Source organism: Lithobates pipiens, unplaced genomic scaffold (genome assembly GCF_037356315.1).
Source record: "Lithobates pipiens isolate NorthernLeopardFrog02 unplaced genomic scaffold, aLitPip1_a1.2 Scaffold_27, whole genome shotgun sequence".
Lineage (NCBI taxonomy): Eukaryota > Metazoa > Chordata > Amphibia > Anura > Ranidae > Lithobates > Lithobates pipiens.
The window spans coordinates 30,312,930-30,385,018 of NW_027507788.1; the positions used below are offsets into that span (position 1 = coordinate 30,312,930).

The 72,089-nt window shown below is 43.1% G+C and overlaps 2 protein-coding genes across 3 annotated transcripts in view; one reads left to right on the forward strand and one right to left on the reverse strand.

Annotated features, from left to right (window-relative positions):
• Positions 1-8,355: 8,355 nt before the first annotated feature.
• Positions 8,356-56,830, reverse strand: LOC143933719 (uncharacterized). Of its 2 annotated transcripts, XM_077456713.1 has the most exons (9): positions 56,693-56,830; positions 48,996-49,151; positions 40,388-40,537; positions 34,889-35,029; positions 27,429-27,575; positions 21,477-21,602; positions 16,199-16,345; positions 15,113-15,256; positions 8,359-9,894 (listed from the first exon to the last, which is right to left on the reverse strand). In XM_077456713.1, exons 1-9 carry the CDS (start codon positions 56,742-56,744, stop codon positions 9,683-9,685), a joined length of 1,275 nt encoding a protein of 424 aa, XP_077312839.1. In that variant the 5' UTR covers positions 56,745-56,830; the 3' UTR covers positions 8,359-9,682. The 2 variants fall into 2 exon arrangements, with proteins under 2 accessions (XP_077312840.1, XP_077312839.1); XM_077456714.1 differs by lacking the exon at positions 40,388-40,537 and having other exon boundaries at positions 8,356-9,894.
• A 5,718-nt stretch (positions 56,831-62,548) lies between these two features.
• Positions 62,549-72,089, forward strand: part of LOC143933720 (uncharacterized) — a 46,219-nt gene continuing 36,678 nt past the window's right edge. The window contains exon 1 of the mRNA XM_077456715.1: positions 62,549-62,683. Coding sequence (XP_077312841.1) covers positions 62,632-62,683 — 52 coding nt within the window. The 5' untranslated portion in view covers positions 62,549-62,631. The remainder of the gene's footprint in view (positions 62,684-72,089) is intronic.

Genomic DNA, 72,089 nt, shown 5'->3' on the forward strand with positions numbered 1-72,089 from the left:
TGGCAACCCCAAAGACGAAAGGCGGAAGGCACCAGATCGTGGCGGGGGGGCTCTCCCGCCACCAATAAAGGTGATCTCTCGGCAAATCCGCCATAGGGACCACTTTTAACTTGTAACGGACCGCCCGCTGAAGAAGGGGATACCTGGGTTATGGCAGCTAGCTGCTGCCATAACAATGATATCCTCCTTCAAACAGTCACCGTAAAACTGCCACGGGTAGTCCCTAAGTGGTTAAATCCAGTTAAAGTTCCCTTTTACATATATCTAAAGTGGGCTGAAGTAATTGGTTGTGCTATAGTATTTCCAGTAATCTCACCTCCAGTAAGGCGGAAGTTACTAGCCCTGCCTGTAAAGTGTGAACCATTGTAGAACATTTTAGTGGTTCAACATCGCAAACACCAAATAAGTAAGGCACCACATCCCTGAAAGTTAAAACATAGATCAAAAACAAGGGGGGAGATAGGGATTTTGATGGTGCGGGCGTTAACTAGATCATAGTAAACATTATGGAACTGATTACAAAATTGTATTACAAAGGTTTATTAAATTCAAAATCAAAATTCATTAACAATTATTAATGAAGTGTAAAAACAAACGGTGGACAGTATAAAACAGTAGTTAATTCTTATTAAACACACATTATCCCAACATGTTTCGCAGAGATATTTGCTTCTTCAGGGGATGTGTGAATATTTCAAAGAGATCTGAATCAAGATACAAAATAACATATTAACAACATATTATTATAAAGATATTGAATAAAGGTGCATGTGCACACTTGAGAGAAAAAAAAAAGTGGGGGGGGGAGGGGGAGCTTTCAGCATTCCAGACCCACCTTTAGCCACTACAAAGGTGATATTTTAGGGAATTTGTCCACCTCAAAAGTCACCCACAGCCATGCTGGATCGCAGGGGCTAAAAAAACGGCCAAGAGCTATTAAATAATAAAAAATTAACATAGTTTGTTTAAGAAACTAATTGAATACAACTGCTTCATCAGGAGAAACTCTGTTGACTGCAACAGCCACTAAGCAGGAAACAAATATTGAGCACCCGCTGCTAAAAGTCACTGAAGTCATTGCTCAGAATTTACATGCTGATTCTTATCGCAAATTGAAGGCTTTTTCAGGGGTGCTCTCTGTCCCCGCTAGTGAAAAAAGCTTTGAGGTGTGGAAAGATTTTGCACAACAAGTGATAGAGGAATGGACCTGCTCAGAGGAAAAGAAAAAAACAGCGCATCATGAAAGGTTTAAGACCACCAGCATCCATTATCATTAGAGCTTACAAGGACACTCATGTGAGTACCAGTGCTCAAGAATATATTGATGTTTTGACAGATGATTATGGACTGCACCGTGACCATGATCAGATACTTGCTGATTTTAAACAAACAAAGCATAAAGAGGAAGAGGATGTTTCTATGTTTGTGAGGAGGCTAGAAGTGTTTCTAGGGAGATTGCTCACTGAAAAGGTAATCTCTCCTACGGATGTTGATAAATTAAGGACTGCTCAAATAATAAAGGGGCTACTTTCACATACCCAATGTCACCGGTCCTAAGAGTTGTTTTGAGAGAGAGAAACTTTACTTTCACTGGGCTCTAGGTGACCTTGTCCCTGCAACTTTTACACACAATTGTCAGAAAAACAGGTTATTTCTCACACATATGCATACTTTCAATTACACCCCAAAATATTCTGCTACTCCTCCTGAGAATGGCAATACCACATGTGGGAGACTTTTTCACAGTCTGGCCACATAAAGAGGCCCAACATGCAGGGAGCACCATCAGGCATTCCAATCTTTACAATCTTAAAGGTCCTGGAACACCGGGACAGTGGAATTACCCACAAAATGACCCAATTTTGGAAAAAAAAACACCCCAACGTATATTCTATGAGGTATGGGCTGCAGATACGTACTCAGGTACTCTGATGGGCTGCAGGAAGGAGTGTTCCTGCTGGCATCATTTTACAATGTGCCGGTGGGGAAGGGGTTAAAATCCATACCAGACCCAAAGGGTCCCTCCAAGCTGTTTTTTCCCCAATTTCTTTCAATTTACATTATGTTTTGTACAATATTTAAAAAAAAAAAGTTTAGCTCTCAGCGGGGAAGCCTTAACAACCTATTGACTGTGCGCTCGGCGAACGAACACTAAGTGCCCAGAAAGTTTGAGTGTTAGGCGAGTGCCTGAATGGGCAATGTTCAGGCCAAACCTATACTCCACCCAAACTGTTCGGCCATCCCAAGTGGGGCCTGAACACTGTAACCCCTCACAGTTACTCTTGTTGGTCGCAGGAACGGTCCCTGCTGTTAAAAATTTGTAAAAGAATTTTAAATTACATGCCCCTGTCAAACAGGTGGAGAAAAATTGGACCTTGGGTGTTGGTGGTGCCTGACCACTGTAACCCCTCACAGTTACTCTTGTTGGGTGCAGGAATGGTCCCTGCTGTTAAAAATTAGTAAAGAAACTGAAATGACATTCCCCTGTCAAACAGCTGCAGACAAATTGGGCCTTGGGTGTTGGTGGTGCCTGAACACTGTAACCCCTCACAGTTACCCTTGTTGGGTGCAGGAATGGGCCCTGCTGTTTAAAAATGTGTAAAAATATTGAAATGACATGCCTGCGTTAAACAGGTGTAGAAATATTGAGTCTTAGGTGTTGGTGGTGCCCTAAACCAAAAATATAGTTGGAAGCTAGCATAATCAAGATTCAGGAATAGGATAGGCAGTCTTCAAGGGATCCAAGATCCCTAGCAAATCCAATCAGTTATATCAGCAGCAGTGGCTTGATAGCTGCTGATCCAGGACTGATTCATTTTGATAAATGTCAGCCTATCAATGGAGTCTGTGGACTGACAAACTCATTGATCCATCACAAACCCTTCAGCAGCACTGAATGTATTATATACTGTACACCACCTGCATTGTATTATATACTGTACATGACTGCACTGTATTATATACTGTACATTGACTGCACTGTATTATATGCTGTACACCGCCTGAAGTCTATATACTGTACACCGACTGCACTGTATTGTATACTGTACTCCCACTGACTGTACTGTATTATATACTGTACACTGCCTACACTATGTAATATACTGTACACTGTCTGCACTGACTGTGCTGTGTATATATATATATATATATATATATATATATATATATATATATACACTGCCTGCTGAATGGTTTAACACTACCTTGCTGTCATCCACCAAGGGGAGCTGACAAGAAGGAGCTCAATAGACTTATCAAGGGGTTGAATGTGTTCCCTGGGAGTGTTTATAACTGTATGAGGGCTGGGCTCACTGGAGGGGGAGAGAGATCACTGTTCCTAATCACTTGGAACAGCAGATCTCTCTCTAATTCCCCTGTCAGGATCTGAAAATAGAAGGAACAATCAGTGCAAAATATATAAAACCCTCCAAAATGCAAAATGAACACTGAAAGATTTTCACAAAAGTCAATAACAAATAATAAAAATAAAGGAAGTGCAGTGCAATATAGCAATAAAATACAGTCCAAGATGCTGCTAAGCTACAAGTCCTAGAAAGATGACTCCACCAGTGAAGATCAGAAATTTAAATAATGATAACAGACCCTCCACCTTCGATCCAAGCTCTACGATCACCTCTAGGCATGGACTCCTGAACTAATAGGTAGTCATGCAAGCAGGTTCCACACAAAAGGTAGGTAGCAGAAACAAATCAATTAGAACTTCTCCCCCAGATCGATATTCTCAATGGGGATATCAAACTGTCTGTTTATGGAAAAAAGGGAGATCTAAGTGCCCACTATGCAAACATTAAAATGCATTTTTGTCCAAAAGCAGACTACTCACATTGATTAAAACGATATAGGTATGTAGCACAACCTTGTCATCCGTGCATGGCTCCTCCCCAAACACGTTATGCTCATCACAACTTCCTCAGCGGGGCGGGGCTATGGTGTCACCCAGCAGCTTACTTATAGTGTTCCATTTTCAAGGGGTGTTCTGTTTTCCCCAGAAACCCAAGGAGTTGTAAGTGGCTGGGAGGAGGTTGTTACGGATCATGTGATCCTTAGTGACCCAGAGGACTCAGAATCGAATGCCTCTGCAAACTTACGCTGCATGGCCTCCCTGATTCTGCAAAGCCTGCCAAAGGACCCTAGGATTTGTGGTATCAAGGAGAGGGATCATTACCAGCTGGCAACCCTTCTTGATACACGTTATACGAGTAAGGTTACAGAACTCATCCTGCCTTCACAGAGGGAGCAGAGGATGAAACATCTTCAGGAGACCTTGAAGAAAGGTTTGTGTAATGCATTTCCAGACCCTGGGAGCTTACAATTTCCTGGTGCTGGACAACGTTTTGCTGAGGCTTCGTTCAGTCAGAGGAAGAGCGGTGGAGAAGGTGGCTGCCTGACTGATGCCTTTAAACAATTTTTCAGTCCTCAGTGCCAAGGTCTAATCGGTTCAAGCAACCATCGCCAGCATCTGCATTACATGGTGCAGGGATAGCTATTGGCAAGAGCATACTTGGAGACCTTTCCAACAGAGCATCCACTGGGTTACTGGGTCTTGAGGATGGAGCAGTGGCCAGAACTTGCATAATATGCAATAGAGCTACTGGCCTGTACTGCATCCAGCATTTTTTCTAAATGCACATTTAGTGCTGCTGGAGGGTTTGTACCAGATCATAGAGTGCGCCTGTCCACAGACTCTGTTGATAGGCTCACATTGATAAAAATGAATTAGTCTTGGATCAGCAGCTATCAAGCACCTGATGCTGATGTAACTGATTGAATTTTCTATGGATGTGGGGTCCCTTGAAGACTGCCTATACTGACTATCCTATTCCTCCTCAATCTTGATGATGCTAGCTTCCAACACTATTTTTGGTTTAGGGCACCACCACCACCCAAGGCCCAATTTTTCTGCCCCTGTTTAACAGGGGTATGTAATTAAAATTTTTGATATAAAATTTCAATGCAGGGCCCGTTCCTGTGCCAAATAAGAGTATCTGTGAGGGGTTACAATGTTGTGGCACCACCACCCAAGGCCCAATTTTTCTGCCCTTGTTTAACAGGGGCATGTAATTACAATTTTTGATATAGTATTTCAATGCAGGGCCCATTTCTGTGTGCAAAAAGAGTATCTTTGAGGGGTTACAGTGTTGTGGCACCACCACCACCATCCAAGACCCAATTTTTTCTGCCCCTATTTAACAGGTGTATGTAATTACAATTCCTGATATAATATTTCATGACAGGACCTGTTCTTGCGCCCAACAAGCGTAACTGTGAGGGCTTACAGTGTTGTGACACCACCATCACCAAAGGCCCAACTTTTCTGCCCCTGTTTAACAGGGGCATGTAATTACAGTTCTTGATATAATACTTCACAGCAGGGCCCGTTCCTGCGCCCAACAAGCATAACTGTGAGGGATTACAGTGTTGGGCACCACCATGACCACCAAAAGCCCAATTTTTCTGCCCCTGTTTAACAGGGGCATGTAATTCCAAATCTTGATATAATATTTCACAGCAGGGCCCGTTCCTGTGCCCAACAAGAGTAACTGTGAGGGGTTACAGTGTTCTGGTATCACCAACACCTAAGGCCCAATTTTCTACAGAATATATAGGGCAGGCCGTATAGTATATACACTGCTGTTCAGAGTATATAGGGCCTGGGGGACCCCCACGCCATTTTTTTAAAAATTTGGGTGCAGAGCTCCCCTTAATATCCATACTAGATCCAAAGGGCCTGGTAATGGTCTGGGGGGGGGGGGGGGGACCCATGCAGTTTTTTTCAATGATTTTCTCATCTTTTTCATCTATATTGCCGGGACCCGACAATACATTACAGCCGCAAGCAGTTTTAAATGATTTATTTTTTTCCTTTTGAAAGGTAATTTTGCTGTGGTACTATTCTAAACACGGGAAAACTGTGCCACTTTACAAGCATACAATGGACACCCCCCCCGGCACGATATTTAAAGGAATATTTAATTTTTATTGTTTCACTTTAAGCATTATTAAAATCACTGCTTCCGAAAAAACAGGCATTTTTAAAACTTTTTTTTGCATTGATACACGTCTCCTGGGGCAAGGCCCGGGTCCCTAAACACTTTTTATGACAATAACTTGCATATAAGCCTTTAAAATGAGCACTTTTGATTTTTTACATTCGTGTCCCATACACTTTAACGGTGTTCATATGCTCAAACAAATTTTTTGCCTGTTCGCATGTTCTGCTGCGAACCGAACCTGGGGGGGGGGGGTGTGTTTGGCTCATCCCTAGATGGCACTAACATCTCTGACCTCTGTACTTTGTACCACTTACTGCTGACCTCTGAACTCTGCCACACTACTGACCTCTGAGCTCTGCCCCACTTACTACTGACCTCTGAGGTCTGCATCACTTACTACTGACCTCTGAACTCTGCTTCTATTTTAACCACGGCCAATATTCAGCACAATAAAAAACACACCCAATTTTTACCGCTACACATGCCACACTTTCTTGTTTTTGCTACACACAGGCCTTATTACTTTCTAAGTCACTGTTACCCCATATGTTACTGGGGGATAGAATACTACTTGTTTCAGTGCGGTGCGCTGCATCCCACACCCTACTTTCCCAACCTGGGTACTGAATGATCTTGTCCTGATACGGGTGGGCACCATAGTGGGCCTTTGTCCCCTCGCCACTGCCCTCACCAGCCCTATTTGCAAGCCCGTCAGTACCTGCACTTACCCCATCCAGGTTCCGGGTGGCTTTGGTGGCTTCCCCGGCTTCTCCTCCTGGCCAATCCAGTCTCAGGACCCGCTCCCTGTCCTGATTGGCTGGGAGGAGAAGCTGTAAGATAATAGCGAATGTTGATTTGCTATTGTCACAAGTGGGTGGGCTCAGGGCATAGTGCTCTGTGCCCGAGCCCACCCTTTATGAAGTCAATTAGAGCCTCTGGCACTAATCACATGTGTCACAAAAAAAGAACCTCCATAGAATGTGTCCTGCATGGATATTAGGCGCCAGGAGCATAGAAATTAGGGGGTGCGCCCCCTATGGACGGGCCACCGCGACACCCACTCCAAATTGAAAATGTCCCCATTTTGGTTTTTATTATTATTTTCTGGCCTGTTCCTCATTTTCCAATCTCCCCTATGCAAGAATGGCATGCTCCACTCCTAGTGCCTCCTGGTTTGTGCACATCACATATCCCAGGAGGAATTTGATTCCATGCAGTGGACAGGAGACAAGGGCGGGCACGTCACCAGGGACCTGCTGCCTGAATCTGGAAGAGGCAGGCAGTTCCCAATGATGTCAGGTAGGAACATGGTGGTAAGGAACCTGTCGTGTAGCAGTGGAAAGCAGATCACAGCAGGGCAACGATGGATTCACTGGGCTGGTAAGTATTTGTATGTCACGCCCCTGACGATGCTTCTCATTGGACAAAACGCATAGGGTAGAGCCAGGGATTTGATGTCACGATGATACACGCATTGACCGCCGCCATCTTGTGGGTTGTAAATATCTGCTCATTTTTACCTTATGACGTGCTGGTTTTTATGGTTTTAAATGTGAGTACTCTGGAATTCATTTTGGAATAAATTATACAGTGACTTGATATACTGCACCATGAGGAGTCGTTTTCTCTTATTTCAACTAAAACCATTTTAGCATGGATCTAACTACTGAAAATATTGCATCATACATTGTATAAGAGAGGATAAAACCAACTTAGACCAGGTTAACCACTTCCCGCCGTCATATAGCAGAATGAGGGCCGGTAAGTGGGTAAGTTATCCTGACTGGACGTCATATGACGTCCAGCAGGATAAGCCACAATCGCATGCCTGCGGGGGTCGCGCAGTGCGGTGATCGTTGGTGTGGTGTGTCAGTCTGACACACCGCATTACCAATCTCAGCAAAGAGCCTCTGACATAGGTTCTTTACCATGTGATCAGCTGTGTCCAATCACAGCTGATGACAGTTTAAACAGGAAGAGCCGTTTATTGGCTTTTCCTCCACTCACATTGACGTGAGTAGAGAAGAGTCGATTGGCTGCTTTTTCTGACAGGGTGGGCCTGCGCTGATTGATTATCAGTGCAGCCCCCCTGAAGATGCCCACCCAGGACCACCAGGTATGCCAACCCATGACCACCAGGGTTGCCAATCAGTGCCCATTGGAGGTGCCAATCAGTGCCCATCAGTAATGCCTGGCAGTGCCTCCTCATCAGTGTTGTCTATCAGAGCCATCTATCAGTGCCTATCAGTAACGCCTATAAGTGCCCATTAGTGGCACCTATGAGAGCCCATCAGTGCCTCCTATTAATGCCATCAGTGCTGCATTTTAGTACCACCTACCAGTGCTGCATATTAGTGCCCATCAGTGCCGCCTTATCAGTGCCTGTCAGTTACAAAATTTTATAACAGAAACAAAGAAAACATATTTTTTTCAAAATTTTCAGTCTTTTTTTTATTTGTTTAGCTAAAAAAAATCCCAGTGGTGATCAAATGCCACCAAAAGAAAACTCTATTTTGGGTACAGCATTGCATGACCGCGCGATTGTCATTTAAATTGTGACAGTGCTGAAAGCTGAAAACTGGCCTGGGCAGGAAGGGGGGAAAGTGCTCATTGTTGAAGTGTTTAATATAAGATGACCTCAGATAAAATATAAAAAAATATAAAAGAAGTCTTAATTATTAACGACAGTATAGATTTTAAATAACAAATATATATAGATATACATATTGGAACTATGTACATTAGGTATAATGATAACCAAGGAAATTAAAAGTTCTGCTACCAGGACTATATATGGAGTAATTTGAAAGAGGAGAGAGCAAATAGGAGGAAAAAGTAGAAGAGGAAAAGAAGATAAAAGAAAAAGTAATCTTAGGTAGGAGAAAAAATTGACAGGGAAGAAAGAAATGAGAGGTATTGGGGGTGCCCGGGGTAGTACTGTACATGGTAATAAATACATACCATGAATGCAGAGAATGGAAGTATAAATCGAGATTACCAAGGTCTTAGTAGTAGGGAAGCATCAAAATTGGAAGGCAAAAATTGAGTCACCCAGGGATATGCCTGTTTGACCACCTATAACCTAGTGGTCCACTATTTGGGGTAAGAGGCCCGGTTTGTTGAAATTTGGTAGAGGATATCGTTATTCATTCTAGTCTGTCTGATTTACACCTTGGGTGACACCAGAAAAGAAACATGGACTTTGATGCCAGTATTTGTGGTCATTTACAGATGTACATATTTTCAGCGCTGCATATACCCATTTTTTCTGTGTTATTATTGTTACCAACAATTCTATGCTAGTTGCTCTTTAGAACCCAAGCACAATGAATACTCACTATTTTTATGGTAGGTATGTAAGTTGAGGACCATTCAGCATTAGGCGAAAGGGGATTTAAAATAAAAATAAAGGCAGGGGGTCAAAATTAGCATTTAAATACTTTGAGATACCAACGTGGAGCAATCTGCAGATAACAATATTTGCCTCTTACTTTGCTGATCTGCATCTTTTTGTGGGTGATACTGAAAGTAGTGAAGCCGGAGTATTACCATAACAGCCGGGTAACGTTCATGACAGATTTACTTTAAACAAGGTCTCATGTGTTTTTATTCTAGAGGCCATGATAAGCAAAGGTTACACCAGGGCTGGGGCAAGACAATGATTTTCAAATGTCCAGGACACAGAGGGCTGTATATGTGATCATTAAGAATTTGTAAATGGCACTACTCCATGTGATTGCACCGCTCTCTGTGCAACGAATATCAGTTTTTATGGTACTGAAAGTATTACGTTCATCTGCTTGTATCAGCATGGATCCGGCTTCACAGATCTCATCAGTGGTGCAGCCGTGTAAGGTTTCCATCACAATGTACCTTCCTGTAAGAAAAAAGTAGTTTTAAAATATTATACAGTACATTCAACCATCATTCCATTAAATAAATATAAAATAATATCCGCGCGTGGTGGAAAAAGCAAACAAAAACAGCACTATAACAAAGATATTGGGCACAGTGACAATATAAAAATATAAAGCACAACGCTATAAATTGGAATATCAAAATGATACAAGGACATGTGTACCAGATATAAAGTGCAAATGTGCAAAAACTTGTTGTGACTGCTATACAAATATTCCATATAAAACCAACATAATGTGAAAATAAACACATTAAACTATAATTTTCAGTGACATATAAAGTGCAAAATAGTGAAATCAAATAATTGTACACGTGAAAAAGTTCATAGGTGGTTTGAATTCAATGAGAGAGATTCCTTATGAAATATGGAGCATGGATCAAATTCTTGACCATGTACAGGTCCTTCTCAAAAAATTAGCATATTGTGATAAAGTTCATTATTTTCTGTAATGTACTGATAAACATTAGACTTTCATATATTTTAGATTAATTACACACAACTGAAGTAGTTCAAGCCTTTTCTTGTTTTAATATTGATGATTTTGGCATACAGCTCCTGAAAACCCAAAAATCCTATCTCAAAAAATTAGCATATTTCATCCGACCAATAAAAGAAAAGTGTTTTTAATACAAAAAAAGTCAACCTTCAAATAATTATGTTAAGTTATGCACTCAATACTTGGTCGGGAATCCTTTTGCAGAAATGACTGCTTCAATGCGGCGTGGCATGGAGGCAACCAGCCTGTGGCACTGCTGAGGTGTTATGGAGGCCCAGGATGCTTCGATAGCGGCCTTAAGCCCATCCAGAGTGTTGGGTCTTGCGTCTCTCAACTTTCTCTTCCCAATATCCCACAGATTCTCTATGGGGTTCAGGTCAGGAGAGTTGGCAGGCCAATTGAGCACAGTAATACCATGGTCAGTAAACCATTTACCAGTGGTTTTGGCACTGTGAGCAGGTGCCAGGTCGTGCTGAAAAATGAAATCTTCATCTCCATAAAGCTTTTCAGCAGATGGAAGCATGAAGTGCTCCAAAATCTCCTGATAGCTAGCTGCATTGACCCTGCCCTTGATAAAACACAGAGGACCAACACCAGCAGCTGACATGGCACCCCAGACCATCACTGACTGTGGGTACTTGACACTGGACCTCAGGCATTTTGGCATTTCCCTCTCCCCAGTCTTCCTCCAGACTCTGGCACCTTGATTTCCGAATGACATGCAAAATTAGCTTTCATCCGAAAAAAGTACTTTGGACCACTGAGCAACAGTCCAGTGCTGCTTCTCTGTAGCCCAGGTCAGGCGCTTCTGCCGCTGTTTCTGGTTCAAAAGTGGCTTGACCTGGGGAATGCGGCACCTGTAGCCCATTTCCTGCACACGCCTGTTCACGGTGGCTCTGGATGTTTCTACTCCAGACTCAGTCCACTGCTTCCGCAGGTCCTCTAAGGTCTGGAATCGGTCCTTCTCCACAATCTTCTTCAGGGTCCGGTCACCTCTTCTTGTTGTGCAGCGTTTTCTGCCACACTTTTTCCTTCCCACAGACTTCCCACTGAGGTGCCTTGATACAGCACTCTGGGAACAGCCTATTCGTTCAGAAATTTCTTTCTGTGTCTTACCCTCTTGCTTGAGGGTGTTAATGATGGCCTTCTGGACAGCAGTCTGGTCGGCAGTCTTACCCATGATTGCGGTTTTGAGTAATGAACCAGGCTGGGAGTTTTTAAAAGCCTCAGGAATCTTTTGCAGGTGTTTAGAGTTAATTAGTTGATTCAGATGATTAGGTTAATAGCTTGTTTAGAGAACCTTTTCATGATATGCTAATTTTTTGAGATAGGATTTTTGGGTTTTCAGGAGCTGTATGCCAAAATCATCAATATTAAAACAAGAAAAGGCTTGAACTACTTCAGTTGTGTGTAATGAATCTAAAATATATGAAAGTCTAATGTTTATCAGTACATTACAGAAAATAATGAACTTTATCACAATATGCTAATTTTTTGAGAAGGACCTGTATAACCCGTCACCACAGTGATGTTGAGGCTTACCAGAAAGCCAGCGACTACCCTTATTCAGGGGGGGTCACAAAAGCTTGTTGGATCTGAGATCCACTGGAAGGATTTCCCGATGTCCTGAGCGTCTCCCTCAAGAAGCCTCCATAGATGCCAGGCGACAATCAGATCTGGTCAGATATCATCAATACCAGGAAGGGCAAATATGCAATGAAAAAATTCCAATAGTGCAATATTGTGTCTTTTGGGTACTTTTAATAGTATTGCAATGCTACATATGTCGGGACCCTATGCACACATGCTCTGCCCATGCGTGATCGCCCTGATTTTTTTATCTGCAACAATTTCCTTCTTTTATCTACCTGTACTGGATGACTCACTCGTGAGTCCGATTATTTTGCATACAGCATTGCAATACTTACTATTAAAAGTACCCAAAAGAGACAGTATTGCACTATTGGAGTTTTTTCTTTGCATATTTGCACTTCCCAGTATTGTTGATATCCAGTGGCGTAACTAGAACCTTCAGGGCCCCGATGCAAGAAACCATGAAGGGCCCCCCTGAACCCCAGCCCGTTCCCTTCCCTCAGAGTCCGGCGGTGGAACTCCAAGGCGTGGTCACAGGTATGACCTTTGTGAGCCCTGTAGTTCCACCACTGGCATCAGTAGTTTTTTTTTTTTTCACTCTGGCTGGGGAGAACAGACATCGGACTGAGCGGCAATGGATGGAGCAGGAGAAGGGTACTCTGATGAACCGGCCGAGGACACAGGTCATGCAGGGAATGCACAACTAAAGAGCAGCCAGTGCGATAGTTGAGCATGGAGCTCTGCTAGTCACCCTCCACCTCCAGCCACCCGTGTGCATGGTGCACTGGTACCCCTAGCTGCCTATGCTGCTGACGGCCATAAGTAGAGGGGGCTGCATGGGCCCCCTCCAGCACAGGGCCCAGTTGCGGTCGTGACTGCTGCACCCCCTATAGTTACGCCCCTGATGATATCTGACCGAATCTGATCGTTGCCCGGCATCTGTGGAGGCTTCTGGTGGGAGATGCTCAGGACATCGGGACATCCTTCTGGTGGCTCTCAGATCCAACAAGCGTTTGTGATCCCCCTGAATAAAGGTGGTCACTGGCTTTCTGGTAAACTTCTTACCTCACTGTGGTGACGGGTTATACATGGTCAAGAATTTGATCCATTCTCCATATTTCATAAGGAATCTCTCTCATTGAATTTAAGCCACCTATGAACTTTTTCACGTCTACAATTATTTGATTTCACTATTTTGCACTTTATACTGTATGTCACTGGAAATAATAGTTTAATGTGTTTATTTTTGCATTATGTTGGTTTTATATGGAATATTGTATAGCAGTCACAATAAATTTTTGCACATTTGCACTTTATATCTGGTACACATATCCTTGTGTCATTTTGATGGTCCAATTTATAGCGCTGCATTTTATATTTCTCATCATTCCATTGAAATGTGTATTTTTTTTCTTAGTTTTTGTTCTGGAAAGTGCAGTAAAATCAAAGTTCACAAACATTAATTAATGTTATACTTCAACGGACTAGTTGGTTTATGGTCTTTATTAAGCCTTTTCTAAAATTATTTTTTAGTGTACCCCATGTAGGAGCCGCTGGTGAATAGGGATCCCCCACCCTGCACAGCCAGGCACACAAATCTTCATAGCTTCCCAAAGTCAAGAAACAGTCCATCGTGGCCGTCCATAAGGAGCAGAGGGGTACCACCCCCCTAATCTCTATGCACCCAGCCCCTAATCTGCATGCAGAGTGCTGGACGCATTGAGTTCTATGGGCGTTGTGACGCACATGATTAGAGCATGAGGCTCTAAATGGTTTAAGAAAGGGTGGGCTCCGGGTGGGAATAGAGATATTATGGGATGCCTACCTGATCTAGAACTCTTCAGGGACAGCTTTCCCATATAAAATCTATATACACTTCTCTCCCTCTTCCTCCAGCACACTTGCTTGTTGAAATCCTAGCTAGCGCACTGATAATTGATCTGGAAAAAAGGCAACCGTCAGATCTTGTAGCAAAAGCCCTTTACAGGCAGGGACCCCAGGCCCCTTGGGTTGTGTAGAAAATACAGTGCCCAGCTTACATCCCTGTGGCTACTGATTACAGCACCACCTCTTCAGGCACTACCAGCACGACTGGCTGCAGCTGCCCCTTTCACTAGCCCACCTGGCTACTTCTCCACAATCCTCCTAGACCGACACTCACCAGCCACCTGGCTGACTTCTCCCTGGAGATCTCCTGGACGTGCTGACTCTCTCCCGCTGTCATCACACTTGCTTCTGTTCATGCAGCAAAGGACTCCTCCATGTGTTGTTAGAGGATCCCTCTAGCACCCCGAGCCCCAGGCCTGAGGTCACCCCCTCCAGACTAGGGGGCACCCTCAAGGGCAACCGACAGCCTCCTCAGTACTCCATCCCTAGCTTCCCCTGGACTTCCCCCTGCCAGCCGATTTGCTGGGGATTGGCTGAAGCCCTCCTCAATACTCCTCCTAACCTTCCACCAATTCTTCTGGAAGCTTCTCCAAAGTTCCAGCAAGTAGGGGGAGGTACCAGAGGTGCTGCCTGATGAGTCATCCAGCCTTCCTGAGTCACTTACCCTGACCAAGATTCAACCCAGCTTGGTTCTCAGCCAAGCTAAAATTTACTCACACTAAACACTAACTGTGTACACCTACACTAGCAAGTGTGCTGGAGGAAGATAGAGAGAAGTGTATATAGACTGTATATAGGAGAGTTGTCCCTGAAGAGTTCTAAATCAAGTGGGTATCCCATAATATCCCTATTTCCTATCCAAGTTTTATCCCCTCAATAAAATACAAAAAAGAAGCACTGGGCTGTTTCTTGACTCTGGGAAGCTGTGAAGATTCATGTGCCTGGTTGCGCAGGGTACGCTACCCCAAATAGACTCTACACATTTGATGCAATGCTTCTCTTCTTCTAAATTAGGCACCTTACATTCAGGAGAGCTGCCTAGCTGGAGACATTGTAGTCTTTATAAGCAATTAATGCTGCACCTCCAGTCAAAAATTAGAGATTCAGAGTCTCTCACCCACACCCTGAAAAATGTAAATGTCACATAAAAAAAACCACATATAATAATCCATTTACTCCACATCTGACAGATGGCTATACCTTGATTTTCTGTCCTTGTATAGTGCACACAGCGTTTTTCATCCCCAGTACATTGTAAATTGTTATATCTTAGGCATCGATCAGAGTTGGGATAGTAGCAGGTTGGGCAGACCAATCCATTGACGTCATTGCTGATGGATGGCACTACAGACAAAGGTATATGATAGTTCGATGATATAGTAAGACAACTGTGATAAATACTGACTTAATCTCAGAATTACTGGGATACTATCAGAGTAGCTGGTAGGTGTATTGCTGTAGTCTGTCACCTGAAAACAGTTCTAGGGAAGAACAAATCCATGTAGCATCTCTAGCTTAGAAGTAGTGCTGCTTCCAGAAGTCAGGTCATTACAGAAGACAAGGGGTCATTCTTGGGGTCTGGAGAAAAATTTATTTCACCTCCACATACACAGTCTTTTTCACAGTGAATATGTGGAATAAACTCCCACATTGGCTGGCCAGCTTAGTAGATTGTTAAAAAAAAAAAAAAAGGATGCATTCCCTAATGAAAAAAATATAACTGTACAGGGGCGTTGCTAGGTCTACAAAAGATCTGGGGCTAGAGCCCATAGCAGCATAGTAAAGAAGGTCATACACATGTATATAATATATGTGTGTGTATATATAGCTATATCACCAGAGAGCCTCCCCCTTAAATCAGGGTCACCAGAGAGCCAGGGGACCCCTGCAGAGACACAGAGCTATGGGCCCCACATTTGGGGATATAGCCCCAAAAGCCACACCCTAGCAACGTCACTGTAACTGTGTACTAACATTTATAGGTAATCACCAGGGATTGTTGATCCAGGGAATATGTGATTGGCTCCTGGGGGATTAGGAAGTCATTTATTTTTCCCCACTGGAGCAAATTGGATGTATAGGATTGGCATAGTGGGGTTTTCTGTTTATGTATTATTTTATTGCTTGAGCTAGGTAGACTAGTGTCTTCTTTCAACCTGACTTGCTATGTAACTATATGTAGCCAGGTTGGTAACAACAATCTGCACCATTCCTAGGATCCTGTGCTGCCATATGATATCAATCAATAAGTAGAACAGAATAGAAGGCATTACAAGAGATACATACCAGTTGGGAATGGCCTTTGACACATATTCTGGTTACAGCATGTGGTGTTGATCAGAATGGTCTTGGTGGAGCTGCGGATGCTCCCAGCTCGGTTGCATTCACTGGATTTACCACATCGTTGAGTTGCCATCACTGTATCGCTCCCAGCTGAAATAGAAATGATATCTAAGACTGCTTTCACACTGGGGTGGGTGGGCATTGGCGGTAAAACCAATGGCTTTACCATCATTTAAAAGAGCTATTCCATCTCTAGCTGTGCGCTTTTAACCGAATAAAGGGTTAAATGCACCCATGTAGCGCCGCTGCCCCAAATATGCTGCTTGCAGGACATTTTTTAACCAGCGCATCACCCCAGTGTGAAAGCATTCTGGCTTTCACACTGGGACTGCAGGGGAGGAGTTTTTTAGATGATTTATGTGGGGGATCCTTCCAGCACCCGAGCCTAGGCCTGAGGTCACTCCCCCCAGATTAGGGGACACTCTGCGAGGGCCTCTGACAAACTCCTCAGCACTCCATCTCCATCTTCCATTGCTGGTATGACTCATGGCTACCCATGAAATGACCCACCGACATCAGCCCATTTGCTGGGGATCGGCTGAGACCCTCACAAATATTCCACACAGCCCCTCCCTTCCTCCATCCACCACATCTAGAAGCCTCTCCAAGGTTTCAGAAAACAGGGGGTGGCCCTAGAAGAGCTGTCTGAATGAGCCATCCAGCCTCCCTGAGTCACTCAACCCTGGCTCAGATTCAACCAAGGCCTGGCTCTCAGTCAAGCCAATTTGCCTACACTAATGGCGCGTACACATGATCGGAATTCAGGCCAGCAAAAGACCAATGAGAGCCTTTCATCGGAAAATGCGACTGTGTGTATGCTCCATCAGAATTTAGCTGCCCGAATTCCCGCCAGCAAAAATTTTAAAGCATGTTCTCAATTTTCTCAATGGAAATTCCAATCGTGTGTATGCAATTCCGACACGCAAAAACTCACACATGCTCAGATTCACCTACGAGATGGAAGCTATTGGCTACTAGGTATTGAACTTCCTTTTTCTAGTCCCATCATATGTGTTGTACATCACCACGTTCTTGGCGGTCAGAATTTGGTGTGACCGTGTGTATGCAAGACTGCTTGGGCGGAATTCCGTCGGAATTCCGTCGGGAAAACCATCAGACATTTTTCCGACCATAATTCCGATCATGTGTACGCGGCATCACAGCTAACTATATACGCCTAGCACACTATCTAGAGTTTGCTACATATGTTTTGTCTAATTTTTATTTGAGCACACAATTTAGTTGTTTAGGTAGCACTACACTAATTTATCCATTACAATAACTTATTGTCTTTTGGTTCCTCCCCCTCCTTCTTACAAAGCTGAGAAAAGGTTTCACTATTATCGACAAAGGCACAGTACCCTTTTTAAGCGGCAACGCAACACTTCCTGCTTTCTGGCCTAGGCTGGACCTCGCTTCCCTACTGGGATTGCCCTATCAATCCTATTCCAGGAGGCAGTGTGCTAATGACTGTACATGCACACCACAACATTCAGCAGTCATGCAGTATGGTATGTGCATGGGCTCAGTTGCCATCAGTCACTACAATGTCCATATACCAGAAATCAGCAGCATTTGTGTGCATGTTCAGAAATTCTGAACAACGGAAAATTGTTTAGTTTAATTTTGTTTTCATTCATAAAATACATAATTTAGTTCTGTTATTTTATTTATATTACGTTTTTCGCATAATTCGTAAAGGTGTCAATATTCGTTATACCAAAACTATTTGTTTTGTATGTATATCAATTTAATTCGATATTTATGTTTGTATACATATTCGTGATAACGATTCGTAGTTTTTAAAGTCGTTTGTTTATTGAATCCATGAGCACACACAATGGGGGTTATTTACTAAAGGAAAATCCACTTTGCACTGCAAGTGCACTTGGAAGTAAAGTCGCTGTAGATCTGAGGGGGATATGCAAGGAACATAAAAAACTGTATTTTAGCTTGCATGTGATTGGATGATAAAATCAGCAGAGCTTCCATTCATTTCAGATCTACCCCTTAGATTTAGAGCGACACTTTCAAGTGCATTTGCAGTGCAAAGTGGATTTGCTTTTCGTAAATAACCCCCATTGTGTGTGTTCATGGATTCAATAAACAAATGACTTTCCAAACTAAGAATTCTTATCACAATGACAATATCTCTTCTCCTCGCCTCAAATACAATACAACACCCTTCTCACTCAGTTCTCAGGAATGCACTTTGCCAGTAATCCAACCTCCAGCACAAAATGAATCAGCTGATTGGCCTGCAAGTGTGGGTTCACACAGGGGCGGTTTCAAAGTCATCTGACTCTGAAGCCGCCCCGTACAGCGAGACTTCAGCGCAGCTTGGAAAACGACTTCTGAATAGAAGTAAATGCAAGCTGCAGTCACCCCAAAGTAGTACGGGAGCCTTTTTCTAAGTCGGAGCGGCTTGAGTCACTCCTGTTAGAACGGTTCCATTGCATGCATGGAGCGCGACTTGTCAGGCAGCTAAGTTTCCCGATAGGTCGCCCCTTTGTGAACTGGCACTAAGATTTACTCTGAGTTGACCTTTTGTTTCATTGGACCTCTAATGAACGAACAAATCACGTCAAATTCATTTGTTATTTTTACTATAATTTCTTTCATATTAGTTGAAATTCGTTATTTATTTTCTTCGGACATTCAGTGGAATTTCTATTTGTTACAAAAATGAATTGCACATGTCTAATGCCACATACACACGATCAGAATTCCGGCCAGAAAAAGACAGATGAGAGCTTTTCATTGGAAAATGCGACCGTGTGTATGCTCCATCGGAATTTAGCTGTCCGAATTTCCGCCAGCCAAAAATTGATAGCATGTTGTCAATTTTCCCAACGGAAAAACTTTCTATCGGTAATTCCGATCGTGTGTATGCAATTCCGACAAGGCAAAAATCATGCTCAGATTCAACTACGAGACAGAAGATATTGGCTACTTGCTATTGAACTTCCTTTTTCTAGTCCCGTTGTACGTGTTGTACGTCACCGCGTTATAAATGATCGGAATTTGATGTGACCGCGTGTAAGCAAGACAGCTTGAGCCGAATTCTGTCGGAATTCCGTTGGGAAAACCATCAGAGTTTTTTCCGACGAGAATTTCGATCGTGTGTACGCGGCATAAGAAATTCCCTGTGCAGGTGTGCCACAGGTCTCTACCAGGTCCCAGTTACTGCTGTTTTTATATATATATATATAACAGCATGGGAGATGAACAGGGGAGGTGAGATTGATGCAGGGGTGAAGTTCTGCTTTACTCTTTCTGTTCATCTTACCTTAACACTTAGCCTATCCTCTCAAATTATCACTTTAAAAGTCCTCTAAGCCCCTGTACACACGGTCAGAGATTTCGGCAACCAAATCTGTCGGATTTTGTCCGTCGAATTTTGTCCATCGGATCTTGTCCGAAACTGTTGCATACACACGGTCGGACTAAGTTGTTGAAAAATCTGATCATTCAGAACGTGATGACGTAATTTCGTTACGATGGGACTACGTTCAGGCTAGTAGCCAATAGCTTTGATGTAGGAATTTGATCTGAGCATGCGTGGCACTTGGTCCGATCAAAATTCTCTACACATGATTGGAGTATGTCCGATCGAACCAGTTGGTCGGGAAATATTTCCAACATGTTGGAAAATTGGGTCCGACGGATATTCCGACGGAATCAGTCCGATGCATACCACACACAGTCGGATTATCCGACGACACGGTCCGATAGGACACATTCTGACGGATTCTCCGACCGTGTAACACAGACACTGCATCACTTATATAACCCCTAAAATTAACTCTTAACCTTATCCCAACAACAAAACCTTAAAAGAAAAGTATGGTATTTCAAAATACCAAACGAACAAACTCACCTGGATTTAGAATCGGTCTGATTCTGCATCTGTCCCCTGCTGCCTCTACATTGAGAAATAAGCCATTAAAGACCACTGATTGCTCAGTTCTTGGTCTTCAGTGAACAGAGAGCTGGTCACTCTCTGTCACCACTCTCTGCTTTGCCCCCTCCAGTGCTCACTGGAACGGCGACCTGTGGAGGGGTTTGAAGCGGCTGAGCTAGCTGTCATTCAGTCATCTGGATGAATCCCAACATTAAAGTCGGGATCCCTCCAGAGTCTGGATTAGCTGAGTAATGCCATCTGACTGTTGACTTTAGCCCGCTGTTGGCTGAATCTGGGTCACAGAAGTGCAGAACTAAGTGCACTTCTTTCACCCACAGGAGAAGTAGGGCCAAAAAGAGCTAATTCTAACCTGCATCTAATTTCCTTAATCTAAACATACATTTAGTACCACAACCCTCGGATTAGCCTATTTCAACCTATCTAACCAAAAAAAATTTAAGTAGCTCCTCAATTATCCTAATGATACCTATTCTATAGGGCTGATCCTGCAATTCCTATGAATTGTACTAATTTGTGTGGTGCAAAAAAAAAGCATCAAGTAAAAGAACTCTGAAGATGGCAAAATGGAGATGCAAGTGGTTAACCGAACACATTAACGCTGAGTGAAACTTTATACATTGCAGGATCTTACATTATACTTTCGAGCTGAACAATTGGCAGATGCCAGTGGACATTGAGTCCACGGTACCAACTGCTGGCCTCCTGCTGTGTGTGAGCACAGCAGGAGCAAGCCATCGGCGGTGGGCACCCTCCCCAGAGTAAAACTGCTATGGGGCGGGCCGGTAGAAGTTAAAGTAGAAGTCCAGTTAAATTCTAACTATGCTTAAACCTACTCCCACCTCCAATCTCTGCCTATAACTACCCTGTTAAAGAAAGATGTCTATACTTATCTATTCGGAGGGTGCATCGGTTCAGTCCTATGATCGACTCCCAGGACTGGCTTCAGGGAAGAGAAGAGATAGCTGACAACGGCTGCAGAAACTATGCAGTGATGTCACCCATAGGCTTACTCTGGGGCATCCGTTGTCGGCTGTCCCTCCTCTACACGGAGGCCAGTGCTGGGATCATGTGAACTGACCGAAGTGACCTCGAAATAGGTAAGTATAGACATCTTTCCTTTGACAAGGTAGTTATAATGGGCTTAGAATGTGAGTACGAGCAGGTTTAAGTATAGTTACGACTTCCACTTTAATATCCTCCTGGCAGAGAAAACGAGAGGCATTTTTCAACCTTTGAACATTTTACCTGCAATCCATTTACCATATTACATGTACTGTATACAAAAAACAGATATACCATACATAATCCTTGTTCTTTCATATACACAGACATCTTCATCATGTGAACACAAGATCGCTTCAGGCTTTTCGCTGTTGTAAATAGCGAGACAATTCTGACAAATTTTACACCAGATAAAATATCCTGGAAAAAACAGATACAAGTCAGTGAAGAGGACAGGAACTAGATCATAGGTTTTTCACTGTACATGAAGTCAGCTGTGTGCTGAAAATCCCCTCCCCTCCCCATATCACCTTCATTATAAACAATCTCTAAATTTCACTACAGAAGTTAAGGGTACACATCAATAGGTGAAGGTGATGTTAGGTCAGACGGGATGGTGAAGGTTTCACGGGCAAAGACTCCCCAGGAGAACATACAGTGGGGATAACTGAAAGTTTCATTTCACCCAAAGTATTGGTATGAATTGAGATATACTGTATTGCTTAAATTCTTCATTTAGGGGAAATGCATTGGAGTTAATAGTACATTCAAAATGAAGGGGTTTTTTTTTGTTGGTATTTTTGTCTTTGGCCATATTGGATGGCGATTTAATATTTTAAATCATGGTATTACCAGCCAATAGGGATGAGCAAATCTGCCTGGGTTTGAATCATTTGGGGTTCATTGAATTATGAAGTCTGGCAAGCACAAACTTGGGATTGAACCTCTTTGAAGTCCGTGAAGAATGAATTTTGGTACCAAATTTTGACCATTTTCATGGCTAATGGTTTTCAAGGTATTGTAAAAAAAAAAAAAAAAAAAGGGCAGGGGAAGTTGGATGCTGGCATAGGGAATATTTAACATAGAAAAAGAAAATTTTTTTAAATACTGTATGGCAGAGAGAGGGTTCTCCTTTTAATGCGACCTCAAGGTTGACATGCGAAAAACACCAATCCTCTCGAATACATGGAACAAAACAATTTTCAGAGATAGTGTCAGAAACACTGTATTTGAGCATCACGTATTTTGGAAGTGTACATGATTTTTACATTTTTAGATTTTCTTTAGCTTAAATACAGCAGCAGCAACCTGATGTGATTCATTACAACTTTGCAGGGTTTTTTTTAAGTAGTTTTGGCTGCAACACTTGATTTTTTTTATTCTAGTAGCAAAAAGTCTGAATTGAACAATGGAAGTAGCAGACACAACACATCTAAAGCGACAAGAATGTTTACTCTTAAAATTGAAAAAAAGGTAAAGCCCTCGACGTTGTGCAAATTGGCCAGCGGTACTACAGTTTTAATAGTAGTATAGTTTGTCATTTTTTGCAGTACCAAACAGCATTGTCTTAAAAGTTTAAACAAATGTCAAGAAAGAGCATGCAAATTTCATTAAAAACCACCACACCACATTTCCCAAACACCCGCCCATCCCCATATTCCCAATTATTCTCAAAGTATTCAAAATATAGCCTTAAAGTATGTGTTTGGTAGAAATTGGCTAGTATGTGTGAATAGGCAGCAAATAGAAGGAGACAAGGCAGGCTTTTTATTTGCAAAAGCAATTAAAATGTATTATCTAAAGACAATAGCCACAAATATTGTTCAGTGGCTGGACAGTATGTAAGCAGCTTTGTTAGGTCACAGTATAAGTGGTATAGAGGAGGCAGGTTAGCTGGTTTTATCCTAAAATAAAAGGTAGAGTCTGTTATGTTAGAGACAATAGCCACAAATATTATACAAGAACTGGACAGTGCAATGGGTTTCTGCTGCTGTCCCTCAAAAAAAAAAAAAAAAAAAAAGCAGGCATAAAATGATAATTAAAAGGTGAGCATTGTTGATGTGCCTTCTTCCTCCTTATGTCTTCCTTTCTACACTGTCCTTCTTTTCACCTTCTTCTCCAACTCCATTTCCTTCTCCTTACACCTTAACCTTATCCTGCCTTATGTCTTCCTTTCTACATGGTCCTTAAGTTAAAATTTCACACACTCTCGTGGAATGGCGACAAATTACGGTACTTAAAATCTCCATAAAGCGACAAAGGATCCCAGAAGCAACAAGAATTTTGGGGTCAATTCCCTAAGATTTACCACATGCAGTAAGGGTATCATGTTACTCATTTGCATAAATGATTGCATGCAGTAAATAAAGTCTAATTCTTTAAAGAAAAAAAAAAACTATTTTGTGGTAAACAACGAAATAGAAAAAAAAATGTCTGTAAATATCGCAAAAAATTGTGTAATCTGTTAAGTCCAATTCACAAACGAAACAGGAACCAAAAAAGGTGCGATATTTAACACCACCCTTTTGGTGGGGTACAAGAAAGAGGGGCCTATTCAAACCCTCAGAAAGGGGCATTCCACCCACCGAGAGCCTAATTCAACCCACAGAAGACCCACAGAATAGGGCCTAATTCCACCCGCAGAAAGGGGTGCAATATTACCCTCAGAGAGGGGGTCTAATTCTACCCAAAGAGGACCCACAGAAATTTGACACTTTTCCATAACCATTGGCACACAATTTCTTTTTTATTTTTTTATTAAATCAAATGGCATGAAGTGCAAATTAAATTCTAACATCGACTGATATTTACCATCAAGAACGTTAAAAAATAAAATAAAAAACTTTTTTTTTTAAGTAAACCTTTCCAAAAGTGCAGCAATAGAGTATGTCAACCATGACAATTACTCCAGGTAGAAGTGACCTCTTGAAGGGGTCATTGTACTTTTGATTATATACACCATTACAACAAGTTAAACTTGGATAGGAACAAGAATTTGAGAAAGTAGTTCTGCCTTCAAATACAGATTACTGTAAAAAATGTTAGATTAAAAAAATGTTTTCACTTAGGGGTGCACTCACTTTTGTTGCCAGCGGTTTAGACATTAATGGCTGTGTGTTGAGTTATTTTGAGGGGACAGCAAATTTACACTGTTATACAAGCTGTACACTCACTACTTTACGTTGCAGAAAAGTGTAATTTCTTCAGTGTTGTCACATGAAAAGTTAGAATAAAATATTTACAAAAATGTGAGGGCTGTACTCACTTTTGTGAGATACTATCAATGAAAAATAAAAAAGTAAAAACATGTAAATAAAATAAAATAAATAAAAATAATAAATGTACAAGCACCCCATCTTTCCATACATACTATACTTCTAGGGCCATAATTCATGATTGACTCTTAACTTTAATCTTCATGACCTCTGTTTTCAGAAAGTATATGCTTGGAAGTTATAAGTTATTTGCAAAAGCTACAAATACATTTTTACAATACATTTTTTTTTTAAAATGCCCAGTAGGCAAGTGGTTAAGCGATCAGTCAGTGCCTAAAAGCCCTACACTAATCTGCCCCTATGCACTTTATCAGCCACACTTCCTGTGCTTTCCCTATTACAGCTAAACAAATTGCCAAATTGGCTGCTGGGAAACTTTATTGACCCTCTGGTGTATTTAGGTCTAGCAGAACTCTCTCACATTTTTTCTTAAAATAATTATACACGATTTATATTGTGCCAACAGTTTACGCAGCACTGTACAATGATCATGCTTAGTAATAATGTTGGATGCATTCTTTATGCTGTAGACTCTAATTACGATGGGTGCTGATAAGTATTAAGCTCTATCCAGAAACAATTGAGCTAGAAAGCTGTAAATTGCAGGGTGTACTGTACAATTTGTCTATATTCAATGGTGCAAAAACCAACAACCTATGATTTTAACTTATCTTTCTTTTTCAGATCCAAATTGAACATGGCAGCACCTCCAAAGAATTTAACATGGAAGAGCATAGGACCATAATCAAGTTCCTGTTTCTCCAAGGGAAAGGTGCAAAGCAGATCCATGATGAAATGTCACAAACTTTGTATGACAGTGGCCCTTGATATGCAACAGTTAAATGTTGGGTTTTCAATTTTAAAACTGGCCATTTCGGTGTTGAAATTGAGAAAACCATTGGAAGCCCTGTTTCTGTCTCTGTGCCTGCAAATGTGAAAGTAATCCATGACATAATCACGGAGGACTGCCGAATATCAGCCAAAAGTAATGCTACATATCTGAGAATATCACATGAGAGAGTTGGTGCCATTATCCACAACCACTTGGAAATGAGAAAGCTTGCAGCAAAGTGGATTCCAAAACTTTTGAAAACCGAACAAAATAGGAGACGTGTGGAGACATTGGTGGCTGTTTTGGAACATTTCGCAAGAAAGTATTCAGATTTCCTGGACAAACTGGCTACTGGTGATGAGAAATATATCTACTGTTGTGATCCTGAGACAAAGGACACAAAGAACTTCTTTGGCCTGGGGGGACCACCGTGACTCCATTCCTTAGCCCCTGTACACACGGTCGGAGATTTCCACAACCAAATCCGTCGGATTTTGCCCATCGGATTTTGTCCGTCGGATTGTGTCCGAAACTGTTGCATACACACGGTCGGACTAAGTTGGCGAAAAATCCGATCTTTCAGAACGTGATGACGTAATTTCGTTACAATGGGACTACATTCAGGCTAGTAGCCAATGGCTTTGATGTAGGAATTTGATCTGAGCACTTGGTCCGATCAAAATTCTCTACACATGATCGGAGTATGTCCGATCGGCCCAGTTGGCCGGAAATATTTCCAACATGTTGGAAAATTGGGTCCGACGGATATTCCGACGGAATCAGTCCGATGCATACCACACACAGTCGGATTATCCGACGACACGGTCCGATAGGACACATTCCGACGGATTCTCCGACCGTGTGTACAGGGGCTAAGGAATGGAGTCACGGTGGTCCCCCCAGGCCAAAGAAGTTATTTGTGCAAAGGTCAGCACAGAAGCAAATGGCAACAGTTTTTTGGGATAAGAAGGGAGTTCTGCTGGTGGACTACCTCCAAAAGGGATCAACCATCAATGCAACATATTACTCTTTTTTATTGATGAAGTTGAGGCAAAATATCAAGGAAAAATGTTGAGGAAAGCTCTCCAAAGGTGTCATCCTGTTGCATGACAATGCGTTGTCACACACTGCAGGTGAAACAATGGCAAAACTGATCTACTTAGGCTTTCAAGTGATGCCCGATCCACCTTATTCACCCGGCCTGGCTCCTTCTGACTATCATCTGTTCCCCAATCTCAAAAAACACCAAAAGGGACAAGGGTTTGGGAGTGTTCTGAAGGCAACTAATGCTGCAAATGAGTGGTTACACCAGCAGTCGGAAGAATTTTATTTGCAGGGACTTAAGAAGCTGCAGGACAGATGTCGCAAGTGCATTGACTTTCTACGGGGAATATGTAGAATAGTGTGGCCATTAGGCCCCTTTCACACTGGGGCAGTGCGGCTGTCGGCGGTAAAGCACCGCTATTTTTAGCGGCGCTTTACCGTCGTTTTAGCGACGGTCTGCGGCCGCTAGTGGGGTGGTTTTAACCCCCGCTAGCGGCCGAAAAAGGGTTAAAACTGCCTGCAAAGCGTCGCTGCAACGATGCTTTGCCGGCGGTATAGCCGAGCTGTCCCATTGATTTCAATGGTTAGGAGCGGTTTAGGAGCGGTGAATACACAGCTCCTTTCACCGCTCCAAAGATGCGGCTAGCGGGACTTTTTTCACCGCCCTGCTAGCACACCACTCCAGTGTGAAAGCCCCTCGGGCTTTCACACTGGAGTGAAAGGGGCCGTTTTTTTCAGGCGCTACACAAGCGCTGTAGCACCTGAAAACTGCCCCAGTGTGAAAGGGGCCTTACAGCTTCCTAGCTCAATTTTTTCAAGGTAAGGCTCAATACTTATCAGCACCCCTTGTGTTACAGCTGAATTTGGCAGCACTTAGGAGTCCACATCAATCCCTCTTGGTATACTCCAAGATGGATCTGATGCATATTTATGCACGTTAAGAGCTCTTTCCAACTCGTTTCATCCCAGGTAGTTTTTCATTTGAAATTATTTTGAATGGGTAAATGTTTTTATTATTATAAATACATAACCATGCTTAAAGAGTTCACCTTTTCATTAAAATAAAAAAAATTAAAAAACATGAACTGAACTCACTTGTTACTAGATTGGTTGTGCTGGTCACCTTAGTGCAGCGCGTCTGACTTTTTTCATCTGGATATGTTAGAAAATACAAAGGTTGGTTCTCTCTGCACAAGCTCTCTGCAAAAGTGCTGCAGCCGCTAGTGTAAACTGGCATATTGGCTATAAAAAAAAAAAGGAAATAAGAAATGGTCAGTCTGCTGGTCTGTTGCAGAAAGTAGTAAAGGAACACAGGAAGCATACAGAGGACACAAGAGGATTTTTGGACAGGATTTTTTTTTTTTCTAATTAGTGTCAATGTGTTTTAAGTAGAATAAAAAAAAACAAAATATGCACTATTGTTTCTAGGCTGTACTACAGGTACAAACAAAAACGAACTTACTGTACACATATGTGGTATCGCTGCAATCGACAGGAGCAGGAAAATTTATTTTGGGTTGTTCTTTGGTGGTAGGTTATGCTAGTAGCAAGAAATATGCAGTTAAATTTAAAAAAAAAAAGTTTTATTTACTATTTTGGGCCCGTTTTCCTTAGATAATAAAAAAAAAAATCAGGAGACGTCCATAACTATTTAACACCAAATGAAAACCCAAATTTGTCCTGAAAAAAAAAAAAAGTGGTATAATCCACCAGGATGCACAAAGTAGTGATGATATGTATGGTTTTACTAACATGTCAAAGTTACAAAGTTAGTCTTTATTTTTATATATTTTATTAATGATAACAGAATGCACAGGTGACATTAGGAATCAAGTACAGATATAAACACTCTAGGATGAACCAACTGCGTGGTTTTCGTTACCGGAAACATAGTATCGGGTGGGGTGGATAAGCAGGGGAGGGAAGGCGGGGGGGGGGGGGGGGGGGTGGAAGGGCTACTGTCTCGGTGTCTGTTGGGGGAACACCAGACGCTGGCCCTTCAACTCCAGATTAGTAACTGGGTAGAAGAGGGAGGAGTAGTACTACACTTGCCAGTAAAGGCGTAGTAAAAACAATAAAGAGTATAGACGGTGTGGGGAGGGCTGGCAGCCCTAGGCCAGGGGGACAAGTCCAGTCAAGTGGCCCATATAACCGGTGGTGGCAAAGTGATGGATAGGGAAAACAGACTAAGGTTTTCCATGATCACAAAGGTGGGGGGGAGGGTCAGGGAGGACAATGTGGCCCCCCAGGGCCCGTGGAGGACCTGTACCACCATGGCCTCCAGGAACTAAAGTGCAAACAAGTCCTTGTATGAATCCCTCAGAGCTGAGGACCTGACCCCCCCCCGACCAACCTGTGAGGGACTACAAGTCCAAGCATTACCGCCTGAGATTTAAGGATTTGACTCCCCAACTAGTGAAGGACTACAAGTCCCAGCATGAACCCCTGAGATCTAAGGATGTGTCCCCTTAGGTCCTGAGCTCTGAGGGGTTCATGTTGGGACCTGTAGCCCTTTACTTTTGGGATATCACATCCCCAAAAGTAAAGGACTACAAGTCCCAGCATGACCCCTGGCTGAGATTTAAGCATGTAATCTCCTCCTCTGCTACCAGCTCATTCTCCCATGACACATATGCGCCACATTACACATATGTTCTAATTCATTCACTGCTCCCTCACCTCAGGCAGAGGTGCTTCTGTCAGTCAGTGACCGTTCCCTTCCCTCAGGCAGGCACCGAGGTGCATGCCGCCGCACAGGAGAAGATGGAGGGAGGAGGTGGGTGGATAAAACACTAATAGGCGTGGAGGAGGCGGAAGATCCTTTCCTCCTGGGGACTGTGACATCACTGGTTGCTAGATGCCAGGCAATTCTAGCAACCCCTGCAGACGATAGCGGCCAGCAGTGGAACAAACGCATCTTGGCCAGCAGGGTCACTTTGTGAGTAAAGCTATGCCACATAGAGACACCGCTCCACATTTCTCTGCACAGCGAGAGAGAGACCCTGCTCCACATTTCCCTGCACCTGATTAGAGCCATAGTCTCTAATAGGCTTCAAAATAGGGTGGACTCAGAGCGCAGAGCATTGCACTTGGAGCCCACCCAGGTATATTAGAAAAGCAAATGAATATTTGCTTTTTTTAACACTGAATCAGCTCTCCACCAATCAGGATAGCGCAGGTCTAATACCCATCACCTGGCTGGAAGGTCAGGCGCTCCTATTAGACATCTAGCAGGAGGAAGCATGGAGGACACAGGAGCCACTGCCTGACCCACTGCCCGTCCCACAGCTCACTCCCATCATCTGCTGCCTGACCCACCACCAAGATGCGGTAAGCGGCAGTCAGAAAGCGAGCGGGCAGGGGTTGTGCTGGTTAAATGCTGCTGGGGGGGTCGCTGCGGCTGCATTTGATGGGCACAGTGTGATTGCATTTGATGGGCACAGTGAGGCTGCATTTGATGGGCACAATGTGGCTGCAATTGATGGGCACAATGAGGCTGCATTTGATGGGCACAGTGTCGCTGCATTTGGTGGGCAAAGTGAGGTTGCATTTGGTGGGCAAAGTGTGGTTACATTTGGTGGGCAAAGTTAGGTACATTTGATGGGCACAGTGAGGCTGCATTTGATGGGCACAATGAGGCTGCATTTGATGGGCACAGTGAGGCTGCAATTGATGGGCACAATGTGGCTGCAATTGATGGGCACAATGTGGCTGCATTTGGGCACAGGGTAAATGCATTTGATGGGCACAATGTGGCTGCATTTGATGGGCACAGTGAGGTTGCATTTGGTGGGCAAAGTGAGGTTGCATTTGGTGGGCACAGTGAGGTTACATTTGTGGGCATAGTGAGGTTACATTTGTGGGCACAGTGTGGTTGCAATTGATGGGCACAGTGTGGCTGCAATTGATGGGCACAGTGAGGCTGCAATTGATGGGCACAATGTGTCTGCAATTGATGGGAACAATGAGGCTGCATTTGGGCACAGTGTGGCTGCATTTCGTGGGCACAGTGAGGTTACATTTGGTGGGCACAGTGAGGTTGCATTTGGTGGGCACAGTGTGTCTGCATTTGGTGGGCACAGTGAGGTTACATTTGGTGGGCACGGTGAGGTTGCATTTCATGGGCACAGTGAGGTTACATTTGGTGGGCACAGTGAGGTTACATTTGGTGGGCACAGTGTGGCTGCATTTGGTTGGCACAGTGAAGTTACATTTGGTGTGCTAAATTAAGGTTGCATTTGGTGGGCACAGTGAGGTTACATTTGTGGGCACAGTGTGGCTGCATTTGGTGGGCACAGTGAGGTTGCATTTGGTGGGCACAGTGAGGTTGCATTTGGTGGGCACAGTGAGGTTACATTTGGTGGGCACTTTGTGGCTGCATTTGGTGGGCACAGTGAGGTTGCATTTGGTGGGCATAGTGTGGCTGCATTTGGTGGGCATAGTGAGGTTGCATTTGGTGGGCACAGTGAGGTTGCATTTGGTGGGCACAGTGAGGTTACTTTTGGTGGGCACAGTGTGGCTGCATTTTGTGGGCACAGTGAGGTTACATATGTTGGTCACAGGGTGGCTGCATTTGGTGGGCACAGTGAGGTTACATTTGGTTGGCACAGTGTGGCTGCATTTGGTGGGCACAGTGAGGTTACATTTGGTGGGCACAGTGTGGCTGCATTTTGTGGGCACAGTGAGGTTACATATGTTGGTCACAGTGTGGCTGCATTTGGTGGGCACAGTGAGGTTACATTTGGTGGGCACAGTGTGGCTGCATTTGGTGGGCACAGTGAGGTTACATTTGGTGGGCACAGTGAGGTTACATTTGGTGGGCACAGTGTGGCTGCATTTTGTGGGCACAGTGAGGTTACATATGTTGGTCACAGTGTGGCTGCATTTGGTGGGCACAGTGAGGTTGCATTTGGTGGGCACAGTGAGGTTACATTTTGTGGGCACAGTGTGGCTGCATTTTGTGGGCACAGTGAGGTTACATTTGGTGGGCACAGTGAAGTTGCATTTGGTGGGCACAGTGTGGCTGCATTTGGTGGGCACAGTGAGGTTACATTTGGTGGGCACAATGTGGCTGCATGTGACTGGGGGGAACATGCAGGAAGACAGTGAGATCAGCAACACTGCAGCACACCAGTGTGAGCCCACATCATAGGACCAGCTACTGCACATGCTGCTGAAAGAAACTTCCTTATCTGTGGGGGGGGGGAGGCTGGTCACAGCTCACTTACTTTGAAGGAAGGACCCAGCACGAGGTTCAGTCATCACAGCTTCCACAGCGTCCTATAGAAAGCACTGCCTGCTCTGTTTAAATGTTCCCGCCCACACATCCTATTCAGACTCAGCACATAGGCTGTGGGCGGGGACAGTGAGAGAGGGGGCTGGAGGAGGCAGAGCGGATCCACCCTCTTCCATTCGGCTGTGCTCACAATGGACACAGACTGTCAGCTCAGAAGCCGGGGACAGCACTGTGACAGGACAGATGTCCGCTCACAGCACAAACGTTCCTGCGCTTCTGAGCTGTTATCCAGCCCTGTCAGCCTCCCTCCGGACCGAGCAGTAACATGTGGCCAACTGCTGAACTGCACATCATGTGCACTTCCCAGCTCAGCTGGCAGCACATCAGACTTTTTATATTGAATCAGAGCAGCCCAGGGGGCAAATGCATCCCTGCCCCCCAGCCCAGCCCGCCCCTGACGGTGTCTCTGAACACAATCCCTAAGCTAAGACTAACTTAACACTTAACACAAGTAGATGAATCGCTAGATCTGTAAAATGTTCAGCCTTAAGGAGAGAGAAGATAGCCTGGAGGTAGAAAGCAAAGTCATCTGGAGGCCATCACGGGACGGTGCATGTGGGTCTCTATGTCGACAAGAGCTGCCTTTTTTCCTGAGCGGTTACGCAGTGAGATATGAAGGAGGACCATTTCTGGTGAGGTTGCATAGAGCTCTGTTGGCCACAGGTGTGGGTGTTCAGTTGTTCTCTGTACATAGCAGATTTGAGCTTGGTTATGATTCCGGGTACTCCGGGAGGTGAGTTGGAGATCCAATGATGAAAAATGTTATGTCTGGCTATAAGTAATGTGATAAGAACCCAGTCCAGATGCGACCTAGGAATTACGTTGGAAGTCGGTGAGGCGTTGTTATAGCCAGGAGGGAAGCCAAACAGCAGAAGCATGGGTTCCTTGAGGATGTCGAAGGTTGTGACATTCTTGATGAATGTATATGATGAAGTACGGAGGACCAATAAGATGCAATGCGGGAGCAGGTCCATAGCCTGTGTAGCAAAGACGGCTTGTATTGTAGGCACCAGGGGCAGAAGGGACCCGCCAAAGGTGGGTGAGTTGTGAAAATAAGCTCTGTGCATTAAGCGGAACTGCGTCTCCCTCCAGATCTCACATCTGGTAATCCTTCTGGTTATTTGATATCCCTTAAGGATGTCAGAGAGGTCTATTTGTCCTGGGAAGTCCGATAACCAGGATGACATTGAGGAGGTGTGAAGAGGTTTGGTATAGCTCTGGTTGAGGGATCGATAGACTTCCAAAATGGAATACTGTCTTTCTGCAATCAAAGAGTCTAAGCCCTTGTACACACGGTCAGACATTTCGACAACCAAATCCGTCAGATTCTGTCCGTCGGATTCTGTCCGTCGGATTCTGTCCGTCAGATCTTGTCCGAAACTGTTGCATACACACGGTTGGACTAAGTTGTCGAAAAATCCGATCATTCAGAACGTGATGACGTAATTTCGTTACGATGGGACTACGTTCAGGCTAGTAGCCAATAGCTTTGATGTAGGAATTTGATCTGAGCATGCGTGGCACTTGGTCCAATCAAAATTCTCTACACATGATCGGAGTATGTCCGTTCGAACCAGTTGGTCGGAAATATTTCCAACAAGTTAGAAAATTGGGTCCGACGGATATTCCGACGGAATCAGTCCGATGCATACCACACACAGTCGGATTATCCGACAACACGGTCTGATAGGACACATTCCGACGGATTCTCTGACCGTGTGTACAAGGGCTAAGAAGGATGGCTGGAATCATTTGGTTTTGTTGGGGCATGTCTTGACAATGAAATCTGTGTATTGCATGACATGAAATGCGTGGTGGGGAGGTAAGTTGTATTCCATGGCCAGGCGATCATAGGGTTTCAAAGTCGAACAATCTGCTCCCTGGTAGAGGGAGTGGGCCAGGAAGGGTCCTTTGTCCCTCCATTTGGAGAAGGGTTCATATTGCAAGCTACAAAGTTAGTCTGAGGCATTACGATTTGTCTTACCCTTAAGCCGCGCACACATGATCAGATTTTCTGATGGGAAATGTATGATGACATGCTGTTGGTAGAAAATCCGACCATTTGTACGCTCCATCGGACAGTTGTTGATGGATTTTCCTGCGGACAAATGTTGGATAGCAGGTTTTAAAATTTTCCACGGACAAATGTCTGTTGTTGGATTTTCCGATCGTGTTTACACAAGTCTGTCGGACAAAAGTCCAAAGTACAAACACGCATGCTGGGAAGCAAGGATGAACTGGAAGAGTTTGGCCTTGTAAAGAAGCATTCATAATGGAGAATTAACATTCGTGATGTGGCAAATTATGAAATCTCGAAATGCAGCGCACATTCTCTTTGTCTTTAATGGGATAATAATGAAGCTGTTTTGCTGGTGATACTGATGGAGTTATTGCAAACTAATTTTCAAAGGCTTTTTTTTTTCTTGTGATATCAAGAAAATTATTATTATTATTATTATTATTTTTTTGTGGGCAAGTTACCACAACACCATTATCCCGTAGTTTTTAATATCCAATTACAATTATGTTGGTGTCCCTTGTAAATTTTACATTGTATTTTTTTAAATGTAACTGCCTACTCCCAAACTGTCATTTGAAGTAAAACACATAGCCAAGTATAATTCTATACATTGTTTTTATTGTGCATTAAAAAAAGAAAACAAATAAAAATAGACATGCTATCTGCCAATAAAACTTAACAAAAAAGTGCATTCTATGCATCCAAAAATATAGAAAATATACCAAATCAAATCATTATTCAGCCAAGAAAAATGTCAAAGCAATAACTCCAAGGCCAATAATAAATCACACGTTATCTCCTCCGATTCAGCAACATGTCTGGTTGACGAACGGCCGCTCAGAAACGAACTGAAAAGCGTGAAATGAAAAGTGTGAAATTAAAGGCGCAAAATGAAAAGTGCGAATAAACACTCACCAAACTTCTACTAACATGAAATTAGCAGAGGGAGCCCCAAGGGTGGTGCTAAAGAGCTGAAAAAACACTTCATGTTTGTTGGCTGACAATTCCTTGCTGTTTGCATGCAAGACAAGTTTGGGCCAACGCCCTTCAGACAAAAGTCCACAGTTTTGTTGGCCAACAATCTGATCATGTGTACGAGGCTTTAGGTGCAAAACTCCCTGTACACATTTCAAGACTTGATTTTCAGCTTTGATTGAAGTATATGTTGTTGAAGGCCACAAAATGGCTTCCAACACAATTGTGCGAACTTTAAGTTCAGGTAAGTCTGACATTACTTACATGTTGTAAATTTTCCTTGAAGAGTCAAGCAATGCCTTTCTTCTCCTGTACATGGAATTGAATAGTTGGCTGTGCAGGGTTCACGATTGGAAAAACAAGCCGGGCACAGAACACCATTCTTGGTGGCATTTTCTGCCTTCACTTCAAGTAACAACATGGAAGAAAGCAGAAAGGAAAATGTAAGCAAGACTTCCATTACTGCACGACGTGCACCATAACAATGGCTAGCAATAAATCTCCAAACTGCTTTTTGCATACTCTGCATGACATATTAATGAAAATATTGACATCTGCTGCATTAAAGCATAGCTAAACACAAGAATAAAAATGTAACAAAGTAACATATTCCAGCTTCTTATTTACCTAAACTGTATCTGAGCACCACAAAACAAAATGTAATTCATGTTTAATATTCAAAGAAAACTCACCCATTTCTCCATGCTTTATGCTGTTGAGAACTAACTTTGAAAAACATACCCCCCTAGGGTGACCACATTACCAAACTGCCATCGAGGGACATCCCCCCCTTCCCAAAAAGAGATAATTTTTTATACCTTTTTTTGGGCACATGCTTGGAATTCACTAGTTGGGGGGGCATCATTTCCTCTGCTCTCAGAGGTTCATGCTGGGACTTGCAGCCCTTTGCCTTTGGGGGGGGGGGGGTCACATCCCCCGAAAGTGATGGACTACAACTCCCAGCATGAAACCCTGAGATCTGAGGATGTGACCCCCCCCCAAATTGAAAGACTACAAGTCTCAGCACGAACCCCTGATATCTAAAGATGTGACCCCCCCAACAGTGTGGACTGCAAGTCCCAGCATGAACCCCCGAGATCTGAGGATGTGACTCCACCAAAAATTGAAGGACTACAAGTCCCAGCCTGAACCCCTGAGAGCTAAAGGTGGGACCCACTGAAACTCATTTTTATTGTTATGATTGTGTGGGGCCGGCCCTGGTATGGGGCCTGTTTTGGCCCTCCCCTGGGAGATGGGCACCGGGGCGGGGGGCACCGTTGGGGTGCCGGCCCACCCTGGTGTCGCAGCTCTCGGGGAGGGGTGAGCCCACACTGATAGTGTTGAACCTTAAGATTGTACGTTGTCAGGTCTGGGCCTACCCTGCTGGCCTGCTTTAGAGCTCAGGCCATCTGGGCTGGATCGGTAATCCATGCTACTCTTTTGCAAGACTACCTTCTCTCCGAGGAGGGAGGTACCCTTGCTGGTTCCGGACAGGTTATTGCGTCCGGCAGGGATTATTTCCCATATAGCTATGCAATTTGTACGAGTTATTAAGTATATACCTTTAGGCCAGAGGCCTTTGTACTTTACACTGATTAATCTTTTGTTTCTTTTCTTCCTTTTTTCTTCTCCTACCCCCTGACTCCCCCGAGCTGTGGTCTCGTTCCCCACCCATGCACGTTGGTCTTGGAGGTCAAAGCAGTGGAAGACCCATGTTTCTGAGGCTTCCTCCGCCCCCACGGTGTCACAAGGTAAGAGTGCTCTGCCCTACCACGATGGCTAAGACATATTCTTCCGACTTCTCGTGATCACCCACAATGTACACGGCTTTAACTCCCCCGCTAAAAGAACTAAAGCCTTCCAATTCTACCATAGACAAAAAGCGGATATTCTGCTACAAGAGACCCACTTTTCTAGAACGTCAGCCCCTATCTCAATACTAAATACCAGTTTTACTTAGCTAACGGGCCCAACAAAAAAGAAGGGGTAGCTATTCGTTTCTCTAGACGGACTCCATTTACGCCCATTACAATAGTCAAGGACAAGGGAGGCAGGTATATTATGGCAGCGGGACGCATTCACGATAAGTTGGTCTCTTTTGTGTCTTATTACGCCCCGAACACAGGCCAGGTGGAATTTTTTAGCAAAATGTTGAGGATACTGATGCCCAAGGTTCAGGGACAGGTGATCTTAGGGGGTGACAGTAACATTCTGCTTGACAGAATTATGGATAAATTCAACCCTGCTAAACCTACTCTCAAAAGACCACTGACTGGGAGTAACAGAGTGGCAAAATTATTTCACCTGTATGATTTGATTGATGCGTGGCGGGAATACAACCCCACTGCTAGGGACTATACGCATTTTTCACAGGCGCACCGCACCTATTCCAGAATAGATAATTTACTGGTTTGCCCCCCTCTACTCCCATACCTGAAGTTGGTAAAAATACTATTTGCCCCCTGGTCAGATCACTCCCCAATTAAACTTTCAATGACAGGGCTTTGGTCCAAAGCCTCCCCGTCTCCGTGGCGTCTTAATGCTAGATTGCTAAACTACCCCATATTGTACGCGGAAATAGAAAAAGAACTACTGACTTACTTCAGTGTTAACAAGTCCTCAGACACGTCACCCGCAATAAATTGGGCAGCTCACAAAGCCTCGATTAGGGAAAAACTGATACAAATAGGAGCCAGACTGAAAGGGGCCCGAGAACACACTATTCAGCAATTAGAAACTAATTTAGACCGGTTAACGAAAGAACAACATGAAAACCCACAGCATGACATAAGGCATAAAATAGATGACGCTAGATTGGAGTTGAACTTAAGTTTGACTACTCAGGCAGAAAAACATATTAGCTGGTCTAAGCATAGGTTTTACACAATGGGAGACAAACCAACCACAATGTTAGCCAGGAAACTAGTCCCCCCGACTTCATACGCCCACACTACCTAAACTGAGGCTCTCCACAGGTCACCCCACTAAATATCCCAAACTCATACTGAAAGAATTTCACAGCTTCTACTCCAGACTATATAGCCCACAAGCCAAATATGATCCGCACAAGGCGGAGGCATTCTTCCGCGACACCCCCTTACCCAAGTTGACACGAGCCCATACTAACTTGATGGATGATGACTTTACAGAATTAGAGATCAAAATGGTGATTAAATCCTTATACCCTTCCAAGGCTCCTGGACCGGATGGCTTCACGGGCCATTATTATAGGAAGTATCAGGATATACTGATTCCTCACCTTTGTTCTAATTTTAATGATCTCAGGCGAGGAAGCAAGATACCTTATCACGAAAATGTAGCATATCTCAGCGTCATACCGAAACCAGATAAGGATCATGGGGACTGCGCAAACTATCGTCCGATTTCTTTGATAAATACAGACTTAAAAATTCGGACTAAAGTTTTAGCGCTTAGATTGAATACCTTCCTCCCGAACTACATTTAGCCTGACCAGGCTGGCTTTGTCCCGAACAGGCAGACATCCGACTAAACCCATAGATTAATTAATCTCATAACAGCAGTACAATCGAACTGGGACTGTAAGAGCCCTAGAAAAGGTATGTTGCTTTCGTTGGATATTCAAAAAGCGTTTGATTCCCTCTCTTGGGAGTACCTATTCGACGTGTTACACAGATATGGCTTCGGAGAGCACTTTTTAACTCTTCTCAGAGCACTATATGACACCCCGTCAGCATCGTTGATGCTTCGGGGATACTCCTCTCAGCCTTTTCCGATTAGAAGAGGCATGAGGCAGGGATGCCCACTGTCCCCGCTACTGTTAGTCCTTGCAATAGAACCCCTAGCTATCAGGATCAGGGAATGCCAGGATGTTAAGGGGATCACCTGCGGGGACAGGGAGCACAAATGCCTACTCTTCGCTGACGACCTGCTGCTAACGCTGACATCGCCAGTTACCTCCCTCCCTAATTTGCATTCGATATTGCAACCCTTTTCTGAAATTTCAGGGCTAAAAATTAATCAGACTAAATCCAGAGCACTCAATCTTTCGTTGTCATGCACCACGCAGAAATCCGCTTCGTTTCGCATTTGAGCGTCGTCAGGAAGCGAAACGCGTAGAAGTTGTGGGAGACATACGGTCCTTGAATACAAGCCAGGAACAGGTCGGTCTAATGGAGGGAGATTAACACCACCTGCAGAACATCAGTGGCTTGCCCGATTTTAGAATGGTTTTCTCATTGCTGGAAAGGCTTGGTGTCGGCCAATAGACACATTGAAATGTGAGTGCAATGCGTTTTTTATTGATTTTTCCATTAAAGTTAAAATGATTTTACACTATATTGGTTCCATTTAATTTTGTATGAATATATGGATGTTGAGGAATTGCTAATGGGAGGAATGCGTTGTGGATTGGTTATCCGTTGAATGAACCGAAGGCTTACTGATTGGGGACATCTGGTGAGTGGCCATTCTGCTTGGTGACGGTGGCACAGTTTTGGTTATTTTAGTTAACACAAGTGGACTTTTGATTAGAAGATGTTCGGTGATTAAGACGGCACAGTTGGAGCAATTGAATTAAAATATCGCACAATAAGGACGCTATATTTTTTGCAATTATAAATTAATGTCTTGTGTATATATTTTGGATAATATGGGGGCACAGTGATTATTTAGTGAATATAAGTATTATTAAGCATATCCTATTGAGAAGGGGGTAGTATAAATAGTGAGTGGGAGGCGCAATCCCCTAAAGATATACATATACATCATCCACTTACCCTGGTTTTTCTGGGGGGGGGGGGCTAAGACTGGGATTGCAGCGGACCCTCAAGCACAGCAAGGGGGAGGTTGAGTGCCAGTACAACTTGGTATTTTTGGAGTATAATATTGCAGCTTTTTCCTTTTTTTGGTCCTTTGGCAGGCGTGAGATGGATTTAAATCGCGGGACATTTTTGTTTTTTTATTTTTTAATAAAGGACTTGTCCCAAAGTGTCTCCTGTCATTTTTACTATTTTTGACACTTATTTTTGTGAAATGGTAGGGGTGTAATGTACCGTTACCAATTCACATGGGGGGAGGGATCTGAGGTTCCCCTTGCTTCCGGATTCTAATAAGCCTCCCGCCCTCAGACCCCCACAACCACCGGGCCAGTGTTGTGGGGATGAGGCCCTTGTCCCATCAAGATGGGGACAAGATGCTTTGGGACATGTGGCCTGGTATGGTTCGGGGGGGCGCTTTCTTGTCCCCCCTCTTTTCCTGGGGCCCGCCAGGTTGTGTGCTTGGATAAGGGTCTGGTATGGATTGGGGGGGGGGGGCTTACACCATTTTTTTATTTTGGCGCAGGGTTCCCCTTGAAATCCATACCAGACCTTATACAAGCTAAGGATTCTTCAATTTGTACTATGAAACAGCATTGTGTGTGAAAGCAGTGGTCCGACTCTTCTGGATGCTACTAGCATAGGGTATCTTAACCTCTGTTGCAGCACTTAGCGGTTAAAAGTTGGGGCACAAAGAACTATTCAATATATGGGCCATCAGAAAGGTAGATACTGTATATTCACACTTGTTTTACAGGGGACCATTTGTTTAGAAGGCACCCTGTGAGGACATGGTAACTTTAAATAAAATATATACTATCACAGGAATTGATGTTACAGCATTACAAAACAAAACATAAAGTGAAACAACGGTATGTTAAACAACACTTGTTCTCAACAGTCCAGGTACCAGCAGGGCATATAGATGTGAGGACTGAAAGGTCAAAGTTTAAAATAAAACCCTTACACTCTGGTCGAAGCGGAGTGCAGCCATCTGTTGTACAGCATGTTACACTGTATGAAATGTGGACTCCAGGAGTTGAAGCGCTTTCACTTCTGTTGCAAGCCTGGGGTTTCCAACATGTCCTCCAGAAAAAGACTTGGAAAGAAGCTTCATCTTCAAAAGAAGAACAAAAATAATTTGAAAGGAAATCTGTCTACTGGAGCAAGAAACCATTGTATTTATTATGATATGGTTCTAGCCCACAATCTGGGCTTTATGCTATCCATGTCTGAAGAAGTACCCCCCCCCCCCCCCACTTTGAGGCTTTACCCTATGGTAGTACATATATATTTATACTTTGATAGGTTGACAGGTCCTGAGCGATGACATCAGCCTCTATCTGAATCAATATACAGGATTCTGTGCTCAGGGGATGGGCCTATGACACCCCACACTATTTTCTTTGCTGGGCATCATTTAGCCTGTAACACTAATCCTTAGGACATCATATAGCCAAAAAGGGGTACTGCGTGTGACAACTTTGAAGTTGAAGTGAATATTGCAGTCTGAGCTGCTTTTTATTCCCTTGGAAATTAGTTTAAACCCCTCCGGGGGGGGCTCCTCGGAGTGACGTCATCATGCATGTAGGTAATCGGACCACTGCTGTTTTTGTGCAGATGACATAGATTGTAAAGCTTGTTGTATAACGAGTTTTCTCTATGATACAAGCTGATGCTTCTGATAAGTTTGTGGGTGTTTTTAAAGTGTCAATTTGTCCAGTAAAGTTTATCAGTATACACTATGGGCCCTCATTTCCAATCTCTTTGAGTATGGTTGCTTGCAAGGAAGAAGTGAAGCGATTAACCCTTGAGCTGCCTATTGCAGGAAGGATTCATCCCATTGAAAGTTATACCTCATTTTACATTTCAGAAGCTTTGTTGGACCTCCTGTAATTGAATGGGTTATTTACTAAAGGGGAGCAGATTTGTGCACTTGGGTGTAGAGTGAACACTCTGGATTACCGCATGGTGTGAAGAGTAGGGATGGCCTTGCGGTTCGCCCGGCGGTCGGTTCGCATCGAATTTTGCGTGTTCGCGATTCACCAAACCGGCGGACTTCTGGCGCTGTTCGCGAGGCGGACATATGCATTTACATTGTGAAAGAACTTTGACCCATGATGACACATCCATCATGGGGTACAGGACAGCCAATTGAGACATTTCAGCACATGGACAATTGGACATTCCCCCTACCTTATAAATAGACCTGATCTGGCGGCCATTTTACATTCTGTCTTTTGTCAGTGTAGGGAGAGGTTGCTGTGTGGAGCAGGGACAGACTGTAGTGACACAAATCACTTGCTATTAGGTCCACAAAAGTCCTTTTAAGGGCTGGTATAGGTGTACAGTATATAGGGTTCTGGTGCACTGCTGCTGACTGCTGTGCTGCTGATTGCTGAGTGAACTGCTGACCGATTCTGCAGCTGTCTTTTGTTAGTGTAGGGACAGGATGCTGTGTGGAGCAGGGACAGTCAGTTTAATCACTAGCTATTACTATTAGGTCCACAAAGGTCCTTTTTAAGGACTGGTATAGGTGTACAGTATATAGGGTTGTACACGTATAATAATATACTTTCTTTCAAATATAGAAAGCCTATTATACTTGACTGCTGAGCTGAGTGCTGAACGATTTTGCAGCTGGCTTTTATCAGTGTAGGGACTGAGGGACAATCTGCAAATCACTAGCTACTAGGTCCACAAAGGTCCTTTTAAGGACTGGCATAGGTGTACAGTATATAGGGTTGTACATGTATAATATATTTTCTTTCAAATATAGAAAGCATATTATAGTGCACTGCAGGCAGTGTAGGGAGGGACAGTTTGGTGTTTGGAGCAGGGACAGTCTGCAATTCACTAGCTACTAGCTAGCTACTATTAGGTCCACAAAGGTTCTTTTAAGGACTGGTATAGGTGTACTATTTGGTGTGCAGTATATAGGGGTGTAATACACGTATAAAATACTTGCAAATATAGAAAGCATAGTATAGTGCATTTCCACTGTGCAGCATTGTGACTGCTGAGCGGTTCAGCAGCGATACTACAAAGAGTGACAAACGCAATTAAAAAAAAGTATTATAACTGGTGTGATAGACCAGTGGTCCCCAAAATGACAGATTGAAGCGGGGTGTTATATACCTTCTTCTACATACATACTGCACTTCTCTAGAGACTTTTGTCACAGGGTCATTTAAAAAATGACAGGCAGAGGAAGAGGCAGGCCCTTCCGCAGAGGTGGTAGGGGTAGGGCAGGAACAACAGGCTTGAGCCAAGGTGACAAATTGCAGAAGGTGCGTTCGATTGTGTCAAAGGACGCACTAGACTTGGTTGAGTGGCTCACTCAGCCTTACTCTTCTGCACCCTCCTCATCCTCTCGATCTGCACCCTCTTCTTCACTCTCTGCTGTGTGCATCCCCAAAGACACTACCACCAACACCACCACCACCACCATATACCCTCCGCTTGAGTCACAGGAATTATTTTCCGATCCATCACAAGACATTGCCGATGCACAGCCACTCTTGGCATTGGATCAGGAAGAGGAGGTAGCAACAACCGCCACTCAGCAGTCTGACGACAGTACCCAGATCAGCAAAAGGAGGAAGTTGGTCCCCGGTGTTGCTGCCTACTCCGAGATCTCTAATTATAGCGGTGGGGAAGGTAACGTCGTAGATGATGTGTCTAGTGATGTCACGTGGGTGCTCACAAGATCTCGGTGCTGGTGTCAGTACTCTCTATCATGGTGCTGGTGTCAGTGCTCTCTATCACGGTGCTGGTGTCAGTGCTCTCTATCACAGTGCTGGTGTCAGTGCTCTCTATCACGGTGCTGGTGTCAGTGCTCTCTATCACGGTGCTTGTGTCAGTGCTCTCTATCACGGTGCTGGTGTCAGTGCTCTCTATCACAGTGCTGGTGTCAGTGCTCTCTATCTCGGTGCTGGTGTCAGTGCTCTCTATCACGGTGCTGGTGTCAGTGCTCTCTATCTTGGTGCTGGTGTCAGTGCTCTCTATCTCTGTGCTGGTGTCAGTGCTCTCTATCGCGGTGCTGGTGTCAGTGCTCTCTATCTCGGTGCTGGTGTCAGTGCTCTCTATCTTGGTGCTGGTGTCAGTGCTCTCTATCACGGTGCTGGTGTCAGTGCTCTCAATCTTAGTGCTGGTGTCAGTGCTCTCTATCTCAGTGCTGGTGTCAGTGCTCTCTATCTGAGTGCTGGTGTCAGTGCTCTCTATCTTGGTGCTGGTGTCAGTGCTCTCTATCTCTGTGCTGGTGTCAGTGCTCTCTATCGTGGTGCTGGTGTCAGTGCTCTCTATCTCAGTGCTGGTGTCAGTGCTCTCTATCACGGTGCTGGTGTCAGTGCTCTCTATCTTGGTGCTGGTGTCAGTGCTCTCTATCTTGGTGCTGGTGTCAGTGCTCTCTATCACGGTGCTGGTGTCAGTGCTCTCAATCTTAGTGCTGGTGTCAGTGCTCTCTATCTCGGTGCTGGTGTCAGTGCTCTCTATCTCGGTGCTGGTGTCAGTGCTCTCTATCTTGGTGCTGGTGTCAGTGCTCTCTATCTCTGTGCTGGTGTCAGTGCTCTCTATCGCGGTGCTGGTGTCAGTGCTCTCTATCTCAGTGCTGGTGTCAGTGCTCTCTATCACGGTGCTGGTGTCAGTGCTCTCAATCTTAGTGCTGGTGTCAGTGCTCTCTATCTCGGTGCTGGTGTCAGTGCTCTCTGACACGGTGCTGGTGTCAGTGCTCATTCTCTATCGCGGTGCTGGTTTTAGACAGTGAGGGAGATAGCAGCGGATTAGCCAATCAGCGGGCAGTGCCAGCACCATGTCTGAGGATCAGCACTGGATTGGCACCTCTGGACCACTGCAGTGGAGCCCTGCATAGGTGGGGTTAAGGGCCGGGCAGAGGGAGGGGCTCAAGCACAGGTTGGCACACTGGGACACTGGCACAGGACTGCGCTGCCCTGACTGTGGCACTGATCATCTTCTGCACCCCCTTCATAGCCTGGCCTGACCTTGCCTCTCCTGCATGGCCTTCATGCGCTCCTGAATTGTCAAAATCTCACAGATAAAAAAAGAATTCTTGTCGTCGATCCCAGATTCACTTAATACTTTTGTTATGTCAGTGTCCATGTTGTGGGACTATGTGTGCACAGCTAGTAAGTATTTTGTGGCTGAAAATATGACCTGTATGTTTTTAAGGTTTGCCTGCCATTAAAGTCAATGGGGTCCGCCGCAAAATTTGCGGTTCGCAAACTTTTGTCCGCATTCGCGTTCACGAAACGTCCCGTCGGAAGTTCGTCCATCACTAGTGAAGAGCACTTGAATTTGTTTGTGGCAGGAAGCACAGTATTTTTTGGAGTATAATAATTTTATTTAGAAATATTTTTATATGACAACAATGAGCACTATGATTTATCCTGCTCTTTGAGCTATTGCCATTTTGGGGAAGATTAATCTTAATACTGTGTAACCGGTTGGTTAGATTGTTTTGTGAATTTTAGTGACACCTTTTTCTTTACAGATATTTCAAAATTTTTGGACCTTCCAATAGGTTTGACGAACACCCTGCGAACCGAACCCTCACACATTAGCTTATCCCTACTAATGTATCCAGGTATTGGGAAAAAAAAGGATCTTCTGAAGGGATATCAATGTTGTATGAATCATGTTTGCTTTAAGAAAGGCCTGGATTATTTCCTAAGTGTACACAATATAACTGGGTACTAACGTTTATAGGTAAAGTTGATCCGGGGAAAATTTGATTGCCTCTCGGGGGATCAGGAAGAAATTTTTTCCCCTGCTTTAGCAAATTGGATCATGCTCTGCTGGGATTTTTTGCCTTCCACTGGATCAACTGTGGGTATTGGATTGGGTAGATGGACTTGTGTCTTTTTTCAACCTGACTAACTATGTAACTATGTGAATACCTTTAAATATTAAGCTATGATGAAGAACACTGGGACATGGCCTCAAACTAGTAAGAAGAAAGTTCAAAACTAACCTTTGGAAGTATAATTTATTTTTACAGTAAGTGAACCTAAACATGCTGTGTACAAACATACAATGCCTTGAACAAGTTTTTATACATCTTGAAATTTGTCCGCATTTTGTTACATTACAATCAAAAATAGAAAAGTATTTTATTGGGATTTTATGTAATAGGAACACACAAAGTGGCACATAATTGAGTGGAAGGAAAATTGAGTGGAAGGAAAATTAAATAAATATGTGAAAAGTGTGGTGTGCATTTGTATAGCGCCCCACTGAGGCAATACTTTGCAGAACCACCTTTCACTGCAATTACAGCTGCGAGTCTATTTTGTGGATGTCTCTACCAGCTTTGCACATCTAGAGAGGGATCTTTTTGCCCATTATTCTTTGCAAAAAACTCTGTCAGATTTGCTGGAGAGTGTCTGTGAACAGCATTTTTCAAGTGTTGCCGCAGATTCTTATTTAGATTTATAGCCAGAGTTGTATGTTTAGGGCCGTTGTCCTGTTGGAAGGTGAACCTCCACCCCAGTCTCAAGTCTTTTGGAGACTCTAAAAGGTTTTCTTATAAGATTGCCCTGTATTTGCCTCCATTCTTTTTCCCCATCAACTCTGACCAGCTTCCCTGTCCCTGCTGAAGAAAAGCATCCCCACAACATGATGCTGCCACCACCATGTTTCACGGTGGGGATGGTGTGTTCAGGGTGATGTGTAGTGTTAGGCCGCGTACACACGGGCGGATTGTCTGCCCAACTAAGTTCGGCAGACAATCCGACAGACAGTCCGTTCAAAATTAGCATGAACGGACTTGACCACACACGATGAGCAGACAGTCCGCTGAAAGCGTGCATGATGACGTGTACAGCACGTACGACGGGACTAGAAAAACGACGTCCTATACACTGCAATGCAACCTTCGGCCGTGTAAACCCTTTCTGAGCATGCGCCATACTTAGTCCGTCCAACTTGCCTACACACGAGCGGACTGTCTGCTGAAACCAAGTTTGGACAGACAAAACCAAGTTTGAACGGACTGTCTTACGGAAATTCCGTAAGACTTTGTTCGTCAGACTATCCGCTGAAAAAGTCAGCTGAAGCCCACACACGAGCGGATTGTCCGCTGAAACACTGTTCAGCGGACTAAGTTGGACAGACAATCCGCCCGTGTGTACGCGGCCTTAGTTTTCCGCCACACATAGCGCTTTGCTTTTAGGCCAAAAAGTTCAATTTTGGTCTCATCTGACCAGAGCACCTTCTTCCACATTGTAGAAGTGAAAAGATACCGTGCTGTCACCTGAAAAATAGAACAGCAGCCAGCACAACAAGAGACGATTGCAATTAAAAATAATGGGTATACGTGCAGCACTGAATAGAAACGGTCATATAAGATGAGACCATATAATTGACAAGAGTTAAAAAATTAAGAGTGAAAAAAGACATACGTGAACATAAACATTATACACTCTTAGTAGCAAACATGCAAATACATATATGTATACACTTGAAAGAGTCCACAACGTGATAAAAAGTGAGTAAATAAAGTCCACGGATGGCAGCTGGAATATGCTGATCCTGATAGGTGAATGACCACTGTAGGACATCAGTGGGAGGACAGTTGTGAAGAGTGGCTAATAGGAGCAAAACCAACACCAACATAGGGAAGGCTTACCAGAGCTATTGGACTCAACAAGGCATACGCCTACCGAGTCATCAGGGCTTGTAGTAAAACCACACCAATACAACGAACATCCACGTATGCAACTGATGGCACCAACTGATGATGTCCCCTTAGATGAAACGCGTCAACACGAGTCTTACTGATGTCATTGCGTGAACTTACAGTCTGTTTTACAAGCGCTTTTTATCTACTCAAAATGTGAGTGTTCCTCTATTTTAATAAATATCCTTTCCTGACATCAGCAAGGCTCAACCCGATGCATTTCGTCTAAGGAAACATCATCAGTTGGTGCCATCAATTGCAGACGTGGATGTTCGTTGTATTGGTGTGGTTTCACCACAAGCCCTGATGACTCAGTAGGTTTATGCCTTGTTGAGTCCAATAGCTCTGGTAAGCCTTGCCTATGATGGTGGTGGTTTTGCTCCTATCAGCCACTCTTCACAACTGACTGATGTCCTAAGGTGGTCATCCACTTTTCAGGATCCACAGCATATTCCAGCTGCCATCCGTGGACTTTATTTACTCACTCAATCATGTTGTGGACAGTTTCCATCGCAATTTCCGTCTCACAAAATTTGAGATCTGGTTCTCAAATTTTCCGACAACAAAATCCGTGCGCACAAATTACGAACGTGTGTACACAATTCAGACACATAAAGTGCCACGCATGCTCGGAATCAAGCAGAAGAGCAGAACTGGCTATTTAGCTTCATTTTTCTCGGCTCGTGGTACGTGTTGTATGTCACCGCGTTCTTGACGTTCGGAATTTCGAACCAACTTTGTGTATGCAAGTCAAGTTTGAGCCAACATCCGTTGGAGTAAAAACATTGGATTTTGTTGTCGGAATGTCCGATCATGTGTACAGGACATTAGAGTGTATAATGTTTATGTTCACATATTTATTTTTTCACTCTTAATTTTTTACCTCTTCTCAATTATATGGTCTCATCTTACATGACCATTTCTATTTAGTGCTGCACATATACCCATCACATTCTTCCACATGTTTGCTGTGTCCCCCAACATGACTTCTCGCAAACTGCAAACGGACTTCTTATGTCTTTCTTTCAACAATGGCTTTCTTCTTGCCACTCTTCCATAAAGGCCAGATTTGTGGAGAGCACGACAAATAGTTGTCCTGTGGACAGATTCTTCCCCCTGAGCTGTGGATCTCTGCAGCTCCTCCAGAGTTACCATGGGCCTCTTGGCTGCTTCTCTGATTAATGCTCTCCTTGCCCGGCCTGTCAGGTGGACAGCCATGTCTTGGTAGATTTGCAGTTGTGCCATACTCTTTCCATTTTCGGATGATGGATTGAACAGTGCTCCGTGAGATGTTCAAAGCTTGGGTTATTTTTTTTATAACCTAACCCTGCTTTACACTTCTCCACAACTTAATCGCTGACCTGTCTGGTGTGTTACTTGGCCTTCATAATGCTGTTTGTTTATTAAGGTTCTCTAATAAACCTCTGAGGGCTTCACAGAACAGCTGTATTTATACTGATATTAAATTACACACAAGTGGACTCTATTTACTAATTCAGTGACTTCTGGAGGCAATTGGTTCCACTAGATTTTAGTTAGGGGTATCAGAGTAAATAGGGGTGAATACAAATGCATGCCACAGTTTTCAGATGTTTATTTGTAAAACATTTTGAAAACCATTTCTCAATTTTCTTCCACTTCACAATTATTTGCCACGTTGTGTTGGTCTATCTCATACAATTCCAAGAAAATATAATTGAGTTTTTGATTGTAGCATGACAAAATGTGGAAAATTTTAAGGGGTATGAATATTTTTTTAAGGCACTGTAAACCTTCAGTTACAAAAAGTTTAAAAAATAAAGGAAAAAGGGGCAGACTTGATGGACCATGTGGTCTTTTTTTTCTGCCATTGCTCTTCTATGCTTCTATGTAAACTCACTTGATATGGAGTGCGTAATGATAGATCCACAGACATCCTCCTCTGATGGACAAGGTAATACTTTCCCTTGGCAATTAATTCTCTTCAAATAAAACTCTGCTGTTAGTTTCTCAGACAAACTTAAATCATTGCAGAAAGTGCAACTGAGGGAAGAAACTGAAAAGAACAAAAGTTTAAATAGAGATAAGGAATAACCTCTGTGATACATCAATGCACACGTTTAAAAAAAATAAAAAAAAAATAAAAAATCAGCCTAATGATTAGTCAAAACCCCAAAACATTAGATGAACTGTAGAATAAAATAGTTGTAGTTCCAATTTTTTTAATTGCATGCAATATTAGCACAATTTATCAAGTGCAAATTTTCAGTAAGAAATACACTAAAGTTAATTTTAGGGCACACAAAACGCAACATATTACCAAATTTTTTGGTAAAATATAATATATAATATAATATATATAATATATATATATATATATATATATATATATATATATATATATATATATATATATATACATATCCAACATGCCATGCCTTAAAATTGCACACGGCGACAAACGTCAATTCCCTACATTTTTCATTTTATACTTACCTGCTTTCTGTAATGGTTTTGCACAGAGCAGCCCCATTCTTCCTCTTTTCGGGTCCCCTGCCAGCGCTCCCGACTCCTCTCTTCCCACCGAATGCCCCCATGGGCTCCTAAGCCTTGTTCTGTGTGTCTGTGTGTTAAATGAGATTCTAAGCTATTGATTTAATGTAAATACACAGTATATGATATCTATGTGGTCTGCGGGTATTGTTTTTTTCGTGTTTTGGCCCTTTTCCCCCCTTTTTTTTTGTTTTTGTTTTGTTTTGTTTTGGTGGTTACATTGTAATAACTCAACACGTACTATTTTTAGTACTTTTTGCAATCTGTTTTCACAATGCAGACATCCATGAGTTCCTTAGTGTCCAGTCCATTGAGTCTTTCCCAGCACGCGTGGTTCATCTGGAGCGTGGGGCTATCTCCATTTCCTGGGTGTCTACTCCTTCCTCCATCTTGGACGTTCCAGTCCATTCTGCATTCATCTTTGGATTAGGACCTTCTGGTCCTGAAGAAGTTGTGCTGTTCCTAACATCGAGGTCACGTACGTGCCTCTGGTGCCCTGGGTCCATGCACAGCGTGCTGGCATCATTGCATCAGCTACTGTAGATTCAGGCACCACAGGCCCCGTCATAGCCGCATGTGACGTTACACATCAGCCAGAAGTGACGTTTTGTCTCGCGGTGCGAGATGGGAAAGTTGGCTGTCTGGAACGGATGAACGGATGCCATATGTGGCTCACGGCGGGACTCACCCTGTTTGCCGGGCCATTCAAGAAGGCTCAGCTATATTGGTTTCTTGTTGACCTGACCAGGGCCTATCAGTGGTACATTCTCCATACTCCACCCACATAGTGAATATATAAGGGGTGGTATCTGTTTCTTCAGCAGCAGATGCGCACCTCCTAGCATTCAGAGGATCGTTATCATATATCGTTATAGCAATATATTTGGTGAGTTGGCTAAGGGGATATTATGGGGTCCTGAGTTTTGCCCTTTTTGGGGCATTTATAATATTCATTCTTGGCTTTTTTACACTGGCAATGACTGCCTTCAGAATCTTCTGAAAACAAAGCTACTGTTTGCTGGTAAACCCTTGTACTCCCCTTTGAATGCATGAAGACAACAATTATAGGCAGCGGAGCTTTTAGACTCCAAGTTGACCACATGCTCCATGCCCTCTAATGTGGGTGGGGGCTTCTTTGGTCATGTTTTGGATAAGATATTCATTTAATCTTCATTATACACCAGGATACTTTCTCTTGAATTGTCTCCTGGCTTCTGGACTTGTTGGAACCATCTTGGTGTCTGTATACGGTTATCTTTCAATCTATACTCTGTAAGGTATATTTACATAGTTGATATGTGATTCTTATATGTTAATAGCAACTCTTCATTGTATGTCATTAAAGTAGAAGTAAACCCACCTGTTGTTTTCAGCCAAGGAAGCTGACATCTTGGCCTCTGTTTAATGTACAACTGCCATGATGCAGTACATGTGACCAGTTAAGACACGAGCCACTGGATGGTTTGACAGTTTGGTTGAGAGCACAACCAATGGGAGTGTCACATTTCCGGCATGTGCCGGAAACTTAACTGTTGTATGGATGGCTTTACATCCACTTAATTGACATTTATTATGTAGTGTCCATTTACTACACTCCTAAATAAAGAACCCCTGAAGAAGACTCAGTGAGTTGAAACACGTAGGGGGTCCCTTTGGGTTTTGAGGAATGTAATTCTTTGTATATTCCTGTTTTTCACATGTAACATGTATATCCCATTTGTATGATCTTTTATCTCTATATTGATTTTAAAGTGTATGTACAAATAAACTTTTCCACATTTGATACAATTCTGTGTCCACATTGGGGCCTTTAAAGTCCCTCCCTACTCTGTTCTTTTTGATTCATTATCAGGATGTGGCACCTCTTGAAACCTTGACAGTTTAGGCACTGATAGATTTTACTGTTCTGTTATTCCATAAAACACATAAAGCGGGGCTTGACCCCTCCCCTGACACCCTCATCACTGGCTTTGATTGACAGCAGCAGGAGCCAATGGCTACCGAAGAGAGGGAAAGCCGAGATAGCCTATGCTCCCATGCACAATGCTGTATTGAGATCGGGCTCAGATATGTATTTAACCACTTCAGCCCTGGAAGATTTGGCTGCTGAATGACCGTGCCATTTTTTGCGATGCGGCACTGCGTCGCTTTAACTGACAATTATGCGGTAGTGCTATGTTCCACCCAAACAAAATTGAGGTCCTTTTTTTCCCACAAATAGAGGTTTCTTATGGTGGTAATTGATCACCTCTGAAATTTTAGTTTTTTGAGCTATAAACAAAAAAAGCGCCAATTTTGAAAAAACTCAATATTTTTTACTTTTTCCTATAGTAAATATCCCCCAAAAATATATAAAAAAATGTTTTTCCCTCAGTTTAGACTCATATGTATTCTTCTACATATTTATGGTAAAAAAAAAATCGCAATGATTGGTTGATATTGGTTGACATATTGATTGGTGATATTTGGAAAGAACACACTGCTACAGAGAGCTGGGAGGGTGCTGCTCACCCCTATTAAATCGAAAAAATGGAACAAGTTCCCCCACCAACGGGGTTTTTAGGCAGCAAAAAACAATGATAATGACATGTCAAAAATAATATGAAAAAATATTTTATTGTATGGTAAAAACATGAGCTCCACCCAGATAATTAAAACAAGAGGAAGAGCAAGCTATTATGTTCAAAATACAATGATATCAATGGGCATACACTAAACAGACTTAACTATAAATACACTGTATAAAATAGTAACAGTAAAAATAGTCTAACGCGTTTCAACCACTAGGGTCTTCTTCAGAGATAGTCTGTTGATAGAAAACAAAAATAAACTTAATGAATCTATCAAGTAATGTTTGTATCAGGAATATCTTAAATTTGTTAGTATGGTTTACCTAATGGTGTATTTCCAAAAGATTAACGTAAGTTGTAATGCTTAATGGTGGAGTTCACCCATAGGTTCATGCTTCAGTGTCCTTCACATATTGGAAAATGTTACGCGGTCCGTACGTTTCGCCACAGAGCCAAGCAGAGGGGATGGGGTCAGAAGCCCAAAGGCGCGGCTCACGAGAAGTCACACGAAAACCATACGCCCCATAAGGAATATAGGAAGCAGGTGCAAATATAGGCAGCCGGCCCGTATGGTGAGCCACGTCTGTGATAGAAATCCCGACATAAACAGAATTAGACACATATGTTTCATATATAAGCACATATGTATGGTATGAAAATATTATCATACACATAATTTATATGTATATAGAGGGAATATCCCCAAATATCTTACTCTATATCTGGGATACTACGAGGAAGGGAACAAAGGAAAAAAGCGTCCTGCCCAAATTCGGGAAGAGAAAAAAAAAACCAAAAAAAAAAAAAACCACCAAACTCAAAACACCACACACCAAACGATAAAGGAAGCAAACGAAAATAAAGAGAACAAGCAAACCACGAAACACGAACGAGAGGAGGAAAAATGTGAAAATGAGATAATGTATTATATCAGCATCAGAGTGTTGGTGACAGAAATGAATGAGTGAGTGAATTACGTACATTAAAAGTGAGGATTGGGTGTAAAGAATGTGTGTGTATGTGTGCCTGAAAAGGTTGAAAGGTGAAGGCTATGATATGCTAATAAAGGTTAAGTAAGTGCATTAATATGCTAATGACGGTTAGAAATGAAAGTACATTAAAATACTAATGAAGTGCACGTGAATGGTAAAAGAGGGGAGAGGGGGAGAGACAGGGGTAAAACCAAGGGTAAAACTAAACAGGTATGCTATCCAGATGTAATAAACAGTGTTTATACTAAGAGTAAAGGCTATTACCTGAATTAATAGGCTTGATAGAAAATTCCCAAAATAGGGAAGAGAAAGACTGCTACTGGAAAACTATCCCGGGAAAAGTACCAGACACGGTCATTGACTCATATTCCATAAAATCACCCAATCTGAAATTAGGTAAAACAGTAAACAAGCTTATTTTTTAGGAGCTAGTTTAAAGGAGTTACTTGGATACAATAAGGACATGCTTGCCAAGCCAAGAAGATAGCCAAACTTACCATCCAGAAATTCAAAGGTAACAAAATCCTCGTTTGTGAGTTAGAAATGACACTTCCTGCAGGATGTGCTGTTTATATGGTGCCCCGGGATTGCGTCACAGACGTTGGCCGCCCATCCATTGGCCGGTATTCACCCATTATTGCATGGTCGCCTAATTAGGTCGACCGCGTGTGGCCGCCCCGGCGTCCCGGAAGGCCGTGAAGCGGCCCCGAGATGACGTCACTTCCAACGCAAAAGCGTGACGTAAATGCGTCGCGTGCGCCCGCAAGGTAAGCCGACGCACGCGAGGCACGTCCGGAAGTATCCAGGGATGCCGCCGACAAGGGAATACGTGTCCCCTGTAGCTGGGCGGGACCAGCCCGCCCAGTCACACAAGGGGAGACCTGTGGAGAGAGCCCTGCATGTGCACAGACAGGGGTCTCTCCTACCCTTGCCGGGGGGGTCGCGCCAGAGTTACCAACCCCTCCACCTCCCCCACACGAAAAGGGGAGCATTGGAGGCAATAAGCAGAGGGACCGTAATAGTGAGGAATGAACATCAACCCAGGGGGAAATCAGTACGGAGATCTGCCACTACTGTCCGAAAAATCCCCGAGCCCCCAGGGCAAAGATAGGATGGGGGTGTAAGAGTGAGAAGCCAGGGGACAGGAAAAAAAAAAAAAGGGAGGAAAAGGGGGAGGGGGAAAGGACAGGCGACAGATCCCAGCACACCATCAGCTATAATGTCTATTTGTTTAACCAATTAGATTATAAAATTTCATATTAGTACATATACAAATATGACATGCATTTCCCGACATGCGAACGCATGTCTTTATTCAAAGGGCAGTCGAAGTAAATATACAGTTACAGTGAATATGTAATAACAAAAAAATATATAATAATAACATTGTTATACAATTGGTCACACAGAGATATATTCTATTACAAAATAACCATATTATGGTACCCTGTTTAATTGTGATCACAATGGTTGAGAATTATCAACAGTTTGCAAAGGGGCATGGTCAAGAGATGTTGCTAGAAAGTTACTAGAGAGTTAAGAGAAGGAGCATAGAGGGGAAACTGCTCACAGAGTGATGGGGCAAGTACACCCAGGAGTCGAGGGGGGGGGGGGGAAGGGGGGGGAGGGAAAAGGAGGAAAAGATGGTCTCTACTGTGTACTTCCTGAGGAGAACCCCTTTAGGAAGGGAGCAAAGGAGACCGATTCATTAAGACCTGGGAGAGAGGTGGCATCCAATTTATGTATCCACCTCTGTTCACGTTGTAATAAGGTCTTTTTCCAATCACCCCCCCGGGCTGGTATGTGTATACGATCTAGGGCAGTAAATGTGAATTTGGGCATTCTATAATTGGTGGGGGAACTTGTTCCATTTTTTCGACATATTGATTGGTTTGTGCAAGTTATTGCATCTAAAAAATAGTGGATAGTTTTATGGCATTTTCATTATTAATTTTTTTTATTAGTAATGGCGGCGATCTTCGATTTTTATCATGATTGTGACCCTATGGCAGACACATCGGACACTTTCGACACATTTTTGGGACCATTGTCATTTATACAGCGATCAGTGCTATAAAAATAAACAGGTTAAGTGTGTCCTAGGGAGTGATTCTAACTGTGGGGGGAGGGGCTACCTCAGAGACGACAGCGATCACTGATCCCGATCACAGGGGGCAGTAGATCTCTGTATTACACAAGGCAGTACAGGGAAATGCCTTGTTTATGTAGGCACTTCCCCATTCTACCTCTCCACACTGCAATTGCGGGCCTCCGGAGAACATCGAGTTCCCGGGACCCGCGGGCACGCTCCTGTACCTGTACGCCCATGTGCCTGCCTGTGCCATTTTGCCGATGTACATCTGTGTGCTATGGTCGGCAAGCGGTTAAGGGAAACTACGGGGGGGGGGAGGAGCTGCATGCAGAAAGATATTTTTCCTTAATGCATAGAACACAGTAAGGTAAAAAAATAAATAAACCTTCTTCCTTTACAATCTCTGGACTCCAGGGACAGTGATATCATTTTGCCCCTGTACAAATCATTAGTAAGATCTCATCTGGAATACGCAGTTCAGTTTTGGGCACCGGTTCTCAAAAAGGATATCGGGGAACTGGAGAAAGTGCAAATAAGAGCAGCCAAACTGATAAGGGGCATGGAAGAGCTCAGCTATGAGGAAAGATTATAGGAACTGAATTTATTCCCTCTTGAGAAGAGGAGATTAAGGGGGGATATGATCACCATGTACAAATATATAAGGGGTCCATATAGTGAACTTGGTGTTGAGTTATTCACTTTTTGGTCAACACAGAGGACAAGGGGGTCACTCTTTATGCTTAGAGGAAAAGAGATTTCCAAATACGAAAAGGTTTTTTCACAGTGAGAGCTGTTAAGATATGGAATAGACTTCCTCCAGAGGTGGTTCTGGCCACCTCAGTAGATTCAGATAGTAGCTTTAAGAAAGGCCTGGATTCCTCCTAAATGCACACAATATAACTGGGTACTGCCATTTATGGGTAACGTTGATCCAGGGAAAATCTGATTGCCTCTTGGGGGTCAGGAAGGAATTTTCTCCCCTGCTGCAGCAAATTGGATCATGTTTTGCTGGGGTTTTCCATCTTCCTCTGGATCAACTGTGTGTATAGGATCATGTATATGGGATTGTTTGATATTATTTTCTATTTATTTTTAAGGTTGAACTGGATGGACTTGTTTTTTTTTTTTCAACCTGGCTATGTTAACTATGTAACCCCTAGCAACCTCTGAAGGAACCCTAGGGTTCCATTGACCACTGGTTGAGAAACCCTGATCTAGGGGTTTTTATTTCATTTAGTTTTCCTTCAGGATAACACCATCCATTTCATTCATTCAGTGAAAAATATCAATAATCAAGAATATATATATCAAGAATTTAATATGTAACCTGCAGGTAAAATATTAAGCCTTTTATCAATTCTTGTTAATAGTTAATTTAGGTTTCGCTCACCTGTTGATAAAAGGGCAGAGGTGACGAACAGGGCAAGGAAGATCCTTTTCATTGTGCTAATGTGCGTGTGACAAGGATGTCAGCGTTCCGTTCCGTACACAGCACCGACAATGACTGAGAACATCAGCCTTAACCTTATTTTAGCTGAGAACACATAGCAGGTCACCAGGGAGCATAGAGAATGGTTAGCAAACATAAGCAGGTTGTTAAAGAACACGTACAGTTAAAGTCGCCCTGAATGTTTATTGGCCTTCTTGAGTCACCTTAGGCACTGTTCATACCCACTGTTGCCAAAGCACAACAATTCTCAGCAGGTAGAATTCCACTCATGCCAATAGTCCCTACTCACACTACAGTCATGTGTCCCTTGTAGCATGATGCCTGTTTCTGGAAAAAGTACAGGAGCTTCTTTAGGGAATGGTCTAGCATTTTTGGTTCCTATATGCTTCAATGGAAGTGCCAAAAAAAACCCTACCTGAAAACAAGTCTTGCCTATCCAAAGACATTTTGGACAATTTCATGCTCCCAACTTTGTGGGAACAGTTTGGGGGTGGCCCCTTCCTGTTCCAACATGACTGCACACCAGTGTACAAAGCAAGGTCCATAAAGACATGGATGAGTGAATTTGGGGTGGAGGAGCTTGTCTGGCCTGCACAGAGCCCTGACCTCAACCTGATAGAACACCTTCGGGATAAATTAGAGCAGAGACTGCGAGCCAGGCCTTCTTGTTTACATCAGTGCCTGACCTCACAAATGCACTTCTGGAAGAATGGTCAAACATCCCCATAGACACACTCCTAAACCTTGTGGACAGCCTTCCCAGTAGAGTTGAAGCTGTTAAAGCTGCAAAGGGTGGGCCAACGCAATATTGAACCTTATGGACTAAGACAGAGATGCCGTTAAAGTTCATGTGCGTGTAAAGGCAGGTGTCCCAATACTTTTGGTAATATAGTGTCCAATTGCTAGGGCTAATAGATGCACCTTAAAGTATATCTAGAACCAAAATGTTTTATTACATTTTGGAGGAGAATACTTAAATCCCCTGCCTGTTCTTTGTTTTGTTTGTTGTCATATGAACAACACTTTGGAGACTCAGCCACACTGAGTAGAGCTGAGGAAGACTCCAATGCTGTAGACCCCTAAACTATAGGGGTACTAGGTGAGTACTCACCCCCAGGAGAGTATTGATTGGGGTCACCCATACCAACTGGACTATCCCCTCCCCTGTGTCTATATGGAGACATACTAGGTCATTTTCACGTACTTACTCCTTACTTACTCCTTGCATTAAAAAATATATCAACTGCATGCCGACCAGTGCACGACGATATACGTCGGCATAATGGCACGGCTTCACAAATGGGCATATAGGTACGTCCTCTTTAAGAAGCGGCATTGTGGGCATGCGCGCCCACTGTGCGTTCTGTGACCGTGCCTGCGGGACCCACGGACTCGATGTCTGCCGGTGTCCCGGAGCGGCAGAAGAGTAAATAAGGCATTTCCCTGTTCTGTCTAGTGACAAGACAGAGATCTACCACTCCCTGTCATCGGGAGCAGTGATCGCTGTCATGTCCTAGGTAGCCCACCCACCCTACAGTTAGAATCACTCTCTAGGACACACTTAACCCCTTGATTGCCCCCTAGTGTTTTGTTTTGTTAAAAAATGCATTAGTCCGAAAATCCAAAATAATTAAGGTCGAATCTGTTATTGAAGGCTTGTGGTGTTCTGTGGAATGTTCTAAGAAGATTCGACGGAGCAGATAAACTGTACAACGCCGCAATCCTACATTTCCAGTCGAAAGTGGCGCCTACAAGCTATAATAGAATTCTAATGTTGTATGACACTAGTAATAATTATATTTATTAAGTATTATCACTAGTCAACCAACATTAGAATTCTCCTATAGCCTATGGGTGGAGCATTTGACCATAAATGTCCGCTCGCAGCGTCTGCTTCGTCAAATCTTCATGTCAAATCTTTTCTCTCTATGTCGAATAATCTTGGACTAATAGAGTTAGGTTAGGCACATTCAGCCTTTTTTGCTATTGTCTCTATAATGTCAAATCTTTTCTCTCTATGTAGAATAATCTTGAACTAAAAGAGCTAAGGTAAGGCACATTCGACCATAGGTTCGATGGACACAGATCAATATTGTCAGCGTCATGTCAAATCTCCTATCCATATCGAACTGTTGTCACAACATCTTGTTGTTGGATCTTTCGGTTTTTGGATTCTACACTTTAGTTATCATTTGTTAAAACGATAACAAAAATACCCGAAATTCGGGCGAAAATGCATGTGGAACGAAAACGAATGCACATGTCTAGTAAACAGTGCATTTTTATAGCACTGATCGCTGTATAAATGACAATGGTCCCAAAATAGTGTCAAAAGTGTCTGATCTGTCCGCCATAATGTCGCAGTCATGATAAAAATCGCATAACGCTGCTATTACTAATAAAAAAAATTAATAATAAAAATGCCACAAAACTTTCCCCTATTTTATAGACGCTATAACTTTTGTGAAAACCAATCAATATACGCTTATTGCGATTTTTATTTTATTTTTTAACCAAAATCATGTAGAAGAATACATATTGACCTAAACTGAGGAAAAATTAGTTTTTTTTATATATTTTTTTAGGATGTTTATTATAGCAAAAAGTAAAAAAAATTGCTTTTTTTTTTTTCAAAATTGTCACACTTTTTTGTTTATAGCGTAAAAAATTAAAACCGCAGCGGTGATCAAATACCACCAAAAGAAAGCTCTATTTGTGGGAAAAAAAGTACATCAATTTTGTTTGGGTACAGCATCGCACGTCCGCGCAATTGTCAGTTAAAGTGACGCAGTGCCGTATCGCAAAAAGTGCTCTGGTCAGGAAGGGGGTAAATTCTTCTGGGGCTGAAGTGGTTAATGACATAATAATGAATGCAGAACTGTAATAATATGTGTATATTATACATGCCTGGAGTTCAGCTTTAAAACCTTGCAAACATTCACATATCACAGACCAGCCAACAAACACATAAGAAGCAGGTGTAGCCTGCACTGGGTACCAATATCCGATCCCGAGAGAGAGAGATCAGTTTTATAGCTTCGGGCATGTAAACTGCTAAACAACATTCAACAGTCTGTTTTATTCACTAAAGCAGTGTTTTTTTTTTCAACTTCAGCTGAATTCCAGGTATGAATTTTATTGCATAGGTAAATTGGTGAAGCTTGGACCAATGTACAGTGCCTTGCAAAAGTATTCACCCCCTTGTCTTTTTACCTATTTTGTTACATTACAGCATTTACTTCAATGTTTTTTTAATCTGAATTATATGTGATGGATCAGAACACAATAGTCTAAATTGGCGAAGAAAAATTAGAAAAATATACACATAAAACAATTTTTTCAGAAATAAAAAACTGATAATTGGCATGTGTGTATGTATTCACCCCCTTTGATATGAAGCCCATAAAAAGCTCTGGTGCAACCAATTACCTTCAGACGTCACATAATTAGTGAAATGATGTCCACCTGTGTGCAATCTAAGTGTCACATGATCTATCCTTACATATACACACCGATCTGAAAGGCCCCCGAGGCTGCAACACCTAAGCAAGAGGCACCACTAACCAAACACTGCCATGAAGACCAAGGAACTCTCCAAACAAGTAAGGGACGATGTTGATGAGAAATACAAATCAGGGTTAGGTTATTAAAAAATATCCAAATCTTTGATGATTCCTAGGAGCACCATCAAATCTATCATAACCAAATGGAAAGAACATGGCACCACAGCAAACCTGCCAAGAGACGAAACCAAAAACTCATGGACCGGGCAAGGAGAGCATTAATCAGAGGGGCTGCACAGAGACCTAAGGTAATCCACAGCAGAGACTGGAGTATCTGTACATAGGACGACAATAAACCGTAAGCTCCATAGAGTTGGGCTTTATGGCAGAATGGCCAGAAGAAAGCCATTACTTTCAGCAAAAAAACAAAATGGCAAGTTTTGAGTTTGCAAAAAAGGCATGTGGGAGACTCACAATATCTATGGAGGAAAGTGCTCTGGTGTGATGAGACTAAAATGTAACTTTTTTGACCATTAAAGAAAATGCTATATCTGGCACAAACTCAACCCATCACATCACCCAAAGAACACCATCCTCACAATGAAACATGGTGGTGGCAGCATCATGCTATGGGGATGTTTTTCAGCAAACAGGACTGGGAAACTGGTCAGAGTTGAGGGAAAGATGGATCACTAAATACATGGATATTCTTGAGAAAAACCTGAACCACTCTGTGTGTGATTTGAGGCTTAGGACGGAGGTTCACCTTCCAGCAGGACAATGACCCCAAACACATTGCTAAAGCAACAATTGAGTGGTTTAAGGGGAAACATGTAAATGTGTTAGAATGGTCTAGTCAAAGCCCAGATCTCAATCCAATAGAAAATCTGTGGTCAAACTTAAAGATTGCTGTTCGCAAGCGCAAACCATCCAACCTGAAGGAGCTGGAACAGGTTTGCAAAGCGGAATGGGCAAAAATCCCAGTGGTAAGATGTGGCAACTCATAGAGACTTATCCAAAGCGACTTGGAGCTGTGATAGTCGCAAAAGGTGAGAATCACTGTAGTAGTAGCTGCTACTACCAGACATCTCCACATCTCCTCACCCTGCTGCATAGTAACCATGGGGGAAGGCATGGCTACCATTCATAGATCACCTTGCATTTTTCTCAATGAATATAAGACATTCTCTGATTGGACAAGAGGTGGGGCTGTGACGTTACAATCTTCACCTTGTTCAATCAAGGAATGCCTTGTATTAATTGAGAAAAATGCAAGGTGATATGTGAATGGTGCCCATGCATAGGCGTTTGCAGGAGGTGTGTCTGGGTACACCCTTATCACTACGTGCAGTGCAGATTCCCTCTACTGCTTGAGCTTCCCACCGGTTTGCCCCCCTGACTCGCCCTGCAGTGTTGTTGGCTTTCCTCCTATCTTCCTGGAGGCTGCGAGGGATGTTTCAGGAGTTTGGAGTTTAGCTTAAAAATCCCATTATATTAGCCAGTGTTCAACTAGCCCCCTCTTCCAGGTGTTGATTGGTTTATGTGTCATTACCAGTGGTCTCCAATCTGAATATAAGAAAAAAAAAAAATATATATATATATATAAATATATATATATACAAAGTATCTCACAAAAGTAAGTACACCCCTCACATTTTTGTAAATATTTTCTTCTATCTTTTCATGTGACAACACTGAAGAAATGAAACTTTGCTACAGTGTAAAGTAGTGAGTGTACAGCTTGTATAACAGTGTAAATTTGCTGTCCCCTCAAAATAACTCAACACACAGCCATTAATGTCTAAACCACTGGCAACAAAAGTGAGTACAAAAAGTGTAATTTCTTCAGTGTTGTCACATGAAAAGATGTTATAAAATATTTACAAAAATGTAAAAGGGGTGAACTCACTGAACTCACTTTTGTGAGATACTGTATATATATATATATATATATATATATATATATATATATATTTATTTAAGATTTTTTCCCATTTGCCCATTATTGTCCCTTTACTGTATATTGCCCATATTGAAATCTATTGAGGGATTTTCTGGGGCAATAAAAAATTATTTTGATTTAGTTGGGCTTTATGGTATTTCATTTGTACCATCATGCCAAATCCATTAGAATAGGTGCAACCTAGAGCAGTTGACCGAAAAAACAACATTTCCAGCAAAGATCTACACATGTAGGTGTAAATTATAGGTGTTCTTCCTCTCTAGCCTGTTTATGGTTACTTATCATTAGCCTGGGTCTCTTAGGAGCTGTCGTATTTTCTTATCCAAGAATGTCTGAGCCACATGCTCTCAGTCACTGTCAGTACTCTGTAGGTTGTGGAAAGCTGATCTCCTTCTCACGAGTATATCAGCACAATGAAAGCGACCTTCTTTGCTCTGTGCACCGTCCCTACACTTTTATCTACAGGTAAGTGCAGACTTATACCTGCTTATAACAGACTGAAAAGTGTATCATATTGATAGAGTTGGTGATATTATCTTGCAATTTTTTTTATTTCACGCAATCTATATACACAAAAAGATATAAAAAAAATACATTAGATAAAAAGTAAGCATTTGGAATTAGAGTGTGTGGGCAGGGATCTATGCAACTTTTTCCCACTCTACTGATTGCTCTTGAATAATAATAATATTAACAATAATAATAACATATATATATATATATATATATATATATATATAGTCAAAAGTATTGGGACACCTGCCTTCACATGCAAATGTGTACACAAGTCCGTCACACAAAAGTCCAACGTACAAACACGCATGCTCGGAAACAAGGAAGAGCCGGAAACGGCCGGTCTTGTCAATTAGCGTTCGTAATGGAGAATTAACATTCATGGCAACTTATGAATTGTCGAAATGCAGCGCACAAAAGTTACCACAACACTATTATCCTGTCGTTTTTAATCTCAAAGATACAACTATGTTGGTGTCCCTTGTTAATTTTAGATTGTATTTTTGAAAATGTACTGGCCTGCTCCAAAAATGTTATTTGACGTTAAACACATAGCCAAGTATTATTCTACACAATTATTTTTATTGTGCATTAAAAAAAGAATACAAATAAAATTAGGCATGCTATCTGCCAATAGAACTAGCAAAAAGTGCATTCTATGCATCCAAAAATATAGAAAATATAACAAATCAAATCATTATTCAACTAAAAAATAAAATAATAATTAGTAAGTGTGGAATGGGTGAAAATCCCCAGACCAGCGGCCTTATTGGTGGGTTGTGGTGAGTGGGTTGGCTGTGGAGGTTGTGTATGTGGGCCCACAAAATCACATGGGTGGGTAGTGGCATAGATCTCACCCATCACCCCACTGTTAAAGAGCTGCAGGATGAGCTTGCACCTTCTCCTCTGGTCACCAGTCATCCCCCTTAACCTATTGGCTGTTGCCACGCCAAATCCCTTGCACTCATCTGGGTCAGTACGGATGGCATTAGTGGTCTGGCTGAGGAAGCAAGCTGTGGCCTCTTCCAGATTCCTGCTCTCCCTGGCCCTTTAAGCAAGAGGGCGTAGGGGAGGGATCTGGGACTATGGGACATAATTTGTTTTTTTTAGGGTTTAGGTCAATCACACACAATTTTGATCTCCTCACTGTTGCAAATTGAAGGTGGCCAAATAGCAAAAATTATCATTCTGACCCCATCATTTTTCATTCTTGTTCAAATAATTTTTGGGCACTTCTGTCTTTTGATATGGAAACCACTTTGTTAAGGAAGAAATATTTGAACAATAAAGTTTAGTTATCATCATTGTTTTTTGGATACAAATATGTTCAACATATTCATCCTGTGCAGCAGGACCTGTGTGGACCTCTGGAGCTGTGGCCTCAGCAGATGTCGAAAGAGCGTAGAAAGCAATGGCCTGGGTTCTGTCTGGTCAGTCAAAAAATGCAGGCTGTGGTAATACTACAGCCTGGGGACATAATGGTCATCCACTGCTGCTTCAGATCTCTCGGAGTCCATGACCTTGTTGTGCTCCCTTTTAAAAATACTCTTCAGGTTGGAAATGTTGTTCTTCACATAGTTGATGTCTACCCTGGGGTACAAAGGCTTCACCAACTCAATCAGTTTCTCCAACGCTGCCTTCCTCAAGATTTTATTGATCTCAACTCTTGACCTTCCAGAGACAGGGCAGCTCCCGGTACAGGTCGATGAATTGTGTTAAAAAAATAAGGTGCTTTAAATTTATCCACCATGATAAATGATATGATGCCTGCAAGACAGGACACAAGACAAACCATAATGTCTGGCTTAATTCATAATCTGGTCCCACTATAGGCCAGCAGTATAGGCCACTAACCACCTATGCCCGAAATTTCAAATTGTCCCTTTGTTTTATGGTTCCTTTCTTGTGTTTGCGAGTGAACATCCTTTCCTCCAAGATCGTTCCTACAGCCGTTCCATTGATCGTGTGTTTGCACTTTTAATATTTACCATGTCTTTTGTACTTTTAAATTAGAAAGTTCAGTGTCCGAACTCAGTGTTTCTCCACTCCAATCCTCTAGGTGCACCACCAAGTCCTGCTTTCTATATTTTCCTCAGTCTAAAAACGACTATGTGAGTTACTAACATTGAAAATGACAACATCACCTGTGCCAAATTCAACAAATATAGAAAACCTGACCTGGGTTTGCATCTTGAGAAGGAGAGTTGGGAAACACTGCCCTAAGTAAAGCGAATTTCTAATCTTTCAGTGTTTTTAAGAATAGCAAAGCCAAAATTTGAAGCTGCCCACAAATTGTGCCCTAACATTCTTATTTCCCTCATGATCCCATGACTAAAATGTGTGTCTTTCCTTACATCTAGTTTGCTAAAGCCCCAAAACTCACCGTTTGTCAACATGTGCAAGCTCCCATCATGGGGTATCAATGGACATATTTCGGGGGCACAACCCCTTCCTCTGACCAACTTTAGTTATGAGGAAGTGGTAGCACCCCCAAAACACGTCCACCACTGATATCCCGTGATGGGAAATAGCACATGTTGACACACTGTATGTTTTGGGGGTTTGTAAAATAACATGTTTGGAACTACACAAATTTTTGGCAGGGGATCATAAGGGACATTTAATATTTCATTGTGTGTGTGTAGCAGACCCACAACACACCATAATAGTTAGCTGATGAAGAGATTGTCACTTCATGTAGCAAATGAGGTACATTTGCACTATTGTAGCAAGGGGCCAAAATAAAGGCCATTTGAGAATATATTATACAGCTAAGAAACACAGACAACAGTAGTTCAAATGAAATATGAGTTCATGATCAAAAAATAATATTATTCAGGATCAGCTCCAATTTGATGCCAAGACACTGCCTCTCTACCCACAAAATAATCAAGGTATTTTTGACGTATATCTCAGTCATTTTGAGGCAATCCAACATGGCCAATTTCTAGATCTGTCATCACAACCACAGCTGGCGGAGCTGCAGTCTCTTCTTGGTAATGAATAAGCGCACTTGTTAGTGTGTGAAACACGTCTACCATTTGAACTGTCTGTAACACTTGGAATGTCTGTTATTAACCACTTGCCGACCGCCGCACGACGATATACGTCGACAGAATGGCACGGGCAGGCATATGGGCGTATATATACGTCCCTGCCTTCCCGCGGGTGGGGGGCCCGATCGGGCCCCCCCCGGTGCCGGCGGCGGTCGGTATTCGTTCGGGAGCGATCCGGGATGAAGGGGCGGCCATTCATTCATGGCCACCCCCTCGCGATCGCTCCCGACGAATGGAAATGCTCCGTGACATCACTTCCTCTCCTGTAATGTAAACACAGGAGAGGAAGTGATGTAATCTCTCCTCCGTGTCGGTATTTTTCGTTCCGACACCGAGGAGAGAGGATCGGTGAGTTGCACCAACACGACACTACACAGTAGAACATGCCAGGCACACTCACACCCCCCCCGATCACCCCCCCAATTACCCCTGCCCCCCAGTCACAGTGACACCAATGTCATTTTTTTTTTGCATTGGTGTCATTTGTGACTGTAATAACTGTTAGGGCAGTTAGGGTTAGCCCCCTTTAGTTCTAATGTACCCCCCTAACCCCCCCAATAAAGGTTTAACCCCGTGATCACCCCCCGTCGCCAGTGTCACTAAGGCTGGGTTCACATTGCAGCGGTTTATGAGAACGAATGTGATTCGCACCGCACTGCAGTGCAAATCACATCCGATCTCTGTGCGATTCGAGTTCAGCCATACAGATAGTATGGCTAAATTCGCGCCGCACCCGCCGCAAATTCGCACGGGACCCTTTTTATGGTCCGCAGCAGAATCGGATCGCATGGGTGTTCACACCATGCGATCCGAGTTTGCAGATCGCACTGCGATATGCGAACTGATCTGGGGGTGTCATTAACATTTCACTGACACTCCCAGCAGTTCGCATAGGGCAGTGTGAACTGCCGCCGGGAGGCATGTGATGCGGGAACCCGCCGCGGATTCGTGGGCGTTCCTGCATCGCTCCAGTGTGAACCCAGCCTAATAAGCGATCATTTTTCTGATCGCTGTATTAGTGTCACAGGTGACGCTAGTTAGGCAGGTAGGTATTTAGGTTCGCCGCAGCTTTTTATAGCGCCAGGGACCCCCATATACTACCGCATAAAGCCCCCTGATTGCCCCCTAGTTAACCCTTTCACCAGTGATCACCATATAACTGTTACAGGTGACGCTGGTTGGTTAGTTATTTTTTTATAGTTTCAGGGCACCCGCCATTTATTACCTAATAAAGGTTTAACCCCCTGATCACCCGGCGGGTGTCATTTGTGACTGTAATAACTGTTAGGGCAGTTAGGGTTAGCCCCCTTTAGTTCTAAGGTACCCCCCTAACCCCCCCAATAAAGGTTTAACCCCGTGATCACCCCCCGTCGCCAGTGTCACTAAGGCTGGGTTCACATTGCAGCGGTTTATGAGAACGGATGTGATTCACACCGCACTGCAGTGCAAATCACATCCGATCTCTGTGCGATTCGAGTTCAGCCATACAGATAGTATGGCTGAATTCGTGTCGCACCCGCCGCAAACTCGCACGGGACCCTTTTTTTGGTCCGCAGCAGAATCGGATCGCATGGGTGTTCACACCATGCGATCCGAGTTTGCAGATCGCACTGCGATATGCGAACTGATCTGGGGGTGTCTACTTTCTAAAATGGGGTCATTTGTGGGGGTTTTGTGCCATCTTGGCATTTTATGGCCTTCAAAACTGTAATAGGTAGTGAGGAGTGAAGTCAAATATTTACGCCCTTAGAAAACTTGAAGGCGGTTCTTGGCTTTCGGGGCCCCGTACGCGGCTAGGCTCCCAAAAAATCCCACACATGTGGTATCCTCGTACTCAGGAGAAGCAGCAGAATTTATTTTGGGGTGTCATTTCACATATGCCCATGGCATGTGTGAGCAATATATCATTTATTGACAACTTTGTGAAAAAAAAATAGAAAAAAATTAAAGTTTGTAATTTTCCCGCAACTTGTGGCAAAATATAAAATATTCCATGGACTCAACATGCCTCTCAGCAAATAGCTTGGGGTGTCTACTTTCTAAAATGGGGTCATTTGTGGGGGTTTTGTGCCATCTTGGCATTTTATGGCCTTCAAAACTGTAATAGGTAGTGAGAAGTGAAATCAAAAATTTACGCCCTTAGAAAGCCTGAAGGCGGTGCTTGGTTTTCGGGGCCCCGTACGCGGCTAGGCTCCCAAAAAGTCCCACATATGTGCTATCCCCGTACTCAGGAGAAGCAGCAGAATTTATTTTGGGGTGTCATTTCACATATGCCCATAGCATGTGTGAGCAATATATCATTTAGTGACAACTTTGTGTAAAAAAAGTTTGTCATTATTCAATCGCTTGAGGCAAAAAAATAAAATATTCAATGGGCTCAACATGCCACTTATCAATTTCCTTAGGGGGTCTACTTTCCAAAATGGGGTCATTTGGGGGGGTTTTGTACTGCCCTGCCATTTTAGCACCTCAAGAAATGAGATAGGCAGTCGTAAACTAAAAGCTGCGTAAATTCCAGAAAACGTACCTTAGTTTGTAGATGTGACAACTTTTCCGCAAACCAATAAATATACAGTTATTGACTTTTTTTTTTACCAAAGACATGTGGCTGAATACATTTTGGCCTAAATGTATGACTAAAATTGAGTTTATTGGATTTTTCTAATAACAAAAATTAGAAAATATCATTTTTTTCAAAATTTGCGGTCTTTTTACGTTTATATCGCAAAAAATAAAAATCGCAGAGGCAATCAAATACCATCAAAAGAAAGCTCTATTTGTGGGAAGAAAAGGACGCAGATTTTGTTTGGGTACAACATTGCATGACCGAGCAATTACCAGTTAAAGCAGCGCAGTGCCAAATTGTAAAAAGACCTCTGGTCATTGACCAGCAAAATGGTCCAGTCTGAAAGTGGTTAAATAAGAATTTTGATGGATCTTGGAGTGCAGTCGTTTCCTCAGTGTTGTTCTGCAGCTTCTTCATCTGGGCCTGCCACTGCAGGGTCCGCATCAGTTGGCACTGAGGCAAGGTAGCTGCTAGCATTCCTCCGAAAAAAATGATGGCGTATACAGCAACACAATACCATATGGTTGATTTTGTATAGTGCCAGGTTAATTGGTGTTAAAAACAGCCTGAACTGACTGGAGAGGATGCCAAAGGCATTTTTAACCACCCTTCTGGTACGAGAGAGCCTGTAATTAAATATTCTCTGCTCTGGGGTGAGGTTTCTCATAGGAAATGGCTTCATAAAATGTTCCCCAGAGCAAAGGTCTCATCTGATACAAAAACTAAATTGAGGCCCTCAAAATTCTCCTCAGCAGGTGGAAAGTTTAAGGTGCCATTCTGGAGCCGCTTGTAGACCTCTGTCTGCATAATGACTCCTCCATCAAAGTTGCAGCCATTCTTCCCAACATCAAGAAACAAGAACTCATATTGGCAGCCACTACAGCTAGCAGGACTATGCTGCAAAACCCTTTATAATTTAAATAATATGAGCCAGAGTTGGGTGGTGGGACAATCTGGACACGTTTTCCATCAATAACATCCCCACAGTTGGGAAAATCCCACTGATAATGGAACTGGGCTGCCACATCGCTGTAGGTTGGAAGGAAACAGTGGATTCAAAAAAGGAACAAGAAACGACTACTTCTGCACATAACATTGCTAGCAGATTTGACACAAACATTCTTGGCCAACATAAGTATAAAACTTAAATGAGTATTTAGAGACAAAAGTGTAAGGTCAACTTAACTGATTCCTCACCCCCTCTGGTGGCCCATTCTAAAAATGTTATGGTGGGGGGAGGTAATGGGTAGATGTTTTGGACAGGTAACCCTCTCCACTTCCATAAGAGCTGTTTGCATAAATACTGTGTGATACTTTGGACAGCCCCTCCTTACTTACACTATTGGCAGCCCAGTGGACAGATAAGAAGTGTCATAATAAAACAATATGGATACACACCTATCAAGATAATAGGAGTCAAAAATTTCTACATTACAATTTGAAGGTAATCAGGCAGGTCCTTGCACTACATGGTGAATTCATCCAGAAATATGACCAAAAAAGAGGGATAGTGTGTATGGGTTTTGCAAAGTCAGCAGATTATTTATATCTGTTGACTTTGAATTTGGGGAGGGGAAGTGGGTTACAAATGAGTTTGGGCACCAAAAAATGGCCTCTTGTATTCTGCCTGAATTTAGGGTAAGCACAAAAATGTAGCAGACAAAAAACATTGCTAAGTTACTAGGCTAGGTGTGTATGGGCCCAGGAAAGCATGCTGGGGAGGCTAGTGAAGGAAAATATGCATGTAGGCCAAACAAGGAGCAGGAAAAGCTTACAGCATGCATGGAGACAAAGAGGACATTTACAGCATATTACAATAATGTTAATTATGGAATCAAGAAATTAATACAATACATTAGAAATAATGAGTCCCAGAGCCTGGGGGGAAATCCCAGTGGTAAACTTGAGGTCCTGGAGACTTTTCCCTGTCACCAAGTACCGCAAGGTGGCTATGAGTCTTTGCTCAGGAGTAATGGCAAGCCTTATGCATGTGCTTCTTAATATAGGGGGTCAACAATGCCAAAATTTGGTGAAAGCAGGAGTCCGTCATCCACAGATAATTCTGAAAATCATCCGGATTATTCTCCTGGAGCTCCCGCAGCAAAGGCATATGGCATAATTGGTCATGATTAAGCAACCAATTTTTGGTCCAAGAAAACCTCCTGCTTCTGTTCCTGGATTGGATTTAGGTCAAAGCAATAACTTTAAGGCCAAGGCACGTTCTCTCCTCCGACATGGCTGGTTGACGAACGGCCATTCAGAAACTAACTGAAAAGCACATACTGAAAAGCGTGAATCAACACTCACCAAACTTCTACTAACACGAAATTAACAGAAGGAGCCTAAAGGGTGGCACCTGACAATCGAACTTCCTCTTTATAGGCTCATATTACGTCTAGTACGACTACGTCACTACGCTCTTGTTTGCTGGCCAACAATTGTGTACCATTTGTATGCAAGACAAGTTCCTTTTATCCGAAGGGCACACGCCCTTCAGACAAAAGTCTGAAGCTCTGTTGGTCAACAATCTCATTTTGTGTATGAGGCTTTATAGCTTCCCAGTCTTAAGCCTCATACACAGGATCCAATTGTTTGCCAACCGAGTGTCAGATTTTTGTCTTAAGGGTGTGTGCCTGGATCTTGTCTTGCATAATAACGGTACACAATTGACGGGCAACAAACACAAACGTAGTGATGTACTATGAGGGATTTCAACTCTTGAGCACCACCCTTTGGGCCCCTTTTGCTAATTTTGTGTTTGGTGAGCATTGATTCCAAGCATGCGCGTTTGTACTTCCAACTTTTGTGTGACAGACTTGTGTACCGACCATCAGAAAATCTGACAACAGTCTGTCAAGAGACAATCCCCTGCCAACAATCTTATCATGTGTTTGAGGCTTTAGCCTTGTACACACGGTCAGATTATTGGACAAACTTTCATCAGTTTTTTGTTGGAGGCTAGTCTCAAATCGAAAGTGATGAGGGTAATAACGATCAGAAAATTTTCGGACGACAGAATTCAACGTCAGAAGTGATGTAAGGTGTTGAATTGTTTTGTATGTGTTCTTTCATTTCTGAGCATGCCTAGTCTTGTTCTTCAGATTTTTTTTTTTGGCAGAAAACCATACTAATAAAAAGGAAATCGGATGTTGTGGTCACATCAGACAAAAATTTTGGAGCCTGCGCATCCTGTTTTTGTCTGCCAAAAATTTGTAATCGGCTGTCAAAAGCAGCATACTAACGATCAGAAAATCGGCAGATCATTCATCTGACAAAATTTAACTTCAGGTTTTCTGACCGTGTGTACGGGTCTTTAGTCTGTAGGGTTCAATACTGAGTTGGCCCACCCTTTGCAGCTATAACAACTTCAACTCTTCTGGGAAGGCTGTCCACAAGGATTAGTAGTGTGTCTATGGGAATGGATGACCATTCTTCCAGAAGTGCATTTGTGAGGTCAGGCATTGATGTGGACGAGAAGGCCTAGCTCACAGCCTCCACTCAACTCATTCCAAAGGTGTTCATTTGGGTTGAGGTCAGGACTCAACTGCAGGCCACTCCAGTAAGTCAAGGTCTTTATGGACTTTGCTTTGTGCACTGGTCCAAATCATTTGGCGGAGGGGGGATTATGGTGTGGGGTTTGTTTTTCAGGAGTTGGGCTTGGCCCCTTAGTTCCAGTGAAGCGAACTCTTAAGGTGTCAGCACACCAAGACATTTTGGACAATTTCATGCTCCCAAC

Coding starts and splice junctions, on each gene's coding strand:
- LOC143933719 (XM_077456713.1), bottom strand. CDS start 56,744: ATGAAAAGGATCTTCCTTGCCCTGTTCGTCACCTCTGCCCTTTTATCA. Junction 40,538..48,995: donor CATTACGCACTCCATATCAA/GTGAGTTTACAT, acceptor CTTCTTTTGAAG/ATGAAGCTTCTTTCCAAGTC. Junction 35,030..40,387: donor CACTCCGCTTCGACCAGAGT/GTAAGGGTTTTA, acceptor TGTTACTTGAAG/TGAAGGCAGAAAATGCCACC.